The 72,089-nt window shown below is 35.5% G+C and overlaps 1 protein-coding gene and 1 pseudogene across 2 annotated transcripts; one reads left to right on the forward strand and one right to left on the reverse strand.

Moving 5' to 3' along the window:
- Window positions 1-19,520: 19,520 nt before the first annotated feature.
- LOC143541587 (DCD domain-containing protein NRP-B-like) lies at window positions 19,521-21,526 on the reverse strand. The gene is made up of 4 exons (XM_077034375.1): window positions 20,797-21,526; window positions 20,227-20,327; window positions 19,862-20,056; window positions 19,521-19,775 (listed from the first exon to the last, which is right to left on the reverse strand). Exons 1-4 carry the CDS (start codon window positions 21,440-21,442, stop codon window positions 19,734-19,736), a joined length of 984 nt encoding a protein of 327 aa, XP_076890490.1. The 5' UTR covers window positions 21,443-21,526; the 3' UTR covers window positions 19,521-19,733.
- A 20,184-nt stretch (window positions 21,527-41,710) lies between these two features.
- Window positions 41,711-49,847, forward strand: LOC143541572 (cellulose synthase-like protein G3; annotated as a pseudogene). The gene is made up of 6 exons (XR_013136775.1): window positions 41,711-42,268; window positions 47,853-48,002; window positions 48,088-48,213; window positions 48,297-48,742; window positions 48,827-49,174; window positions 49,266-49,847. The product of XR_013136775.1 is annotated as a cellulose synthase-like protein G3 (transcript).
- The last annotated feature ends 22,242 nt before the right edge of the window (window positions 49,848-72,089 follow it).

The raw sequence follows: 72,089 nt of genomic DNA on the forward strand, positions 1-72,089 counted from the left end.
TAAACAGACAGCAAACATAGAATGAATAGTCTTTGCAAATTGATATAATTATCATCAGAAGACTAACATCAAACCACTAAATCACCAACATACCGGATGGTTGTACCAACAAAAGTTTATGGCAGTTGTTGCAAGAGTTAGGAAGAATTGTGGATGTCTACTTGGCAAAAAAATATGGGAATACGTTTGGTTTTGCAAGGTTTCTTAATGTTAAGGATCCGTTGGCACTAGAAGAAAAACTTAACCATGTTCGTCTTGGAAATCTGAGAATGAAGGCTAATCTTTCAATGTTTGAAAGGAGGAAGGTTCAAGGGGTTACCATATCGGGCAGCAACAATCTTGGCTTAGATCATATGCAGGCTACGACTTTTGTTTCCAAATCTGGGAACTTCAATGGGAGATCTTATGCTGATGTTGCAAGAGGGGGGTGCACGGGGATTAATGGTTTGGACTCAGATGAGAGGCTATCACTATCTAACCTTATTTGCATACCTGACTCTGTTACTCCAAAACCTCCTGTTTGGTTAGATCAATGGCGGAGGTCAAGAATGTGGAATTTTTGTCTAATATTTTATCTTTAGTGAACCTGGATGGTCTTTTCAATTGCAAGACTAGAATAGATATATCGGGGGGTGCAATTCCAAAATAGGGAGGAGGGTGAGAATTGCTCTCAGAAGTCATCTGATCCGATCTCTGGGCCATGTGAAGCTGGGCCAAGGAGTGGGCCTAGATCCTCACAGATAGGGTTTTTTTAGTGGAAAATGGGCCTGTTGCATGTGAATCTATTCTAATCAATTAGTTGATGATGAAAAAGTCCCTAATCTAAACGAGGTGCCACTGCCTTCTTTCTCGGAGACAATATAGCAGTCGAAAATCAAAGGCTGCTGATAGAAACATGGGTTTTTTGCCTACATCTTCTATGAGAGGTGGACATATGTTGTTAATTAGGAGAGCTAGATCGGTGTCTTCAAGTTCCAAATTAGCATCATCTGAGGCTTCTTTTAATTTTTCAAAAGATTCGATAGGGGATGAAGTAAACAGAGTGGGGACTTCAGTTGGTATTAATCTACAAGGAAAGGATCGTTTGATTAGGGATTTGATTTTCAAAGAAGGTGTTCTAACTGTTCCTTTATGAATCTGTTATCTTTAAATTGTAGGGGTTCTGGTGCGAGGGGTACAGATAAGCTGGAGTGGATTCGAAATTTAAGGAGATCTAATAATATTAATTTGTTTTGTGGGCAAGAAACTCAGTTGGTAAATAAAGATGACATCCCGTTTGATAAGTTATGGGGGAACTCTCAGTTCGAGTCGGTGCTTGTGGTAGATCAAGCGGTCTTTTTTGCATTTGGGATCCATCATCATACACTCTTTTTAAGGAAGTTATTCAATCGAATTTCATTCTTCTTTCAGGTATGTGGGTTGGAATTGACGTTCAAATTAATTTTGTCAATGTGTATGCTCCTAAGTCTGCTGTGGATAGAAAAACTCTTTGGTCTGACCTCCTAAATTTAATGTTGGGGGTTCCGGGGTGGTGGGTTTTTATGGGAGATTTCAATGAAGCGAGGGTTAAAGAAGATAGATTACCAGTCTCTGGTTGTGCTTCCGATATGGCCGCCTTTAATACTTTAATTCAAGACGCGGGGCTTTCAGAATATAAGATGGGTGGGCGTAGATTCACTTGGATGAGTGATGATGGGTGTCATATGAGTAAGATTGATCGGTTTTTGGTTTGTAAAAATTTTGCTGACAATTGGCCAACGGCGTTTGTTACCGCGTTACCGAGATATATGTCAGATCACTGTCCATTAGTTTTCTCGGCTTCTAAGAGGCGTTACGGACCCACGCCATTTAAGTTCTTCAACTCGTGGCTATGTTGTGCAGATCTTTCAGATGTAGTTACGAGATCTTGGGTGGGTGTTAAAAATAGAAGATCCAATGAGTCAAATTTGATGTGGAAACTTAAGCAGTTGAAAACTGATATTAAAACTTGGAGAGCGAGATGCATTGACGTTGCTGAGGCAGAACGACTTCGGTTGTCGCGATTAATTGATGAGATCGAAGTTAGGGCTGAAGTGGCCGGTATTTCAGCTATTGACAGAGAGACTCGTGCAAATTGTAAAAAGAATATCCTGGATTTAAAGGCGAAAAAGAACTTGGACCTTCGTCAAAAGGCCAAGGTTCGGTGGGACGCAGAGGGGGATGAGAACAGTAAGTTCTTTCATGGAGTAGTTAATGGAAATATTAAAAGGTGTACTGTAAATGGTATTTCGATTAATGGTAAATGGGAGACCAATTATGACTTGGTTAAAGAAGGCTTTTTCAACTTTTTTGCTAAGAAATTTGAGGAACCATTTGTGGAGAGACCAGAGTTAGTGAATTCTAATTTTAAGAGGTTGTCAAATTCGGACAGTGTATGGTTAGAAAGACCTTTTTCTATGTCGGAGGTAAAAACGCGGTGTGGGAATGCGGGAATGATAAATTTCCTGGTCCAGACGGTTTCACTTTCAAGTTTATAAAGGTTTTTTGGGAAGTGTTGGGTAACGATTTTTTTGAGTTCATTAAGGATTTTGAAAAATTTGGTTACTTGGAGAAAGGTTGTAACTCGGCTTTCATCTCTCTTATACCAAAAAAGAAAGACCCGATGGCGTTTAGCGACTACCGTCCTATTAATTTAATCGGAGGTATGCCTAAGGTAATTTCTAAGCTACTAGCTATTAGGCTGAAAAAAGTCATTTCTTTGCTTGTTGAAGATGTGCAATCAGCCTACATAAAAGGAAGGAACATTTTAGATGGCCATTTACTGGTCAATGAAGTAATTTCTTGGGCTAATAGCTGTAAGAAAAAATGCATGTTCTTTAAGGTAGACTTTGATAAAGCCTTTGATTCAGTTAGTTGGACATATCTGGATTCTGTCTTGGGTAGTATGGGTTTCGGATCCAAATGGAGATTCTGGATACGGTCGAGTCTTATCTCGGGTCGGGCTTCAGTTTTAGTTAACAGGTCAGCTACTATGGAATTTGATTTTAAAAGAGGTGTCAAACAAGGAGATCTTTTAGCTCCCTTTCTTTTCATAATTGCAATGGAGGGTCTAAATGTAATTATGAAATCAGCTATTGATAACAATTTGTTTAGGGGGATTCGTCTACCTAATAATGGCCCAGTCCTTTCACACCTTATGTATGCAGACGACGTGATGTTTGTTGGAGAATGGAATACGACTGATATGGTGAACTTGGCTAGGTTATTAAGATGCTTTCATCTCGAATCTGGGCTTAAGGTTAATTTCTCTAAAAGCAAGGTGTTTGGTGTAAGGGTTTCGGATTCGGAAATTGCTTCTATGGCTTCCATCATTCATTGTGAAGCGGGTTCTCTCCCAGTTAATTTTCTTGGTTTGCCGGTGGGAGCAAATATGGGATTATCAAAACATTGGTATCCAGTGATTGATCGGGTGAAAAAAAGGCTAAATGGGTGGAAAGCTAGCATTTTGTCTTTTGGGGGGAGGCTTACCTTAGTCAAATCTGTTCTAAGTAGCTTGCCACTTTACTTTTTTTTCTATGTTTCAAGCTCCGTTAAATGTGGTCAATGAGATAGAAAAAATTAGGAGGAATTTTTTGTGGGGTGGTATGTCCGATAAAAAGAAAATAAATTGGGTAGCGTGGGAGACGGTGGTCAAGCCTAGGAGTTATGGAGGTCTAGGTGTGGGTTGTCTAAAATTGATGAACTTAGCTTTACTCGCTAAATGGTCGTGGAGATGGCGCATTGAAATCAATTCATTGTGGGTAAAAGGTGTTAACGCAATTCACATGTCTACTCGATATGTGGATGGTAGGATGACTAGGAATTCGATTTGTGGTGCCTGGCAGAAGATCTATAAAATTGGTAAAAGTTTCACCTCTTTAGGCATTGACTTGGCTGGTTCGTTTATAAGATAAGTGGGTGTTCGTAACAAAACTAGATTTTGGTTAGACATTTGGCTGGGTAGATTTGCGCTTAAAGATTTGTTCCCTATTTTGTATAAGCGTGAAGTGAAAAAAAATTGTTTTGTGTGTGAAAGGGTTAAGTTGTTCGGTTAGGGGTGACTCAATTAAAGTGGGCTTGGTCTACATCTTCTCTTCCGTCTTATGCTCGTATGGATATTGAAGACTTAACAGAAATGGTGTCACTATACAGGTTTCATTTTGGGATGGATGACACTTGGAGATGGGGTGGCGATGCATCAGAAAAATTCTCGGTTCAATCCTTGAGAAGGGTTGTAGTTGCAAAGGTTTATGGGATGGATCCGGTTACTCTGATTACTTGGGAAGGTTGGATTCCGATTAAAATAAACTGTTTCATTTGGAGAGTTTTACTAAACAAAATTCCGGTGGCGGTTAATCTAATCGCTAGAGGTTTGGCTTCAATCACTCCGGGTTGCTCGGGTTGTTCGTTATCGCATGAATCGTCACTCCATGTTTTTCTTGATTGCGTTCGAGCGAAACAGGTGTGGAGGGCAGTTTCTGTATGGTGTGGTTCGGACCTGACAGGTCTTGACTCGTTCGACCGCTTGCTCGAGGTTGGTTCACAACTGTCTTCTTTTTCCGAAAAGAGGATTCTTTTGGCAATTATTTATTCCATGATTTGGTTCATTTGGAAGCAAAGGAATGCGAAAATTTTCAAAAATACGACTATCTCTACGGACATAGGTTTGGAGGAGATTAAAACTAACTTGTTTGATTGGATTAAGTCTCGCTCACTGTACAAAGAGATAGCATGGAGAGTTTGGACGGAATCTCCTCTTTCTAGTTTAAGGCTTTAAATTTTGTTTGATTGTTGCTTGTCTAATGATTTTTCATTTATAGTTGTTGTACTAATTGGCTGTTCTCCAGCTTCCAGCTGGAGGTTACATGCCCTTTATATCTATCCTTTGCTTTACCAAAAAAAAAAATTTGTTATTATAAATATATTAATATTATGGTAACACTTAATATAGATTAGCTTAATATAGATTAGCTTCCTTATCGAGTTTTCCTATCCTATATAAACCCTCATTGTATGATACACATGATTAATGAAATCTCTTTCTCCTACATCTTCTTATTGTATTCTTTAGCTATTAGTTTTGTTTCACAACATCAATAACATTGTGATGCATTCTAAATATTTAGATTCCTTATTCTCGTTGCCACATTCGTGTTCATGATGTTACCAATTCATGGTTCGTAATACAAAATTTTCAATTATTGTTTATTTGAAAATATACATGTAACAGTTATGAACGACTAGCACATACCCTCCGGTTACATGACGGATGATAATGGTATCATGTGACCGGAGCTATTCATCGTGTATTCGTTTCATAGTTTCATTCGGGGTCTTTTTTTTTGTTCAATTGAAAAGGTACACGTGTGGTCGAAATCAGAAAAAGTGCTTAAGTTTAAACGTTGATCATGAAAAAGTTCTTTGATTTTGAAAAAGTTCTTTGATTATGTGGAAACTAGGGGTGTGCAAGAACCAAAAAACCGATTCGAAAAAAAAAAACGGAAAATCCAACCAACCGAAACAAAAACCGACGATTTGGTTTTATGATTTTGAAAAAATATTGGTTCGGTTTTGGTTTTGCATGAAATAAAAACCGAAAAAACCAAACCAAACCAAATTTCTATATTTTTATTTATTTATTTATAACTTTAAGTAATTTATAAATATATATATGTAACTCTAATACTTTTGGCCAAATGCATAATAGACTATTAGTTAACAATTAACAAAATTATTATACATGTATTCATTATTTTCGGCCGACTTTCTTTTCAGTCTAAAACTTTCAAGCTCAAATGACAAAAACCGAAAAAATCAAAACCGAACCGAAACCAAAACCAAAACGAAAACTGAAACACCAAAACCGGAGAAATCGAAACCGAACGGTTTAAAAATCCAAAAACCGGGTTTAAAAATCCAAAAACCGAAGTTTTGGTTTTAACCCAAAATCACACCGAACCGCACCACGCACGTCCCTAATGGAAATCAACTAGTAAGCCATTCATATAATATAAAAACAAAAATTATTTACAGTATAGCTTTTCTTAACGATTAAACATAGATTAATGAGATGACCATGACAAGAACATCCTAACTAAGATTTCAAATTTCAAATACAAATTCATCCGATAATTTCTTTTTTATTATAATACATAAAAACCAGGGGAAAAATTAGTTTTATATTATTTGTAATTCAAACTTTTGCATCATCTTCGGCATTTTCTGATCAGTAAACTTCTTAAATATCTTATTCGACATAATTTGTTGTAAAAGATCGGCTTCCATTCCCACAAGGTACGCTATGTTTCACCCATCACTAGCATTGTTTGATCCTTTTTACTAATTGATATTAAAAAATTGTTGTATTCAATGTATAATAACATTATATCTCTTAAATCAATGTGAAAACAAAACGAAATTATAAAAACCCCAACGGCTCGAGTGACTGTCCCTTGGGGTTCGAAATTTGGTGAATTTTATATATTTGGAATGTAAGCAAAGGAATAAACTGATTATTTTACATTGTGTTAGCAAGTTATTTAACGACAGTTGGTGATAAAGACCAGACGTGTTATGGATGACTTAATAATAGTATTATTGTTATGTGCACCGAATTGATGTATTGAGATTGTATTGCTTTATTACTTTGTACTCATTGTCTCATGTTCGTTATATTACCGATTATGCTTCGTAATTCAAAATTTTCAATTCCTGTTTATTTAGGATAATACATGGAACAATTTTGAACATCGGCACGTCACCACCTCCAATCCGGTGACTGATAATATTGGCATCAATGAGTTCTTTAACAAGCTCCTGAATCTCAAGTCACGCCACCACTACCCGTCTATGAAGCTTGATAAATAACACATTGATGCTAATATTATCAGTTGTGAAGCTGATGTTGGATCCATGGAGAAGACATCCTATATTTTGTCGGTCCACGGCTAGACTTTGAAGAATCGTATTTGATTGATTATGATACAAATGAGTCACCGACTAGTATCAATGTGGATGAAGCAAGGCCCTTACGTGTGTGTATACAATTGTGCAATTGTGCTTGTATTGGTAATTGCTGTCATTAAAGTTTACAAGCGAGGGGTTATAATTTATAAATTACAATTCATATTTGCATAACACTACATATGGGTCGGGTACGGGTAGAAACCGGTTTCGGAAGACCGGAACCGAGTACTTTGTGCATCTCTACATGTACAAAATTGAAGTTACCTTTTTGGACACATAAGTAGATATTTGGATATCATTTGTGAATTATATGACTCGTATATGCCTATACTACTGCACTTATCTAGATAATAAGATAATCGAGCATGATAAAAATTAATTAACTTATGCTCTTATTATAATATATAATAATTGATAAGTTTGGTGCCGCTAAGCCCTGATTGGGCCATTTGACGGCACCATATTTGTCAATTATTTTGTTTTTTTTTTGGTCAATTTCTTTTATGTATTTTATTGTTTTTTTTAGTTCTAGTATTGTAACAAAATAACGGAAGCCGATCAAAAGTCAATTTTATGGTTTTTTGTTTAATTAAATTCCGGTGCCGTAACAAACGTGATGGAAACAAATTGATTCCCACAAAAATGACATGTCAATCATTTTACCTCTTCAATAGGTAATTGGAACAATAAAAAGAATGAATGACCTAATTGGAAGAAAGTTGAAACTTGGTTACTATTCTGTGGAGGAATCATTTTTTTTTTGTTTTAACTCTGGTACTGTAACGAACGTGACAGAAACTAGTCGAATTTGCTTACGCTCACCGTCTCAACGCCTGGGATCAACAATGCTCGAGTCTTCTCAACGTCCGGGTTTTAGCGACCGAGGCTACATATTGGTCCACCTCAATTTTTATATTTTTTTCGTTTTATTTTTGGTTTTTAGTTACGACATCATAACGCACGATACCGAAATCATTCGAATTCGCGTTGACTTATCGCCTCAACACCTGGGACCGACAACACTTGGATTTTACCAACCTGCCTGGTACAACGCGCCGGTAAAACCCTAGTTTATATTATTTTCAATAGAATCTTAAATCATAGTCTTGCAACCTGTCAAACGACTTTCGATAGAATCTTATAAACCATCACACAAATTTTTCACACTTTCGTCTAAGAATTATCGTAAGCATATTGGCAGGTCGAATATTGCTATGCGACTCGTATAGCCTTGATGATAACGTACGAAATAAGTCAGTTAAACTACACATTGAGAAGTCGAAAACTGTCATGCAAGCAATGTCTATATGGGTTGTTTAGACCTATACAATTCGTATAAGTTTGATGTAGTTACAGGTTCTATACCAGCTGTCAAATGCCTATACGAGTCGTATAGCCTGCAAAAAGTTGCAACTTTGATTTCTCCGTACATGTAACACTGACATACATGCATTGCCTATACAGGTCTTATAAGCCTATATAAGTCATATAGACATGTAAAAACACCATAAGAATGATGTTTGTATATAGCATCCCAAGTAAAATGTATGCATGAATAATATTTTATATTTCTAAAAGTAAAATCCTTTTTCACTAACTTAGCTGTAAGCTGTAAGCTGTAAGTGTTTAACCTTTCACATCACATTCTTCATCTTTATTTCTTTTTTATTTTATAGTATTTTTTTTATTTTGGAGAGAGTTACAAATTATATTATAACATAAGATAAATATTGAAAAGTCGGTGCCACAACAATAATTAGCTACCTTTTTGTTAATGTATTTAAGATATATAAATGGGACAAATAACAATATCATTCCTTGGTTATACTATTTTGGATTGAATTTGTGTCGTTTTGATCATGATTTGTACGCGTGGTTATACTATTTTGGATTTTTGCTGATTTATTTTTTGAACTTAGTGTCTAGTACGTAACGAGTTTAATTGATACTGACCAAATTCCCGTCAGTATATCGCCGCAACGCGGCGGCTGTTACCTAGTTCAGATAAAGGCCAAATTGAATTGACATGAATATTCGAATCCAAATTATATAATTTATTTTGTTTATTGCTTTGTTCTTATATTTGAATTTTGTTTTAAAATTTTCAAAATGGACTAATCCGAAATCCTATCATTTTACTTGTGTAGCATTGATATTTCTCCTTTGTGAACATTTTCGCAATTTGTTAATTGATTTAATTATCATCATTATCATCATATGTACTATAATTAAATCATTTGTTATAATTATAAATATATTAATATTATGGTTATCAAAACCTAATATAGATTAGCTTTCTTTCCAAGTTTTCGTATTTATATATACATCTAATTGTATCTCATTATATGATACACGTTATTAATGAAATTTCCATCTTTCTTCTATATTTATTTATTAGGTTTGTTTTTCACAACATCATTGACATTGTTATGCATTCTAAACATTTAGATTCCCTGTTCTCGTTGCTGCATTCGTGTTCATTATATTACCAATTCATGGTTCGTAATACAAAATTCTCAGTTCTTGTTTATTTAGAAATATACATATATAACAATTATGAACGACTAGCACATAACCTCCGGTCACATGATGGATGATAATGGTATCATGTGACTGGAGCTATTAATCGTGTGTTCGTTTCATAGTTTTATTTAGGGTCTTTTTTTTTGTTCAACTAAAAAAAGTATACGTGTGGTCAGAAAAAGTTTTTAAGTTTAAATGTTGATTTTGAAAAAGTTCTTTGATCATGTGGAAATTAGGGGTGTGCAAGAAAACAAAAAAACCGATTCGGAAACGAAAAAATCGGAAAATCCAAACTCAAAAAACCGAACCGAAACAAAAAACGACGGTATGGTTTTATGATTCTGTAAAAACCGAATAATGGTTCGGTTATTGTTTTGGTTTTGCATGAAATAAAAACCGGAAAAAACCGAAATGAACCAAATTTCTATATTATTATTTTTTTATTTTATTTTTAAGTAATTCATAAAGAATTTAATATATATGTACTTCTAATACTTTTGACCAAATGTATAATAGTATATTAGTTAACAATTAACAAAATTATTATACCTGTATTCAGCCTAAAATTTTCGACCAACTTTCTTTTCAGCCTAAAATTTTAAGTTCAAATGGCAAAAACCGAAAAAATCAAAACCGAACCGAATCCAAATAGAAAACCGAACCGAAGTTTTGGTTTTCGGTTTGGTTTTAACCCAAAACCACACCATACCGCACCACGCACATCCGTAGTGGAAATTAACTAGTTAGCCCTTCATGTAATAACCAGATATAAAAATTAAAGTTATTTACAATTTAGCTTTTCTTAATGATTAAACATAGATTAATGAGATAACCATGACAAAACCTCCTAACTAATATTTCAAATTTCAAATACAAATTGATCCGATAATTTCTTTTTTATTATAATACATAAAAAGCAGGGGAATATTTAGTTTTATATTATTTGTAATTCAAACTTTTACATCATCTTCGGCATTACCTGATCAGTAGAGGTGTTCAAAAAAACCGGTTACGGAACCGGTTTGGGCGGTTAACCGGAAAACCGGTTTTTTAAAAACCGGTTTTTTTAAAAACCGGTTTGACCGGTTTACGTAACCGGTTTACGTATCGGTTATACTTTTTGGAGCCAAAACCGGTTTTATAACCGGTTATAAAAAAAACCGGTTTTTTTTAATAACCGGTTATTAAAAAACCGGTTAACCGGTTTTTAAAATAACCGGTTTATAGCCGTTATAAAAAAACCGGTTAACCGGTTTTTTAATAACCGGTTAACCGGTTAAACCGGTTTTCGAACGTTACCAAACGGCTTTATAGCCGTTTTTTTTTTTTTGCCCGTTTTTTTAGCCGTTTTTTTGGTTTTTTTACCCCCACAAACATCTATATATAGTTTAGGTTGGGTATTGGTTAGATCACACTTGATTATACAACTCCAAAAGCTCTAAACGTTTATTTCATACGCGATTATAACTCCAAACGCTCTTCTTTCGTAGTCGTTTATTTCATACTCGAGTATACCACTCTTAATTCGTAGTCGATTATCATGGCCTCCCAAAGTGCTGCTTCATCGGTCAACATGGGTGCCTCGAACACGGGAGAAACCGTCGTTCGGGTCATCCCCACGAAACGAAACCAAGATATTTGGCAACATTTCGACCTATGCGAAATGTCTAACGGAACCCAAAAAGCTAGATGCAAACATTGTTTGAAGTTTTATAACAAAGAAGCAAACTCCAGTTTAAGAGCTCATGTAGAAAGGCCCTCTTGCAAGGTCTTGAAGGACGAATCCGGAAGTAGTTCGCAGCCGGAGATGACGAATCAAGGAACGGTGTTTACGTACGACCTTGAAGCGGTACGTCAACAGTTTGGCAACTTTGTGATTCAACAATCACTTCCTTTCAACCACTTCGACAACCCTCAATTCACGGAGATGATGCAAAAGTATGTTCAACCACGCTACCAACACGTAAGTCGTTCGACCCTTAGAAGAGATATGCTTAAAGCATGGAAAAACGCTAAATCCGAACTAATTTCATACTTTTCAAACTTACAAACTGGTGTGAACTTAACAACGGATGTGTGGTCGGTACCTAATGGTTCGCCCGACTCATACATTTGTGTGACGGCTCATTGGGTTGACCCCCGGTCGTGGCAAATGATGAAACGAACCGTTGCGTTTCAATTGTTTGATTACCCGCACACGGGTAGAAATATTTTTAAACTCTTGGATAAAGTCATTCGACAATACAAGATTGAAGATAAAATCTTTTCAATATCGTTTGATAACGCGTCCAACAATACGGCCGCGGTTGGCCATTTAAAATTAAAGTATAAACCTATTTGTGATGGAGCGTTTTTTCATAGCCGATGCATTGCACATATTATCAACTTGGCCGTGCAAGATGGGTTAAACGTGATCGAAACGCAAAGAAACAATTTTAAAAGAATGTTACGAGATGTTTTTAGCAACAATAAAACATTTTCAAGATACAAAAAATTTTGTGATGAAGCTAATTGTCAATGGTTGGGGCCCAATTGGGATTGTCCAACAAGATGGAACTCGACTTGTGATATGTTTGAGAAAGCCATCCAACAAAAAGAATCACTAGTTGCGTTTCATCAAATAATGTCAAGTAGGGGTAAATGTGCACCGTACGATCCTAGAAACTGGTTATTGATTGAGATCGTTACGGAGGTTCTTCAAATTTTTAAATCTTGCACAACTAGTTTATCCGGGGTTTACTATCCAACAAGCCCCATTGCTTTACCAAAAATTGCTGTCATGTGCACAAAGTTGACTGAAATTCATTGTAGGGGTGCACCTTATTTTGATATGGGTGCAAAAATGAAAGAAAAATTTATAAAATATTTTCAACAACTACCCGCTGTTTTGACCTGTGCGGCTGCGTTAAACCCTTGCATCAATGTTGGTGGTGTTGAAGCTTTAATAGAAAAAATTTGTGATGAGCTAGGGTTAAACGACGATCAAAACCCCTATTATAGCCAAACTTTAAAGAATGATTTCAACACCACATTGGCAAACATGTATGATGTTTACCTTACAAAACACGGGTCGTCTTCCCAAATTCATGACTCGTTAAGAGCTGTTGCCCAATCCCAATCCCAAACCGACCTTGAAATGGGGATGTACTACATGATTTGGGAAGACGCCGGTAAACGTCAAAGGGTAAACACCCCAAGCAGTGAACTTGGAAGGTATGGTGGTACCAACTTTGTGAAACACATGACTCCGGATGAATTTAGAAGTCTTGATTTGCTGGCTTGGTGGAGAGGTAAGGAGGATGAGTTTCCGATCCTCGCCGCCATGGCCAAAGATTTACTAACGGTCCAAGCTTCCACGGTAGCTTCGGAGTCTGCTTTTTCTGTTTCTGGCAGGGTTATATCGATTAGGAGGACTCGACTCACTCCAGCAGCTGTAGAGATGTCGATTTGCTACAAGGATTACTTGGACTCTTTAGACAGGGCACAACATCAACGCTCACTCGAGGGGGAAATGGACTATGAGGCGGCCTTGTATGAAGACGAGGTCAATCAAGGACACATTTAACCAATGACCGATGAAGAAGCCGCGTACGACGATTACCTAAGGAATAGCTCGGGATCGGGTAGCGAAGAAAATGAGTAACAAACATCAACTTGTTAATGTAATCGTGTCTAAGCATTCTTTAATGTTTGTATTTTTGAGTTACGAATATGCGATAACGATTTAATGTTTGTATTTTTAATGTAAAAGCTATAAATGAAAGTTATGTGTTTTTAATCTTCCAAGCAAAGAATGCTAACAACGAAACCCTAAACCCTAAACCCTAAAGAAAAAAAAAAAAAAAAAAAAAAAAAAAAAAAAAAAAAAAAAAAAAAAAAAAAACCGGTTAACCGGTTAGACCGGTTATTAAAAACCGGTTATAAAAAACCGGTTTAATAACCGGTTCTAACCGGTTTTTAAACCGGTCCAAACCGGTTTGGCCGGTTTGAGTTTTCAGCAATAAAAACCGGTTAATAACCGGTCCGGTTATTAACCGAACCGGTTTTTTTCTGGATAAAAAAAACCGGTCCGGTTAATAACCGAACCGGTTTTTTCAAAAAAACCGATTTGTGCACCTCTACTGATCAGTAAACTTCTTAAATATCTTATTCGACATAATTTGTTGTTAAAGATCGGCTTCCATTCCCATAAGGTACCCTATGTTTCACCCATCACTAACATTGTTTGGTCCTTTTTACTAATTGATATTAAAAAATTGTTACATTCAATGTATTATGTTTAATAACATTATATCTCTTATATCAATGTGAAAACAAAACGATATTATAAAAACCTCAACGGCTTGGGTGACTGTGTCCCTTGGGGTTCGAAATTTGGTGAATTTTATATATTTGGAATGTAAGCAAAGGAATAAATGATTATTTTATATTGTGTTAACAAGTTATTTAACGACAGTTGATGACAAAATCCAGACGTGCTAATGTGTTCTGGATGGCTTTATTACTTTCTACTCACTGTCTCATGTTCGTTATATTACCAATCATGCTTCGTTATGCAAAATTTTCAATTCCTGTTTATTTAGGATAATACATGAAACAATTTTGAACATCAGCATGTCACCTCCAATTAGGTGACTGATAATATTGGCATCAATGAGTTCTTTAGCAAGCTCCTGAATCTCAAGTCATGCCACCACTACCCGTCTATGAAGCTTGATAAATAACGCATTGATGCTAACATTATCATTTGCTTATGTTCATATGTTGAATCCATGGAGAAGACATCTATATTTTGTTGGTCCATGGCTAGACTTTGAAGTATTTGATGATTATGATCCAAACGAGTCACCGACTAGTATCAATATGCAGGATGAAGCAAAACCCTTACGTGTGTGTACACTGTACACAATTGTGCAATTGTGCTTTTATTGGTAATTGTTGTCATTAAAGTTTACAAGAGGGGTTATAAATTACAATTCATATTTGCATAACACTGCATATAATATAAGTTAGTTACATTCTGATCTAATATTTGCACAACACTACATATAACCTGTGGTTGGACCGCAAGAACATGATGATAAGATGACAACGAATTTGAGAAAATGATTGTAATCTGATCATTCGTTGATAATTGAACACGCAAATTAATATTACAAACCCACGATTAGCACATTTTTAGAAATAGATAATAACTAAATTACTTTTAAAAACTGTCACGCATTAAAAAAAAAGATACGATAACAAGCGTATGCAATTATCATACACGGGATGTAAAATGGTTAAAAAGTATGATGTAAAATGGTTAAAAAGTATGAGGCGGTTAAAATATCTAAAGCATTAGGGACGGGTATGAGACTGGCTGGATACGGAGTTGACAAAAAAATCGTTTGAATTTGACATGATATTAGGTGATATCTACTTATTTACCTGAACCTTATACTTAAAAAAAACTTTATTTTCTTTTTTGTATACGAATAACAAACTTTAATTTTGATATTATGTATTTTGATGACATTCTTTTTGTATTTTATATGCTATAAAATGTACACAAATATTGGGATTTATATTAATATTATCATTAAAATTATATATATTTTAAACATTTCAAACATTTTATTATAATGATGATATGTATATAATCTATCATTTCTCATTTTTTCGCATTCGTTACCATAAATGTATATAAATATTAGAATTGTAAGAAAAAGAAATATGCTTGAAAATCTTAATGAATATTTTTTAACGAATTAACGATCATGGGCCAACATGAAGCATAATTTTATAATAAGATATAAGAGCGTGTTTCATTATCCATCTCATTGTCATTCCTAAAGGTTGATTGTTTTATATTTAAGGGCATTCCACAAATTAAATGTCACGTACTCAAATCATCAAATTTTGAAATTGTATTCGAATTACCTCCCAATTAGAAGTTTGATTTTAACCGAGTTCGAAATTCACATTTAAATGGTAAACCTTAGTCTTAGAAGTGGTATATTCGAATCATAAATCACAAACTTTTATTCAATCGATTACCAAATTCCAATCAATTCAATTCAAGTATTTCAAAAACCGAGTTTAAATACGAAATTTAAATTCAAAATTCAAATTTTCAAGTCCGGTTCAAATACTGAACACCCCTAACTTACTAAACTAAACTAAACCATTTTATTCAAACCTAAGGGACCAATGAGAGATTCACCAAAAACATGTTATGTTCATGTAACACCCTTCCAAAATTGGCGGAATACAAAACGTGTGTTGATCCTCGTAAGACAGCCTCCTGTCCACTCTTACGTAACTAAAAATTATAAAAAACCACGAGATCGATATGATTATGAAGAAGAAACCCACCACCATTCATGACGTAGAAAACCTTAAATTATTCATCATCTCCTTCTCTACGTTTCGCCCCAATCAAGGTTTATTTACCGAATATTTATTGGATTTGTTACATTACATTGTTTTGGCATTGAATTCGTTGCATGTATGTGATCACCTGATCTTGGATCACGGATTTAACAATTTGTTCTTCGTTTTGCCTAATTGTTAACACGACCCGAACCTGACACTTAAAAAAGAGGGTTTTGGGTTGACTAACATGACCCGTGTAATACGCGGGGCAGTCAGGTTCGGATCGAACCGAATGTCCGTGTAGGGTTGAAATTTTTAACATGAATAATAAATGGGTCGGGTTCGGGTTGCAGTTTTCAACCCGCCAACCCAACACGATTAACACCCCTAGTTTTGTTTCATAATTAGGAGTGAAAACGAGCCGAGCTGCTCACGAGCTACTTGAGATCAGATCGATAAAAATCTTGAAACGAGCCGAGCCTTATCGAGCTCGAGCATCAAATAAAACTCTTTTAATTGTGTATTTTTAAATTTTAGCTCTTTCGGGCTTCTATGCATAAAGATAACTAAATTTTGAGCTTTAGCTCATTTAAGGTTTCTCGAAATCAACGGCGAAGCTTAGTGAGTGCCCCCCCCCCCCCCAATTTTTTCACAGTAGTGTAAATTTACCCGTTTTCGACCGAAAATTTGTATGCATAACGTAAATGAACCTATTTGACTGAAAATTGAGCCCCTCCCCCCCTCGTTTATAATTTTTTCAATACATTTTGAGTCCCCCCCCCCCACACACACACAGACAACGAACTCATCTAAGCTTCACCACTGCTCGATATATATAAAGATAGTTAAAAATGTTGATAAATCAATTAATAAATAACACACGAGCTAAGCTTGAGCCTTAGAAAAAAGAGCTTGAACCAGCCGAGCTTGAGCTCAGGCTCAGCTCGTTTGCACCCCTGCTCATAAGTGAGTGAAAATTGGAGTTACATTTGATGTAATTCTTGCAGGGATTTCAGGTGTTTTTAGTAAGAATATTACTAATATTAGCTCATATCCACACCTTAAAGATCAAGCTCTAAATCGTATCGACCCGGTTCGTTTAGAGTTCAATTTCTCTACATTTTATAACGACTCAACAACTAACCAACCCGACCTTGATGAAACCGAGGATAGCCCGCTTCAAGACACAAGCCCGACCGAAGAACTATTTTGGAAAGTTTTATGTTATTCGACATTCGTTTGTGAACTACGAGTTCAAGACATTTATTTAGAGCATAAACAAGAAGAGGCGCAAACGGGCCGAGCCCATTTAGCTAATCTTGAAGGTAGCGGGTTAAGTGGTGGGCCAAGCGGGCTAGTCGACATCACCCATCGGCTCGAGCCGGATGGAACCAAGTACAACTATGCAGCCGCGTCAAAAGGAGCCAAAGTTGTGGCTCATGATAAAGAAACCAGAGGTGCAAGATTTAAGAAACCCGTGTTTGGTTGTTGATAAATATGTAGTCATCGAGCTCGCAGAAGAAATATTAGTTGACGCAATAACAATCGCAAATTTCGAACATCATTCGTCAAATTTCAAACAATTTGAATTATCCGGTAGTTTGGTTTTTCCAACCGAAACATGGTATGAACTTGGAACATTTGTAGCGGAAAACGTTAAACATCGACAGTATTTTAAGTTACCCGAACCAAAATGGGCCCGATACATAATGTTACGCTTGATAACTCATTATGGGTCGGAGTTTTATTGCACGCTTAGTGTTTTAGAAGCGTTTGGTGTCGATGCAATGGAAAAAATGCTTGAAGATTTTATTATGGCGTCAGGGGAATCGACTGATAGAAAGTTGTCAAACGTTAACCGGACTGTGTTAACGAATAATAACAGGTTTAGGAAACCGGATGACGAGTTTGATAGAAAGATTGATGGGATTGTGATGAAAGTTCCTGACAGTGTGACTAAAGGTAATGGAAGGATACATGATGATGCTGTTTTAAAGATTTTGATGCAAAAGGTTAGGTTGTTGGAAGATACATTGTTGTTGTTAGAGGATAATATTAATGAGTTGGATAGGATACAAGGGGATGTTTTTCCACAACTTGATAAGGACATTGTGAAGTATTCGGGGCTCGTGGAGCAAGCGCGGCTGGAGATCAAGGGGTTCTGGCCGTGGAAGGAGACCATGGTAAATTGGTTCGAACGGGAAACTGAAGTGGTCCCAAGATGGTTCAGTTTGGTTGGTTCTATTGAAGAAGCATGCAGAACCAATCAAACTGAGCGAGATTGGATTACTTAACGGGTTAATTTTTTGCCTGGGCCCATTAGGTTTGGCAGACCGTGACTGACCTGCAAACATTTATATTTAATTTTATTGAATTTTATAAATAATTAAAGTAACAATAATAAATATATTTTATTTAATGAAATAATATATGATTTTTAATATTTTTTAATACATCATGACTTTATGCCGACATTTTTTTCTCCCAAAGTTTATTCATTTGACTAGTTAAGAGTGAGAAATATAACCCATTAACCAACAAATGGGTTGAAATTGTCATCTTCAGGTACTAATTATTATTTTATTTACGCGCGGTTAAAAATTTCAGGAGAAAGCATTTACCGACTTGGAGCCATGGAAGGCTTCTGTCTTTTCGTTTGGAGTCAGTCGTTAAAGAAAACATCATGTTAAGGTAAAGTTGGTCGTATAAAACCTCAATTTTCAGCTTTATTTCTTGAATCTCATCATTTGTCATTGAAAAGTAAATAGAAATGCATTTTTCACATGTTTGCATCCATGAATTATGCTCATAAAAGACGGTTAAAGAAAACTAGGCCGCAGACTATGTCTCGTGGGCCCATTAGTAGATTATTACTAATCGGTGTTAAATTTTTTTTTTTAGACAAGATATAGAGAAGATTGCAAACGATGAAGAAAGACACGACAAGGCCGAGCACGCTTTGCTTTGTGCAAGTCTTTCCGTCACCACTGTAGTGACATTCAAGATTCTTTGGGATCTCATCTCAAACCCCAAATCAATCTCCTCCGTTGACTCGTCACACAGAAAAGTGCGAAGGTCAAAAGGCGGGTGGAAACCTTTGGTGTTTACCAGCACTTTTATCACAGTCGTTACTTTGACTTTTTGTTGACTTCCTAACTTATTTGTACATTAACCTTAGTATAGTCATTTTTGCTTCAAAATGCTTGCGGAATGAAAATCTTTAAAAAGATCTGATACCTTTTTTTATTTTGACTTGACAAGAACTCAAAATGATCACTTTGATCATCTAGAAAAATAGAATTCTAGAATATTAGAAAGTGTCAAGATTTGGACCACATGCCAAGTCAAAACATTCAATGGTCCAAACCACCCCTACCCCAACCACTTTGTCCATTTCAAGATTGTGATGTTGAACCTGTTTGTTTGTTGAACCGTTCAACCATAACCAAATTAATATTAAACGAACCTTCTATTGGTATGCTTTCAATATCTGCTATATCACATAAAAAGAAACGCTTCTTTTTTAAAGGTCGAGCGTTCAAATCCTATAGCAGACGAGTTAGATTAGGTGTGTAGTATATTATAGGATGTTAAAAGTATCACATCAAAAGACAAACATCAAATCTTGGCATATAAATAAAAGTCGCAAAAGTAGCATTATATTTCATTTATTCAAACCGAGTTCGTATTTTAGCATATATACTGAGCCAAACAACCAAAAGGGACCATCATCTTCATGGTTACATACTTACATGTACTACTTTCTTTATAGTAGCTCGATATTAACATATATTAGTTACATATATATGGCTTAATACATCTCTCATTCTCTTTTATAATAATACACTTGGATTTTCCTCGAATGCGTCTCAGTTCTTGTTCTCATCAAATATGTCCAAGAGCGAGAGCGCCTGCAACAAGAACAATTGTTTTCTCTCAAGTGATTTGGATGTCGAAATGTGTCACAAAGGACCGGAAGGGTAAAAGGGTAATTTACCTCAGGGATGTTGAGTTCAAGGCGAAACTTAGGGCCGTCATAGTGGTGAAGAATTGGCCTGAACGAGTCTTCTTCTAACGGCTCAGCTAATTTTCTAGTGATGACTCGCACTTGAGCTGGGAAACGTGACTCACCAGGGTTCTTTTTGTCTTCCCATGCGGTCGGGTCAATGTTTGTTCCACCAAAACTTGCAGCCTAATCATTGAAACCAAATTCCATGTCAATATTCTATTAGGTCACATTGCCTATTAAAGTTGCAACATATGCTCTTTAACTTATAACTTCAATTTTAAAAGTATCTTTATTGAAATAGAAATCAATTACACGAAACTTCCTCTACAAGTTCAATGAATGCGATTGATTACCTCAAAAACACCATGGAGCTGGTGGGTGGAGTAGTTGTAAAGGAAAAGAGGTAAACCAGGTGTGATCTGCCTGACCGAGTCCCGGTATCGAGGGGGCAAACCTGAAATTCAGATTATGAAAAATTAGATGTAAGTTCATAACATAATTATACTCGAATCTGTACAACAAAATCTAGGAAAAAAACTTATGCTTAATAGTTTTTACTCAAAAAAAAAAGAAAAGAAAAAAGAAAATGTGCAACCAATTTGTAAAATCTTCCAAAAACTAAAATTTGACCTTGTGTAAAGAGTCAAGAACATCCAAAACCAGCCCATGTTCTAATTTGTGGCCACAACAAACATTGACCTAAAAATATGTTTAATTCTTGACTCATTTTTCTATACACCATTATCATCTAGATGTGTTATAAAAATAATTAACCATCTACAATTGCAAAAGAAAAAAAAAATTTTTTTCACACCTTAAATCTTTGAAAAAAAAATCTAGCAACGCAAGTACACAAGCATATAACTTAACTACTTATAATTAACGCATATATGAAAAATGGAGCAGATTAAAAAAAAACATACCAAAAAGCTGCCTTTGAAGATTCTCTTGCATAGTATCATTGTTGCAAACAAAAATATAACCGCCGACAGTCTCATTCCTCGGCAAAGATTCCGACGGTGGCAAAGTCTTAAACCTCTTATCAACACTGTTATTATTATTCTTATTATTACCATCATCCTTCTCATTACCATTATTATTATTATTACTCTTCTTCTTGTTCTTCCCATGTTTACCCCCAAACATATTATTATTATTATTATTATTATTATTATTATTATTATTATTATTATTATTATCCTCACCCAATTTCCCATCTTTCTTATTCACACCAAAATTAATATTAATATTATTATTCAAACTGGGTTTTGAATAAATCCCCTTATTAAACCCACCATTAATCCCAAAATCATTATTATTATTATTGGACCCAATTTTCCAATCAAAGTTAAACCCATTAAAATCTGAGTTGGTTTTGCCGGTGCCGGAGTTGCTAAACTGACCGCCGACGCGGATGTCGAAGTTCCGGCGGTCTTTTTCCGGGCGTTTGGCGGCGTAATTGGTGCTCCAGATGGAGTCGTTTAACGAGAGATTTGAAAGATTGTTGGTTTGAACACGAAGCTGGTCACTGAACTGGTAGAAAGATGATTGATGGGTGTTGGCCTCCATGGTTCAAGATTGCTTATTTGTTGATACCCAGATGGGAATTTGTGAAATTTGTAGGAAATTGTGAGAATTGTGAAGTGGGTGTCGGTTGATAATAATATGAAGATGAAGAAGAGAAGGGTGTGTGATGATGATAATATAGGAGGTGGGAAGTTTCTAGGAATGATGGTGATTGTATGAATGGATTGCGTGTTAATTTGTCAAAGGTGTGTGAGTTGAATATGAATGTATATAAATTACTAAAATGTCCCTTCTAATTTATTTTTTCCATAATTGTCCTCATGTTGTCTGCAACCTAGCCGACGACATGTTATCAAACCAGTTTTAGAAAGACGCATGGTTGGGATTAGTCGTTGGCGATGTGTTATCTAGGCTATCCCTTCACTGACGGTATGTTATCCCTAACCTATCGCATCGTCAGGCTGCTCTTTAATTATATTTAGTCGTCCTCCAATTATGTCGGTAGTAGATCACGTCGTCTTTGCCTTACATTAAAAGTAGATCCACTACTAACATAAGGCCAATATAACATTATCTGCTACTTGCATAAGGCCAAGATGACGTGATCTACTAACATAAGGCGAAGACGACGTGATCCAATACAAACATAATGAGGGGATGACTAGATATAATTAAAGAGCAGCACAGCAACGCGATTGGTTGGGGACACGTACCGTCGGCAGCAAGAGCGCTTGGAATCTAAATAACACTTCGACTATGTCTAACTCCAGCCACACGTCATTCTGTGATTGGTTTGCAAACACGACGTTGGCAACGCGATAGGTTGGGGACAATTCTGGAAACAAAAATTAGAGGGGATGAATATGAAATCTCTTTCGATAAATGGGACATTTTGAGAATTTTCCCTATGTCTAATATAAAATGTTGAATTGTTATTAGTTATTTGCAGTGGTCTAAACGGTTTGGTTGGAGTCGGTTTTGGTTAAAACTGAATAAATTTGAAATTTCAGTTTTTGAAAATTTGAAACTTTTTCGGTTATATGTATTTTCGGTTTTGGTTTTTTGGTGTTTACTTTTGTCTGGTTTTGTTTCGGTTTTACTATTTGAGCTTAAAAATTTTGGGTCGAATAGTTTTTTTTTGTTAATTAATAATTAATAAATAATTGATTTATATACATTTGAGCCAAAATATTTGAGTTATATATTTATCAAGTTCTTGTAAATTACTTTAAATAAAGATGAAAATCTACAAACTTGGTTTGATTCGGGTATTTATGGTTTTAGTTACACGTAAGAAAATTTTGATATGTAAGTTTGGTTTTCAGATCATGCGTAGCTATAGGGGGAGAAGTGTGTCACGTGGCGCCCAGTCAATAAGAGATGGATCGTATTTTAAGGGTGTAGCGGTGAGAGGGAGATTGAGGGAGAAAATGGATTGTATTTTAGTGGTGTAGTGGTGGAGGATAGATAAAAAAAATAAAAGTGAGGTGGGCTCACATGTTTGGCCAAGAAATATTTCTCAGTTTGGTCATCTTCTTTGTTCTTGGGGGTCCACTACGGGTGACCTAACAAAATACATAAAACCAAATTGTCGTCATTACTTATTTTGTATGGATTTTTATTACTTATTTGTTAAAATGTTGAATTGTTATTTACTTGTTTATTAGTATAGAGCTGCCGGTTATATTCTATTATTATTCTCATAATAAACAAATTCAAATTTGTAGATTTAAAAGTATGTGTGTAGACTATGAGTTAGCTAAAAACTTATTTGTTAATGGATGAAATAATAAATTAGACTAATTGAATAGAGGAAAACGTAAAAGGTGATAACAGATGATGTTTGTTGAGCGAATAGATGGTGCCTGAAATAACGCGTTAAGATTTGTGTGAGAAAGAGTTTGTATGTATCCTTGATGTTTAAGGTTATGTACCATTATGACACATTGACACCTGCAAAACATGGGTTGGTAAAGATTTACCCTTAAAAAGTATTATCTTTTGGGGTTGATTTCATTGAATGGGTAATGATTTTTGTTGGTTGATGTTAGGGTTGCGAACGAGCTGAGTTTTTCGTAAGCTATTTGAGCTCGGCTCGTTAAAAAGCTCGATTGAGCCGAGCTTAATTGAACCTAAGCCCGAGCTCGAGCCTAAAAGTAAGCTCGTTTATTAAACGAGCCCGAGCCCAAGCCTCAATTGTCGAGCTCGAGCCAGCTAGCGAGCCTAAACGAGCCTCTCATTTATATAAAATTTTAAAATATATATATTTAATATTTATTAATTAATATATAAAATGTTATAAAATATATAAAAATAATTAAATAATATATATTATTTTATACATAAAATTATAATAGAAAAAATATATAAAAATAATTATAATTATATAAAAAATAATTGATAAATAGTAAACGAGCCGAGTCCGAGTCGAGCTCAAGCTTAAAAATCTACACACGAGTCGAGCTTGAGCTTTGAAAATAGAGCTCGAAACGAGCCGAGCTTGAGATCTGTGTAAGTTAAACGAGTCGAGCTCGAGTCTGGTCGAGCTCGGGCTCGGCTCGGCTCGTTTTCACCCTAGTTGATGTATTGTTGAGTTGGAAGGGTGTTTGGATGTTTGGCGTGTGTTTTCAAATTATAATTGTTATTATAAACTTTTTTGGTGAGATAACTATTTGATTGGAATTAAGGATAGTTGGTTGTTATTTGTTTGCAGTTATCTATAATGAATTATATGTTAGTTTAGTGTAAGTATGATTAAAATTAAGTGTAATTATATGGATATTATCAACAAATATCCAAGCCAAACAAAGAAAGTAAATGTGATGCATAGAGAGATGGCATTGATGCATGCTTGATTGGTGGATAAACCGTGCTAGGTCTTTGTTAAAGAAAGCAGGGAAACTTTGAAATCCAAGTTAACCAAACGAATATTCTGGTGGTTAAGTAGTATGTCCCATAACCAAAATGTTCGAGAAATTATATAAGGTGAATGTTGTAGCGTATTTAACTTAGAAGATCAAGAAATTGTTGAAAAGTAATAAAAAGACATGCACATCATTCAATATTCAAGGCATGTGTTATGTGTTTGAATTTAGCTTTTGTTAAGCTGAAATTAAAACATTTTTTTAGTAAAATTTGTATCCGTGTCTTTAATATCTCAAGACTCGGTTATATAAAAAGAATTTTAAAACATTGATAACAATCAGGTAAAAACTCTAATCTAATTTTACTAATAAAAGAAAATATTTAAGATGATGTGCCAATTCCACATTCTTATTCATTCGACCTATCTATGGGTTATAGGCAAAAACATTTTGTTAAATGGGTCATAATTACCTTAATCTTTCATCTCATTTATTATCATATCTATCCATGGGTCATGGGTTAAAATAATTTTTGGCAAAAGGGTTATAATTTGCTTTATAATACTCTAATTTCTCATCTTATTTATCATACAAATGCATGAGTCATTGGTCAAAACAATTTTAACAAATGGGTTATACTTTTCCTTCTGATTTTCTAATCTCTCATCTTCTTCATTATAGTTATCCATGGGTAACGAGTCAAAACAATTTTAACAAATGTTGTATATTGTTGTAAACTTGTAATGATTCATCTCATTCTAATTTCTAAATTTGAGATTATAGACTTCTTATTATTTGTAGTATATATTTTTATTTTCTTCTTACCTTTAATTTTGTTCATTCCTTTCAAAAAAAAGCATCTTATTTATATTTATTATTTAACAAATCCCGTGTAATACATGGATTCAAAAGCTAGTATTATATATAAAGCAATAAAATTTTGAGAAACAAACATGAACGTCATATTCGGTTTGGTTTGGTTTGGTTCCTTTACAGCCCTAACAATAACTGTGGAGTTCTGCTTACAATAGCACGTTTATGATTAAGCTATACAAATCTATTGAACCTCACTATTGTTGATCCATTCAAACTTCAGAGGCTAAAGTGAAAGGATTTAGAATTGGACGAAAGTAAAGCCAGGGGTGATCCATCTAGAAGATTTTCTTTCACACCTATTTTACAGAAGATTTCTAATGGTTTATTCTATAGGTATATTTGAGTCGATTATTATTTATTTCGACCTATTTATCCACATTTCATTATTTGTAACTAAATAAATGAATACACAGATGTAAGAGGTTTGGGTTCTCCAGTGGAAACTCAAGTTCGAATCTCTGTAACTTTTGAGTGAATATTAGCAATGAAAGATTTAAGTTAGGTATTATGCAAATGTTGTCAGTTTGAACTTGCAGCGGCTTATGAATTTCTGGCCATGAGAATTAATTAAACAACAATCCACGAGCTCGTTCAAAACACCTAGAAAATACCATCTTAAGCTATAACACCGTAAAGCACTGTCATTTAAAATCCTCTATTAATCATTTTTATTAATTATTTACATACCTTTATATTCAAACAATTTTTTTTTTAAACTTACTCTTTATCATTGACTCAATTCGTCTTTTCATCTTTATCCCCTCTGAAGAATGTAATATAAATATAAGATTTTAAAAGGAAACAAGAATAACAAACTTTACTTGCCAATGATGTCCAGTCCAACTGGTCAGAGGCATAAGGGCTAGTGATGGAAGATTTGGGAAGACCCAAGTTCGATTCTTGAAGCCAATCGGTTTTATCGTAGGTGGGATAGAGACCCTGTTAAATGCCATTTTGCAGCCTGTGGGTTTTCCCGGTTTGAACGCCTTAGCCTTACACTAAACCCGCGGGCCTGGTTCAGACAACGTAAGTGGTTAGGTGTGGGGTGCTGGGACTCTCGACATGCTCGGGGGTGCGATCCATCAGATACGAAATTCGCAGTTCAAAAAAAAAAACGAACTTTACTTGAGTGTTAAGTTAAAGTGAAGCAGCCGTTGCCATTGGTTCTCCTTCTGGATACATACGTGTACCCAACAACCCTTTCACGTGCTCACGCCTTAGCAAGTTCGCTGTTTACTTGCTTAAGCTTTAATGGGCCTTTAGCTCAAATGAATCATAAACCCAAGACCCAAGATGTGGGCCGAAGCTATGTTTATTGACAATTTTAATGACATAATAAAAATAAAAAATCCATGTATCGGGTAAGTCATTCGACCATGGTCAATCCAATAAAAAGCATGCCTCCCCCCTCGTTGCCAGTTCGATATTTAGCCTGCCACCGTCCGTGCCCTTAACAACCCTTACCGCACCTTGGCGCGATGTTTTACGCTAGCTCATGCAACCAAGCCAGAAAAGGCGATGCAACATCGGCACTGGCGAATTCACAGTGTTCGAAGGGTGGCCCAAGGCACATCGTCCAACACTAATTTGTAGTGTAATAGATAGCCCAATTATCTTGCTTTAGTCCAAATGTCTATCCTTCGAACTTCAAGTCCAACGTATAAGCCAATTAAAATCTAATTCAAATTGGTTCATTTTGATTTTTAAATGCATCGTGAATAAACTTCTACCTCCCATCTCTTTGCATGATGCATCGACCCACTGCCGCCGCTAATCTGTATTATGCCCCTATTTTCAAAAATTTCATGTATCTATCTCTACATTCGTTTGTGCCTGTTTACAAAATTAATGAACAAACATGAACGAACACGAACAAGCTCAATTTCTTAATAAACAAACTCGGACACAAAATTTCGTTTGATAAAGTGGCTCACAAACCGTACATTTGTAAGGTAAAAACTTAACAAACTAACACCAAACTAAACATCTCGCATGCTACTTTAATACCTCAAGACAGATTTGTAGGTATACTTTTTGACTTTTCGTCCTCTCAGAGCATTCTCATCACACTTCTTATCCCTAAACTAAAAATTACACTAAAAATCATTATATTTTCTCTCTCTATTTCAATTAAATAATACTTTTATATACCTTTTTCACTAACTTTTCTCTTTCGTCACTCACAACACTTTTAGAAAATATTAAAAAATTATAGGGGGTGAACAGTAACTTTTTCAAATATACAGAAAAATAGTTGTTTTTTCTAAAATATAAAAATTCTTCACTCACAACACCAAAAATCACTCTCTAAATTATAAAAACACTCCTCACATAAAATGAAGGGTTAGATGAGAATGCTCTCACATGTCACACTTCCATCTCTACCCTTATTTTTTTGTTACCTTTATATTAATGCTCACATCACAAACCAAACCAAACCAAACTCTTTTCATATTCACCATTTTCTAATTCACAAGCTTCTTTTCAGATGGCCCTACTAATACATAATAATTTTGTTTGTAAAGTGTTCATAAACCGTCCATTTATCTTACTCCTTTTCCGATCATCACATCCATCGGTCTCGGCAGTGGCAACCATCATCAATGACGTTTTCCTAAGCTTTAGTAAGGCAAGTCTTAATATTTGTCCACGAGTTATTGCTATGGCTCCGGCTTCGTGTTTGTATGAGAGGCTGTGTAGTACGGAATATCACAGCCTACACACGGAATATCAGCGGCTGTGAGACCAAATACAGTGGGGCATTTATGCATGGAAAATCCTTAATACGCCTGGGTACACACCTCTAGGGTGTTTTGAGGGTGAATTTGGGCTTGAGCGTTTTGTAGAAAACGCCTGGTGAGGGTTGACTTTCTTCCGGGCCAATGGAGAGTAAGGTTGGGGAGTTTTGGGCAAAACCATACGCATGGTCTTAAGCATCGTATTGTAGTGTATGGATGAACAAATGGTATCTTGTACTTTCGGTACCCACTTGGGATTGGTTCGGCACAGGACATAACCGAGCATTTGTGTTAGATGATCTGTTTGTAATTTTTGTTGGAAAATTAATGTTGGTGGCATGTTCTGTTTGAGGATGAGTGACCTCTTTGTTCATTACTATGTGAAACACAATATTTAGTATTTTTGGTATCAATTATTTTCGATACTGGCATCAAGATCATCTCTGAGGCTATCTGTTAGAGCATTCTCATCTCACTTTCTATCTTCAAACCAAAAATTACACTAAAACTCACTTTGTTTTCTCTCTCAATTTCAATTAAATAATAATTTTTATACCTTTTATCATTACCTTTTATTTTTCCTTTACTCACAGTTACTTTCAAAATATATTAAAAAATTATAGGGGATGAACAATAACTTTTCAAATATACAGAAAAATCACTACTTTTTCTAAAATATAAAAACTCTTCACTCACAACACCCTGAATCACTCACTAAATTATAAAAACACCCCTCACATAATATGAGGGGTTGGATAAGAATGCTCTTATGGTGGGGGGCTTCGCAGCCCCTCCACAGAGTCACGTCAGCGCCACGTGGGCACTGGGGGCATCGAAGCCCAAGGGATAATGCCCCTCTATGGTGAGGGGGCTTCGAAGCCCTTTAAACAATATATTAAATAATAATATAGTAATACTAAGATTTAAATTTAAATAAAAATTAAAACCATACAAATAAAAATAAAAAACATGCAAATAAAAAAATAAAAAACATACAAATAAAAAAAATAAAAATATAACTAATATTCGTCGTCCTCGTCCTTGTTTGCATATTTGGCCAATATATTTGCTTTTCTTTTTTCCATCGCCGCCTGCGTTGGAGGATCTAGATGCGTTAGATCTTTTGTGAGGAGCTCGAATTCCTTTTCTCGCTTCCGCTCCAAGTGAACCTTTTGTCTTTGTTCATGCATCGCTTTGTATTCCGCATGCATCGCCTTTCTTTCTTCATGCATCCTCATGAGTTCCTCCTGTTTTTGTTTTTTAGCATTGGCAATCTCGGTTACCTGAGCTCCAAGTTGTCAAAATGCAAGCTCACTTTGGAACTCATAGAGGATGTCGTTCTGGACAAAGATCCTCCACCTCTAGCCACCGTCTTGGCTTTATCTCTTCCGCACGGACGTGGCAACTCATCTGGTTCATCAAAAATAAATTCCGGATCCAACTCGTTTAGATTAAGTTGACAACGACCATCCGACATGGGTTGAGACGGTGATTGATTGGCCGAACTCCGAAGTAGACGTTGTCTTTGACTGTTTGGACGGTCGCGGTGGTGATGATGTCAGGACCGGATGCCACTTTGGCAAGGTTATGCATTGTCTCCAAATTTCCATCATATTGAAATCTCCACGATAAACGGCCCTGTATTATTTTAAGCAAGCCTCCATCACGTTGGCGTCGCTCATGCCGCTTTTTCTGTTGTTCATAATGCGGGTGTGAATGTTGGTGAAGTTGGTTATTTTTGTGCATAATGCCTTCCATTTGTTGTAGACGGAATCATTCCCGCGGTACTCACCTTAGAACTTAGTGCGTATTTTTTCCCAAAACTCTTTCTTCCCAAAACTCTGGGGAATGTTTGTCGTCCCCTTCGATACGTATAAAAGCTTAGTATTAGCAAACAAAAAAATAAAACATGGAAAACATATAAATATTTTTATAATGTACCTTGAATCAAGTCTTCGGATGAGTCGATCCACGCACACGCTAACGCCATTTCCTCGTCTGCTTCCCACATTTGTCTTTCGCCCTTTTCGGTTGTTCGAATGTCATCCGGGTTCTTTTTTTATGAATTTTTTTATGGCGAACTTGCATTTCAGGTACTTGTGTTTCAGGTATTTGGGTGTCAGCTATTTGTGTTTTGGGTATTTGGGTTTGGGGTACTTGCGAAGACGTATACGGCATTGGCGATCGAAAGAAAATATCGGGGTTAAACGGTTGCATGGGTGGAGGAATCATCAGCTGTGTTGGTTTGCATAGAACAGGTTGTTAAGGTCGATGTTATTTGCGAGCAAACCAGCCCACCACATACAACTCGGATCCCACGGGTTTGGGTTCGGGTTCGGGTTCGGGTTTGAGCTCGAGCTCGTGTTCGGGTTTGGGTTCGAGTTAGGATTCATGGTTGTGAAACTTTCAAAGGTTTAGAGTAAAAGGTGTGAAAATAGTTATAATTTAGTGTGAAAATGAAATTTGTTTGAGTAAAATTGGGAAAATGATTTGAATTTATAGGAAAGGATAATTTTTTTTAACGGCCATATTTTGGACAGTTTGGGTGCCCCCCCTCCACCTTTCCTACCGGCCGTCAAGACGGCGCCCCATCCTTCCGCAACAGCCTCCTCCGTGCCCCTGGCAGTGTTCCCCCTCCATCGGCGCCCAAAAATCCCCTCCACGATGCCCATAGCGTGGCGTCTAATTATTCATATGTTATGTTAGATGATCAGTATGTAATTTGTGGTTGGATAATTAATGTTGGTGACATGTTTTGTTTGAGAATGAATGACTCTTTGTTCATTAACATAACTTTGGCATTTGACTCCATGTTTGCAAATTTTAAGATGTTATTGACATTTGATTTGTTTCACAATCTGCCCTCTTGAGTCCTGTCTACAACCAATGGCACGCTAAGGGTGTTAATTGTGTCAAAGATCCAAGTTGTCAAAATGCAAGCTCACTTTGGAACTCATAGAGGATGTCGTTCTGGACAAAGATCCTCCACCTCTAGCCACCGTCTTGGCTTTATCTCTTCCGCACGGACGTGGCAACTCATCTGGTTCATCAAAAATAAATTCCGGATCCAACTCGTTTAGATTAAGTTGACAACGACCATCCGACATGGGTTGAGACGGTGATTGATTGGCCGAACTCCGAAGTAGACGTTGTCTTTGACTGTTTGGACGGTCGCGGTGGTGATGATGTCAGGACTGGATGCCACTTTGGCAAGGTTATGCATTGTCTCCAAATTTCCATCATATTGAAATCTCCACGATAAACGGCCCTGTATTATTTTAAGCAAGCCTCCATCACGTTGGCGTCGCTCATGCCGCTTTTTCTGTTGTTTATAATGCGGGTGTGAATGTTGGTGAAGTTGGTTATTTTTGTGCATAATGCCTTCCATTTGTTGTAGACGGAATCATTCCCGCGGTACTCACCTTAGAACTTAGTGCGTATTTTTTCCCAAAACTCTTTCTTCCCAAAACTCTGGGGAATGTTTGCCGTCCCCTTCGATACGTATAAAAGCTTAGTATTAGCAAACAAAAAAATAAAACATGGAAAACATATAAATATTTTTATAATGTACCTTGAATCAAGTCTTCGGATGAGTCGATCCACGCACACGCTAACGCCATTTCCTCGTCTGCTTCCCACATTTGTCTTTCGCCCTTTTCGGTTGTTCGAATGTCATCCGGGTTCTTTTTTTATGAATTTTTTTATGGCGAACTTGCATTTCAGGTACTTGTGTTTCACGTATTTGGGTGTCGGGTATTTGTGTTTTGGGTATTTGGGTTTGGGGTACTTGCGAAGACGTATACGGCATTGGCGATCGAAAGAAAATATCGGGGATAAACGGTTGCATGGGTGGAGGAATCATCAGCCGTGTTGGTTTGCATAGAACAGGTTGTTAAGGTCGATGTTATTTGCGAGCAAACCAGCCAACCACATACAACTCGGATCCCACGGGTTTGGGTTCGGGTTCGGGTTCGGGTTTGAGCTCGAGCTCGTGTTCGGGTTTGGGTTCGAGTTAGGATTCATGGTTGTGAAACTTTCAAAGGTTTAGAGTAAAAGGTGTGAAAATAGTTATAATTTAGTGTGAAAATGAAATTTGTTTGAGTAAAATTGGGAAAATGATTTGAATTTATAGGAAAGGATAATTTTTTTTAACGGCCATATTTTGGACAGTTTGGGTGCCCCCCCCCCCCCCTCCACCTTTCCTCCACACCGGCCGTCAAGACGGCACCCCATCCTTCCGCACCAGCCTCCTCCGCGCCCCTGGCAGTGTTCCCCCTCCATCGGCGCCCAAAAATCCCCTCCACGATGCCCATAGCGTGGAGTCTAATTATTCATATGTTATGTTAGATGATCAGTATGTAATTTGTGGTGGATAATTAATGTTGGTGACATGTTTTGTTTGAGAATGAATGACTCTTTGTTCATTAACATAACTTTGGCATTTGACTCCATGTTTGCAAATTTTAAGATGTTATTGACATTTGATTTGTTTCACAATCTGCCCTCTTGAGTCCTGTCTACAACCAATGGCACGCTAAGGGTGTTAATTGTGTCGGATTGAATTATGCGACCCATAGTTATTAAAAGCTTTCGATTCTTTCGCCTAGGCATATTTTTCAGGTGAGGTTCAATAAATGCGCTTATAGTTCTTAATTAGACGAGCGCTTCAGCATTGTCCAGTTCCTCTGGGGTAAGAGGAAAAAAAAGTTAAACCTTCAATTGATTTTAGTGATCCTAAATTCCAAAAACCAAGAATGGTGCTTGAAAAATTAAACTGATTCCAGGCAAAAAAAAAAGAAACACAAAAACAAAGAAAAACAAAATATATAATGAACAACAAATAATGATAACACACTTAGATGTCTTAGTTAATGGGAGTGGTGTTTGAAAGTTTTTACATTTGTTTTTTATATGATATAACGGTCTGCCGCAACGTGTGGTTTCTAAAACCTAGTTAGGATTACAAACTTAGTCGAAATTGTAATGAATAGTCAGAACCAACCTTGTGCGATTCAATTCCTGGATGATATGAGAGTCGTGATACACTTATAAATTAAAATAATTCGATGGTTCTTCGAATTCTGTTTCAAATAATACTAAGATTTGGCAAGAGCTTCGTATGATTTTGAATGAACTTTGAGAACCAGGTGATGAGAAGGTAATGACCAATTGATTCCGAAATCTTATATCCACTGCTCGGGTAGGAAACTACCTTTGGCAGTTGCCATTTTCAAAATATGGAATATTTTTAATGAAGTAAGTACCGTCCCTTGGACCCTGCCATAGGCTCAATTCAGGCGTCATGTTATTCTAGTCGCATCAAGTTAAAATCGACAACAAAGAAAAGCGCCCATACCAACAAGGATAGAATAAAGTTTATATGTTTTCTGAGTACTTTAATAATATGCAAGTGTTAATATATATATATATATATGGGTTAGGTTATAATAGGAAGTATACTTTTTGTAGGAATGATAAGAAGTAATCTTGTCCATTGATTTTGAATATGAAGGGTTGAGATTAGTTTAGGAGGAAATCAAGTGTGAACACAAGGTAAAGGGCATAAAAAAAATAACACATTTGTTGACTTTCTCTCTTCACATGCAAGGCACATGCCAAATTCCCCCATCATTTTAAAACGTCCATAACTTTTTTTTGCGACATTTTTATTGAAAAACAAATTTACCATAATAACGAGTGTCTTTTTATCTTTTATATGAGTACCATATTGTAATATAAAAATTAAAAAAAAATAGTGTTTTTTTACAAATTGTGTTTTACCGAATTGTGCTTTACAAAATTGTGTTATACGATAGTGTTTTTTCCATTGTGTTATGTACATTGTGTCATACAATTGTGTTTTTATTGTGTTTTTTTTTCATAATGTATTTTTCCATCGTGTTTTTTTCATTGTGTTTTTCATAGTGTTTTTCATTGTGTTTTTTCGGAATTTTCCGGTGAGGTGGTGGCGGTGGGTGACGGTTGTGGTGGCGGTGGGCGGTGGAGTAGTGGTGGTTGTAAGAGATAAGTGAAGATGTAATTGGGTTTTATGTAAGTGGGTTTTTGAAATTAATTTAAGTGGGTTTTGAGATTAAAGTAAGTGGGTTTTGAGATTAAAGTATTAGACTAAAATACTCTCCTTCCTAGCCTTCTTAGGAAAATCAAACTTCTTATTTGAACCTAACCCTATATATATATATATATATATATATATATATATATATAGAAAATGGTTCAAATAAGAATAAAAAGTTTCATAGGAATGGTAAGAACCAATATATTTTTGACATTTGACATTAAAACCTATGGTAAAAGAATAATTCTAGGAAACTATGTCGGTTTTTGGTAATTTTAAATCTCAACCCTTGGATCCCCTAATCTAATGGCCCATGATTATTCTTACCATTCCTAGAAAACATTATCTTTTTACAATAACATATCCCTATATATATATATATGTACCGAGCAATTTGGTGGCATATTTGCTTATGGCTGACAATTCCTATCCCGTTGAATGCGGCTGCAGTCAAGGAGATGTTGGACTTTGGTGACAATCAAAGTAATGACAAAATCAAGAAAATGACGATACAGGCGGTATTCTTGGTCACATTATGGTTGATTTGGAAATGCGAATGATGGAGCCTTTAACAACCAGAGATTTGCTGAAAATAGAGTTATTTGTATGATAAAAGAAGACTCCACTTTCTGGCTAAAAACTAGATCGATTTGCTGATTAGCTTGGGGTGGCGACAGCCTTACTGGTTATGGGGTATTTTAATTTCCTTTGTATATTTGTGATGTCTTAGTTGTATATGTTCTGGTGGGCCTGTCTTATAGTTTGGTTTCTCTGTAATTTTAGGCCTCGTTTTGGGCATGCGGTTAATAAAATTTTGGGCCTGAAAGGCATTTGACACTATCCAAAATGCTAAACAATGAAAGCAAAACAATTTTAAGTTATGCAATGTTAAAACAAATGCTAGATCATTTGACACTATCTAAAAGCATCCACTCGAGAGATTAATTCGTAGCAAAACAATGAAAGCAGATCATGCAATGTTAATTGAAGTTAAATTAGAGAATGAATATTGTAACTATTTGCAAACCACAAGGTGCCAAATGTGTTTTACTCTTACCGAAATAATGCCAAATTATACTTTTTCTTAACGTTTGGATCCATTACCCAAGTTCGAAGCCTATGAGGAGATTTCAACCGACCTAATTGTTTGGACGGTCCAGGCTCGAGCCCAAGACCTCCCCAGGAGAAAACCCCCTGACATCCTCTACCGACATGTGGGAGCCCTTGGTTTGTCATATATCAAGTGGATTTTTGTATACTAGCATGTCTTTGACCTAACGTTATATAGCTTAATAATAACGTGCCCCACAAATAAAGTGCTTGACGGTACACATATGATAGTTATGATGTGTAAGTTCGTTATTCGAACTTAACTTGAAAAACCTCGAATTTGATTAGGACTGAATTGAATTGGACCCTTAACCGAATTAGAATATATGAATTCCAAACTGAAGCGATCTGATTATTCAAATATAAGTTATATAACTTTTGTCTTTTAGATACGTTGTTTGTTAGCTTTTTTCGTAATACATGTGAATTCAAATAAACCCAAATACAAACCAATTCGAAACAGTTTCGAATTTTGTTTTAATATGATTCATTTCAAATTCGAATGTATTTCAAAACTTTCTGATATCGAACAACCTAATTCGAAAATCCGACAACAACCATGCCTTCAAGTTGTGTTCGTGGGACTATTCGCGTCAACATATTCTCGAATATATTATAGACCTCCATATGGTATATATCTGTTCAATGGATATTGTCATCATGCAAAAGGAATGGCATTTGTTCTCTCGTGCTAGTTGTTGTGCCCACAAAGACTTGCCTTTAAAGTACTTTTTTTCTATTAAATTTTAGAGAGTTGTTGTTGTGCCCACAAAGCTAGTTGTTGTGCCCACAAAGGCTGCTTCCGGTGAGATGTCTTGTTTGCGGGCGCGCATATAATGTATATATGTGTGAACCCTCGGGTGGGCAAAAGTGAAATTGCACTAATTTTGACGTTATTTTACTAATCACGTGAAAATAACGTTAAAATTGACGAAAGGTCAATCAGGCATCATGTGGTAGCGTTGATAGCTGAAAGACAATGGTACATGCACCAATCGACCGGTGTGCCGATGGTTGAGGGTTATGTGCCTTATGTCTAAGGCTTGATGCAAAACTACTATCGAGCCGGGGGTCTCACCGGAAGCAGCCTCTCTATTCCTACAGGGTAGAGGTAAGGCTGTCTACATCTTACCCTCCTTAGACCCTACCATAGTTTTGTTATTGGATTGGATATACTAAGTAGGATGATGACGATGATGAAGAAATTTTAGAGAGCATTTAATTATGCACTTGCTGGTACTGGTAGCATACGTTCTTGTTTTAAGACTTAAAATTAGTGGTGACCAAAAGATCCAAACAGTTAACATAAATAAATGTAACGATTTGTAGTGACATAATTAAAAAGCATTTGTAATCATTGTTATTGTCATTTATGCTTGGTGGGGGTAACAACTTTGTGCGAAGGAATGTCCATTTAATAGTGGCAAGCTGTAAAACGGTACCCACAGGCCACATCCTTTTTATTTTCTGAACAACAAAGGCTTGGATACCCGTATCATCCTGACAAATAGATCAATATTTCATCTAAATAACATATTAATGTAGCCTGGCCCACACACCTAGGACGAAACCCATAATTGGGAAACCCGGGCTCAGCCTATATATGATACTTGAACTCACGGTCTCTTATAAAGAAAGTCATGAAGCTATCATCGGGCATTGTCTAATTGGTTTTATTCCTTTATTACTAAAATTTCTTTTCGTAAGAACTTTTAATAGAAAACTTAAGTTAAAAAAAATTATAAAAAAAAGCACACAAAACCTTTAAGAGTATCTAACTAAATTTGCTTTTCTAAATACGTAGAGCGATGACAAACTAAATTATTTAGTTTTTTATATTTGGGTTTTTAAGTTTTTTTTTTTAATATTGTTTTGATTAGTGGTTAAATTTTTTTAAATGCATATGATCAAATTAGCAGCGTACTTATGTATTTAAAGAAACGAGGTTTAAAGAAACGGGTTAAACAGATTAATGATAACTAGGATAGTGTTCGTATGATGATGCGACAGTGGCATTTTGTAGCGCCATACTCGTTTTTAACACACATCGTGTATAGTAGTAGTTGTACATTTGAACAAATGTTTATTAAATCAAATTATAAAACCCATGCGACGTATTATAAAACTGACGATGAAAAGCCAAACTAAAGGAGTAAAGGGCCTTTGGCCTTGTTTAATTTGTTGTGCGCTAACCAAGAATGTATTACGCGCGTTATCTGGTGCTGGGCGCGCGTTTCTCAGCCCTGATACACGTAAACAATGGCATCCACGTAACAATCGCAAAAATTAAGAAGCAAAGTTGAAATATACAATAATTTCAAATACATCATTTTTAAACCAACCTGTTTTGGCCGAATCCCATTCCGACCCGATACCTTTTTAACCTGAAAATTGTTTTGACATGACCATGCTGACTTGAACCCGTACCCACCTAGTCGAATGCCTTAATCCAGTTTTACATATAACCAGAGGTCGCTCAACTCGACCTGTTGCCGTTTTTAAATGGTAATCACGTAACATGCTAATTTTTAAAACTAAAAATATACGTATAACAATCTCATACTCAAATTAAAAAAAATAAAATATTGTTTCTAACAAGTTGGACCATGAGATTTCTCACCTATAATCATAAGAACGAAATAAAGATAGTTAGATGGGACTGTGGCTCGTCAGTGACTCAAATGATGGTGGAAAAAGAAATAACACATGTTGCGCTTTATTTGATACGAAGAGCAATAAAAAAGTTTGTCAAGTTGCTAACCATACCCCAGAAAAAGATACTATATTATGAATTATGAAACACCTCTTATCCAATCATTTTGAAGCGTCGGTGATCTAAGATTTTCAAGGTTATTTAAAAAAGGAAGAAGACGAATAGGCTACATTTCTTATTTACTTCTAAAAATAAAATGCATTTGTAATGTATTAATTAATATTAAAAACATTAATTTACCAAATTAAGTGTGTCCGTCTGTCCGGACTCGTGGCCGGCTCGGGCTACCTTTAACCATTGGGGACCGTGTGCGGAGTACCCGGCGCTACTTAGTTGGTCGTTAAGAAAAAAACCAAATTAAGTGAGTTCTATTCCTTTTACACACCTCAACGAAATCAATAAAAACAAGTAAATGGCCAATAAATCAAGGAATTAGAATATGAAGAAATAATTACTAAAATAGAGAGGATGTAATTTTACCTATGTAATAAAAAAATTATTTAGAACTATATGATGAGTTGATATTCTTTTTTTAATATATAAAAAATAAGCATGGTCGAGAGACCTAAGTTGGATGTATACATTTAAATTCTAACCAACTACATCTAGTTAGAGTATATCTATTGCCAGAATATCCTCTTTCGGATAGCCCGTTCGTACCTTAGTCTTTTCCTTTATAATCAGTGTTATTAACCCTCTTGAAATACAGCTAAAATGGGCTATTTTACGCCACTGGGTTTGTATTTCAAACACATATAACAAAAATAAATGATCCATTCCACAAACCTAATGCATGTCATGACCATTTTCTTTGGTACTTTCAAATAAAGTACAAACGATATACTTTTCATTGGCCCAAATAAGATAAACTATGTATTTAAAATTAAATCTTTTTTTTCTAATCAACTCTTAACTTTAAGCCACTTTTTCTCCAAAATGGATTAGAGTTTATCTGCTTATCTTTTATTGCCGAGTGTAATCCCTCATGTATTCTAAAACTTTTGTTTCAACCTCATACCTCTTTTAATTCTAAAAACCATATCTAACTAGTAAGTATTTTCGGTCTAACCTAAGTATTTCAGATGTTATATACATATGATGAGGTCATTACATAACACTAAAATAATGTGAGAACCAAAAAAAGAAAAAAGAAAAAGCAAACAAACTAAATCGCTTAATTATTTTTATCAATGTTTATGTGCACGTCTTGTACGTAAAAGGTCATCAGACTATATATATATATATATATATATATATATATATATATATATATATATATATATATATAAAAGGGTTTAAATAAGAATAAAGAGTTTTCTATGAATAGTAAGAACCAATATATCTTTGACATTTGGCATTAAAACTTATGGTAAAAAAATAATTCTAGGAAACTATGTCGGTTTTTGGTAATATTAAATCTCAACCCTTGGATCCCCTAATCTAATGGCCCATAATTATTCTTACCATTCCTTGGAAATATTGTCTTTTTACAATAACCTATCCCTATATATATATATATAGGGGATCCAAGGGTTGAGATTTAAAATTACAAAAAACCGACATAGTTTCCTAGAATTACTCTTTCACCGTTATAACCGACATAGTTTCCTAGAATTATTCTTTTACCATAAGTTTTAATGCCAAATGTCAAAGATATATTGATTCTTACCATTCCTAGAAAACTCTTTATTCTTATTTGAACCATTTTCTATATATATATATATATATATATATATATATATACATATATATATATATATCGTTTCTTATTTTAAAAAATCTACTCTATGTGCACATGTATAGGTTGCGTGTAAGTATATTATCGATCCAATTTGAAACCCAATTTGAAACAAAGGATTGTTTTGGCTAGACTAGAAAAGTAAATTGTCAATTTCAATAAAACAGTCTAACTAGTCAACTTAAAATCTTGTTGAAAAAACATGAAAACAAATCAATAACAATTTGGATGGTTTTGTGTGTTTAAACTTTAAACCGGAATGCCAACAAAAAATCATGTGATTTAGGGGTAGACTTGTATTTATTAGTTTTATTATTTATGATAAACCGAACTAAATGCTACTGGTTATAGTGTTTGACAATATAATAGTTTTTCACTAATCATCTTATACATTTAGTAATAAATCTATATGTCTTCATACCATTTTTCTCATCAAAGTGACGAGGGTTTCAATCCTTCATTGTACATGTTAAATACTATTAGTTTATAGGATATATTAGGTGATGATATAAAAAGTTAAATATATATAGATATAGGTAGGTAGTTTTGGTTAATGGTGTATCAATAATAAATGAGTTATTTTTCAAAAAAAATAATAAATGAGTTAACAATACGGTATGATATAATACAATATTTTTTTTTTGAAGAATTTAAATATTAGTCATTTAAAATATTTACAAGTAGTAATATAGTCATAATAATCAGTATAAAATTTAATGTTTTTAAAACATAAATGCGTAGCAATAATACACCAATATTAGAATCTATAAACAGTAGAAACTCGATAAATTAATACTCAATTATTTAATAAACTCTATAAGATAATATTTTTTGCCGGTCCCGACTCGGGGATAGGGTGCTAAATTAATAATTCGTTAAAATTATAAGATAATACATTTTTGATAATTTCTTTAGACCCCATATAAAATATAAATTAATAATTCCTTATATATAGCATATTTCATGAATGATTTATGAAGGTTTCTTGAAAAATGACTCAATTGTCTTTTGTTTTTTGTTGAAATCAGTTTTCCCTTGAATCTCGTCTCTAATTTTCCTTAGCATGGTAAGAACTTCTGGTGTTGTTTTCTCATAGTTCAACAATAAATTGTTCAATGTGATTGCCGCTTTAATAGCTTCGTTTCGCGAAGGGGGCTCCATTGTAGAACTTTCATCATCTTCTTCATCGATATCATCTTTATTAATTCCAATAACGCTTTTAATAATTTCTTCATCAGTCAACAACTGTGCAACTACATTTTCTTTTGGGTGAGTCAGAACATTCTACTATAAATTAATAAAATATTAATTAATATATAAATTAATAATTATTAGTTTATCGATTAATTAATAACTCTTTTAATTAATAAATTTTGGTGGTCCCAAGTGTATTATTTTATAGAGTTTCTACTGTAAGCTTTTGTTTTTCTAAGAATGTTAGGATCCGAAATAAGCCTTTGACTCACCAATTATCAATTTATCATTACTCAAACTCAAACCTTGTGAAATGTTTTGACCGTCTCAGTTATTTTAGCTTCAGGGTATCAAACTCGAGTCTTCTAAAGAAAACCACCAAGAAAGAAAAATCCTAATAAGAGGCCGATGTCAGAATCTATTAAATTTGTTGCATATCCATCACTTGTGGTTTAGTGGTAGAAAGACTTGGATTCTCTAATAGAGACCCAAGTTCTATCCCTACTTGTGTTACTTTGAATGAATATTTGGTAATGAAAGATTTGAGGGGTCTTGTGAGATGGTTAATTTGGATCCCGAGCCTATCCGGGTTCTCGCTCCATCATGTGTTACACCAGAGAGTTATGCGCTTATGGTGACAAAATGACAATGACTGTCAAGTGACAGCCGACGATGTGGTTTCCCGAAGAAAAGCCCAAGTCAAATCATGAAAGCCGGCATGAACTTAGTTAAAACAATATAGGCTAGCTAGAGTAAGCTAACAGAGCTCTTTTAAGCTAAAGATTACGGCAACCTAAACACAAAAAAAAAAAAAGGAGGTTGTCATTCTCAAAAATTAAACTTGTTACATAAAATCTTAAAAAGTACAAATGAACAATATCTTACCTTAATTTAGTAAACATTCAAACATCAAACCAATCAACACCTATCAATCTCTCAATATAAATACATCCCACTACACTCGCATTCTCCACACCCCACACGACCACAACACAACCATAATGTCAACCACCACTCCACCACTCCACACCGTCCACCTCCTCCGCCGCACCACCGTCAACCGCATCTTCGCCGGAATATACTCTCTAGCCATCTTAACCCTCATCCACCACCACCTCCACCACCCCACCACCACCACACTGATCACCACCCTCTTCTTAACCGCTGACGTCATCCTAGCCTTCATGTGGGCCGCCACCACCTCATTCCGACTATACCCAACTCGCCGGAAAGTCTTCCCGGAGAATCTTGAGACAGACAAAGAAGATTTTCCGGCGGTGGATATATTCATCTGCACGGCGGATCCGTACAAAGAGCCGCCGATGAACGTGGTGAACACGGCGGTGTCGTTGATGGCGTATGAGTACCCGCAGGAGAAGGTGTCGGTGTATGTTTCCGACGATGGTGGGTCCCAGCTGACGCTTTTTGCGTTTGTGGAGGCTGCCAAGTTTGCGAAGATTTGGTTGCCGTTTTGTAGGGATAATAATATTGTGGATAGATGCCCCGAGGCTTATTTCCGCTTAAACGACACTACATTTTCCGGCTCTGCTCATATTAAGGTACAAAAACACGCTCAAGTAGTTGTAGTTTCACATTGTTGAAAGTTATTATATATTCTTATCATTATTAAAAATGGTTTTAGTAATATTATCATGGATAAGGTTATAATAGGAATTATAGTTTTTGTAGAAATGATAGGAAGTAATGTTGTCATTGATTTTAAACATGAAGGGTTGAGATTAGTTTAAGTGGAAATTATGTGTGAAAATAAGGGGAATGACATAAAAGGAATAACACATTTGTTGACTTTCTCTCTCCGCATGCAATGCACATGCCAAATTCCCTCATCATTTTAAAACGTCCATAACTTTTTTTACGAAATTTTTATTGAAAAACAAATTCACCATAATAACGAATGTCTTTTTATCTTTTATATGAGTACCATATTGTTTTATAAAAATTTAAAAAAAAATTAGTCGGTTTTTTACGTATTGTGTTTTACCAAAATTCTGCTTTACAAAATTGTGTTATACAATTGTATTTATCATTGTGTTTTTTTTCTCATAGTGTTTTTTTACATTGTGCCATACAATTGTGTTTTTATCATTGTGTTTTTTTTTCATAGTGTTTTTTCCATTGTGTTTTTTATATTGTGGTTTTTAAATTGTGTTTTTAATAGTGTTTTCCATTGTGTTTTTTTCGGCGTCCATTTTCCGGTGACTTTTTTCTGGCAACTTTTCGGTGAATTTTTCGGCGAAATTTCTCGGGGATTGTTTTCCGGTGACTTTCCGACGAATTTTCCGGTGAAATTTTCCGGCGAAATTTCCATAGACTTTTCCGGCAAGGTGGTGGCGGTGGGCGGTGGTGGTTGTAGGAGATGAGTGAAGATGTAAGTGGGTTTTTGAAATTAATTTAAGTGGGTTTTGATATTAAAGTAAGTGGGTTTTGATATTAAAGTGTTAAGACTAAAATACCATCCTTCCTAACCTTCTTAGGAAAACCAAACTTCTTATTTGAACCTAACCCATATTATCATATTAAGAAGAATTGGATAACTAGATTTCACTATTGTTAAAGCTAAGACTGAGTTTAGTGGGCTCGTTACGCCCCCCCCCCCCCCTACTAAGCCAACACCACACTCCTCTTTGTTTTGAGTTGGTTTGTTGTGTACACAATTGTAGTTGCGGAGCTTGTCCAATCAAATCTTTATAATTTATATTTATACTAGTATAATAACCCGTGTTACACACAGGTGGAAAACATATCAAGAAACAATATAAAATGTAAAAAACATATTCAATCAACACAAATATTTGACATAAGTTTTTTACCAGCAGATGTTATAAAAGATGTTAAACTATGTTTATAACATAAAAAGAAAATACTTTATAAATAAATAATTCAGTAAATATAATTCTAACAATAATTAATATCATAATTACATTAATAAGTTACAAAAATATAAAAGTCAATATCATTGATTAACATCTTATTGTGAATATGTGGAAAATAAATTTATGAAAGGTTGATGACATGAAAGCCTATGTGGACAACTTAGGTGAAGGACATGTGGACAAAATTGTGTTGTTTTAATATATTAGTTAGATTAAAAAATTTGAAAAAAATAATTATAATTGTGTAATGATTGAAGAGGGTTTTGAGGCTTTTTAGTTTTTATCATGACACTTTTTTTTTTGCAAAACTCATTATTACTGACTGGGATTGAGATTATTTTTATTATAAAAAACAAGAGGGCTCTGACTCGGCTAGTTTTTACTTTGAAGAGCTTGAGTTTGAGTTGGCTAGTGAGTAGTATTTCAAGCTCCGGCTCAGTCTGTTTATTATTTTTTTGGTTTTTTGGTTTTACAATAATTTGTATATATATATATATATATATTTACAGTAATAATTGTTATATATAATTTATCTTAGACTATTTTTATCATAATTTTATACATAAGTATAGTTATTGTATATAAATATATTACATTATTATATACAAGTTACATAAACAAAAAACTCATTTAGACTCGTAAGCTGGCTCGAGCTCCATATGTGAAGCTCGGCTCGATTCTACTTTTTAACAAGAGGCTCGTTACATTTATAATTGCAACAATTGTTAAATTTTTTATAATCGTTTGATGCAATAAATGGAAGTTGTAAAACTTGGTTATAAATTTTCTTTCAAATATCTCTATCTATGCTATTTTGCTATATTTAAAAAGAAATAACCTACCAAGTGGTAATATAGTTTTATATCAGTTTCATTTACACTATTTGATTTTAGCATTTATAAAATATTCATAACAGTATAAAGAATAATAAAATTTGAGTGGTTTTAAATTTTTAAAGCTAGAAAAAAGTTTAAGCTGCTTCACTAGAATAATGTGGAATCTTGATCACAAGTATTTATTTAATATAATTACATTACAAACTTTAGCCAATGGCTGTAATGTGGAGCAGGAATTCCATTATAATACAAGATAGGAAATTAAGAATCCATAAACTACATTAGCTAGTATTTATTATTATTATTATGTAGTTTATATAATTTTTATTATAATTTATAAGTAAAAAACAACACATAGGACAGCGGGGCTCTCCAAATTTGTGGAGTGCGGTAACCTACACACAAGTTAGCTGTCGTTCTAAAATAATAATAATAAAATAAAATAAAATTATACTTATAGCTTGCTCTAAATTATTTGTTATGTCTATAAAAGAGTAAAATGTAAGTTCGTTAATGAAATTGACAGTTACCTACCTGAGTTAACTCACTCAGGCGATTAACCCACTCCCACCAACCGACAAAGTTAACCAACTTGAACGGACCACCAATTAAACAAAAGAACCAAAACGTGCAGCCCTCACGTGCCATTCTCAGTCAACTTAAATTATGTGACCCAACGAATCAACTCACCATTTTGGCAAGATGACAAAAATGTTTATCTAAAAAATAAATGTTTCTAAATCTAATCTCAACATATCGTTCATTTTTAATCTCAACTAGACAAGTAGGCATTATAATAATACATATAAAAAGTGGAGCGTTTGAAATCGTGGCCGCCACACATTTACATATTATAACCTGAAGTTTCAACAATTACACGATTAACTGTCAAACTTTTTGATAAGGTAACTCTTAAGTGCTATTAAGTCGCACAAACAACTCCACAAGTTTTTAATATGATAACTCAAGTTTTTAATATAGTACTAAAGCTATATCGGCTGATGTTTCACCACATCGCGTGGGCTTTTTTCACTCTGCTTAATATGCACGCCCCCCATTGTGGGAGACAAAGACAAGCAACTAGTATAAGTCATAAGGGTATATCTTAAATTAAAAGTGAGCTAGGGTCCTTGCCACTTTCTTCCTTTTGCAAAAGTGCCTTCTGTCACACCCCTCGGCCGAAGGCGGAAACGCTGGGGGCGTGCGTAGATTGAAATCATGCATATGGTATTGAATGTAAAAACTCTTATTGAGATAAACCAACAAATTATTCAAACCAAATATAATCCAAATAGAAAACATGACATAGCAATTTATTCATTAAACTTCTAAGTTTAACTCATCCCCTACATGAAACTTCAAGAATCTCCATAACTTAATTCCATCACCTGAAAAACATGCGAGAGTGTCAACTAAAATAGTTGGTGAGAACATAAGTTTTTAAAAAAAATAAGTTTTATGTTGAAAACACTTCATATGTGTTAAGTTACTTTGTATACTTTTGTGATTACAACCAAACCTTTGACACGTTTAGCGAGTCGTCTAATCCACGATTAGACTATTATGTTTAATGTTTAACGATCGTCGGATTCTGAACACACAGGTCTCTACCCGAGGCTTGCGTGGGCGGGTCGGGCCAATAGATTTATCATCATACTACCACTGGCTTAACAAGTTAATGGTTGTCAATACGATTAAGTATACACTTGTAATGATCACACATAACGAATATTATGAAATAAATCTTGAATCAAATAGCATTTATAAAACATAGAATAAATAAGTTGCATGTTTTCACCTTGAAGTATAAAGCATTTAAAAGCATGTAAAAGGGGCTATGAACTCACCTTGCTTGACGGACGAACACGAACACGAGCAAGAGTTTATTGAATTGGTAACGGGATGCGCTAGATTAAGTTTGATTTTTAAATTAGTTAGAGTGTCGCATACTAGAATGTTCTAAACCAAGAGCATGACCTCCAGCAAGTTGATTCTCAGGTAAAAGTCACAGGTCCAAAGGGATTATTTACGCCACTCTTGCCTTCGACAGAACCGTTTGCTTGTCAGATACATACATCCCAGTTTATACTCTATTTGTATACTAACTCAAAATGTTTTAGAATGGTTTTGATAAATAATAAAGTACGAGGTTAAAAGTGTAATATCATATAGTTAGGTGTTTATTGACATTTAAGAAAGTATAGGATTTAAAGTGTAAATATTATAGTTTAGGATGTTTATCGACATTTATGAAAGTATAGGGTTTAAAGTGTAAATATTATAATTTAGGATATTTATTGGCATTTATTAAAGTATAAGGACCAATTATGTAAATATTTACTTTATGAGTTTTTGAAGATAATAAGAATATTCATAGTTGTTGATGAAAAAATTATACTTTGATCCAAGATTTTAAGAAAATAATTATGATTTCTTGGAATAACATGATTATCATAATCTTTTAGAGCAAAAAGTAAGGGTTTTATTAACAATTTATGATTATCATGGTGAGGGTATATGAACAACTATGAAGATTCAAAATAAAGCTCAAAAACATAAGAACAAACTAAAAGAAATTCAAAAGAACAAGATCAAAATCAAAGATATATGAAGAACAACCAAGAAAACATGTAAAACTTACTTGATTATGCTAAGAGAGAAAAGAGAGAATGAGATTTGGTGTGAAAAATAATAAGGATGAGAAGTTCTATTTATAATAGAGAGTAGGAGGTTTGAATATAATTGTGATAGAGATAAAACATGTTTAACACTTAAGAGATCACCTTAAAGATAATGATAATAATAATAATATATACAATAATAATAAATAAAAAAAATAAGTGTGTATGTGCACTAAAAGTGCACGTCACTTTAGTTAATTAATTTTTTTTTTCAAATTAAATAAATTAGATAATGTAAAACTTGAGGAACAAGGTTAAGATAGAAGGTTCTCCAATGTTTTTTTTAAACCACATGATTAATTTAAATACTTAGGATAAAATTAATAATAACAAAATATTTTGTTACATGTTATAAAATATTAATCTAGGCATTCCGGTTCACCGTGTCATACTAACGATTAAGCACGATTATGAAAAAATGAGCATAGGGTCATATAATTACGCATATAAAGATAGTGTTATTCAATAAACGGCACATAATTCAACACTAAGCGACGATGAAATTAATACGAGAACTTTATTAAATACGAGCACAAAAGACTAACGTTTTTGTAAGAAAAATCCATAAATGCTACACCTTCATACTTTAAAACATAGTATTCATGCCCCAAAAACTGTTGACCTTTGACTGGATGTTTAATCTGATCATTTTTTTCCTTACATTTTTCAAACTTAATTGTGTAGATAATTAATATCTTGAAATTTGTTTTATGTTTTTCTGGAAAAAACTAGGCAACGTATGAGAAAATGAAAATGAAGGTTGAGAGTGTAGTCGATAGAGGAAGCATAGACGCGGAGTATATTGCAAATGAAGATTAACGCAAAGTTTTTGACAAATGGGACGAAGGGTTTACCCGTCATCATCATCCCACAGTTATTCAGGTTGTCTTTTGAGTACTTTATTATTTATTCACTAGAACTTAATGTAAAATTTTCTATATGAAATTAATTTAGCTTATTGAAGCAGGTTCTGTTAGAAAGTGGACAAGAGAAAGACATAAAAGGACATCCTATGCCCAATCTTATATATGTTACAAGAGAAAAAAATAAGAACCACCCACACAATTTTAAGGCTGGTGCCCTTAACACACTGGTAAGCATGTCCAAGTTTGACTGTTCGACCAATCTTTTTTATTTAGCTAAACTTTTTTTTAATTGAAATTTGTTGTTTTGTAGCTTCGGGTATCGGCTGTAATGACAAATGCGCCTATAGTCCTAACGCAGGACTGTGACATGTACTCAAACGATCCAAAAACACTTCAGAGGATGTTATGCTTTTATGCAGATGAATCGATCCGTCATAATTTAGGGTACATTCAGTTCCCTCAACGATTTCATGGAATAAATAGGGCCGATATCTATGCTAGTGAATATAAACGTCTCTATGTGATCAATCCAGGGGGGATGGATGGGCTTAAAGGTCCGTGTTATGTTGGGAGTGGTTGCTTTTTTGTTCGTCGAGCCTTCTTTGGCGGACCATCATTGCCTGAAATGCCCGAGGCTTGTCACCTCTGGCCTGATCATGTAGTTGAAAAGCCCATCAGAAACAATAAAGTACTAGATTTGGCCCATGAAGTTGCAGGCTCAAATTATGCAAAAACAATTCAACTTGGGGCTCAAAGGTACGCCCAATCGGGCCCATAAATATTATTGCTTAATGTTGTTATCCCATGAAGTATTTAATTTTAATATTTCTATTGTTTCAGATGGGCTTTAGATATGGGTCTTTATCTGAGGATTTTAATACAGGCCTTCAACAACACTGCTCGGGATGGGAGTCGATATTCTTCCATCCAAGAAGGCCTGCTTTTTTGGGTGACCTACCAATCACTTTATACGATGCACTAAGCCAAAACCGAAGGTGGTGCATTGGTTTACTAGAGGTTGTATTTTCAAAGCACAACCCGTTAACATATGGAAGCCGCTTCATGGGCCCTCTAATGGGCCTTGCTTATGCCCACAATGCATTTTGGCCCATTTGGTCGATTCCAATCATCATATACTCTTTTGTCCCTCAGCTCGCTCTTCTCAATCGTGTTTCTGTCTTCCCCGAGGTACGCAATATGCATATACCTAAAGTAATATTTTTTAATTTGCAAAGGCTGGAAAGCCCTAATTATATTTTTTGTGATGGTTGAAACGCAGGTCACGAGTAGTTGGTTTATGTTGTATGTTTTCCTATTTTTTGGTGCCAATGTACAAGATTGCCTTGATTTCGTGTTGGCCCAAGGTACATTCCAACAATGGTGGAATGATCAACGGATTTGGTATATACGCGGTCTCTCATCATATGTATTCGGGTCTATAGAATTCTTCATTAAACGCTTAGGAATCTCATCAAAGGGGTTTCATGTGACAAGCAAAGTGGTTGATAATGAACAAAGTAAAAGATATAACAATGGGGTTTTCGAGTTCGGTGTACCGTCACCAATGTTCGTGCCTTTAGCGACGGTTGTGATCGTTAATTTGGTCGCATTTGTCTTTGGGGTTATGCAAGTTATAAGAGGGGGAAATATGAATGGGCTTTTTGGGCAAATGTTTTTGTCTTGTTTTGGGTTAGTGAACTCTTGGCCCATTTATGAAGCCATGTTTTGGAGGACTGAAGGGAAAATGCCTAGGGTTATAAGTGTAATTTCCATGTTGATAGGTTTCACTCTTTGTATGCTTGCTATACTTGTACCAAATGTATAACACGCATTACCTACTTGTACTTTGAAAGTTCTTACACATTTATACATTTGAACGTCGTCCTGCTCCTCAAAGGTGTGCTGGGCCAAGTGTGGGTAGATGGCTACATGGTACCATGGTGTATTTTAGTCAGGCCAGTCCAATCAATTTGTGGGCCTAAAGCGAAGAAAAAAATTGGGATGCCTTTATCGTAATTTATTTTAATATCTTTTAATTTATTTTCAAGTGAAATCATTATAGACTTTAATGGTTCGAGATGTTTTTCCAAGTGCAATCTACGTGAGAGTGAGTTAGACATACCGTATTTTTTCATTTTACCGTGAATTCACTATCGGATGCCTTTATCGTAATTCTCTGAAATAAAACCTATCTGCTTTGTTTGTTTAATTCTTATTTATTTTATGAATATGAACTTTTATTGGTTATCATATAACTTCTTTTTACATATCTTTTAACAAGGTTAAAGTAACCGAGGAATATACTTGTGATTGCTTCCACATGCACATTATCATCCTCATCTCTATTGTCCAAACTCACCATGTCCAATATACATCAATAAGAAATTATAAACAATGTGTTGTCACTTTCTAGATAATAAACACTAGATGTTTCCACGGCGTGTTCCAATGCTTTTTTTGTCTGGTTTGTTCGTTTGTTTTTACAAGGCATTGTTCTATCTAAGCAATAGTTTGGCATAACCGTTGAGTTTGGTACATGTTTACAAAAGATTTTCCTACTAATGTATGGTGTTTTTGTTACTGTCACACCCCGACCATGACGGAAACGTTGGGGCGCAACCGATTGTTCATCGCACACGATACTATTAAGTGACAATATTTAATCAACTCATTTAAATTCATAAAAACACAAAGAGTCACATAACTTGTTCATACAATAACTGAATTTAAATCATAGTAAATAATATAATGTTCGTTTTGCTAATATCCTAATAGCCTCGATAACGGTTTTTCTTCAAGTCCTCGAGTCAACCTAAAGTCAAACCTGTAACATTGCATAAATAGATTTTGTCAACACAAAGGTTGGTGAGCAATTTCATAGTTTTTGAACAATAGATATATAATATGAAATTCCACAACTTGTATACAAAACAATAAATAATAGCAACAATTTAGATAAATGAAATCGTTTATAAGAATACATTAACGACACCTTTCTATAAGGGGATGCTAAATATACTCGGATTTTGTATGAAATCGTTAATAAGAATACATTAACGACACCTTTCTATAAGGGGATGCCAGATATACTCGGATTTATGAATCAACCATCCAAAAGCGGTAAACACATTAGCACTCAAGCATATAAGCATATAATCACCAAATTGAGCATTTATTGAAGTAAAGTATACAATAAAGTTTGTGGTTTAAGACTCAAGTATAAACATTTGGATTTGAATAAGTTTGCAATGTCACCCACAAAATATAAAAGAGTGAAAACAGGGGATGAAAGTACTCACATTCAAGTAATAAACTTGAAAGATTTGATGATTTAGAGATTAACCGAAAAACGATGAGTTTAACGAACGAAGCCTAAAGGAGAAGAAGTCTTGTATTAGAAAAGTTGTCTTGGAAGTCTTTAAACGAAAATAAATGATAAGAAATGTAAACAATTTAAAGTTTAAGGTTTAAAATGTAAATATTTAAGAAATTATAATAATAGTTCTTTAAAAATGTAAGTTTGCTCGAAACCGGGCTAAAATATCTAGCCCTTAATTTTACTCAACCTATGTTAAGTAATAAGGTGGGTAAAAATGCAAGAAAGCAAGTCCCTTTATAATATAGATACTAAAACGGGTTTTAACGAGTGTTCGGGTGGTCGGTTCGGGTCTTGGTGACTTGACCAAACCCAAAGTCAACTTTCCCAAAATAATAAATGTACGAGATAACTCAATAAATCTTAAAGAGACTTAACCAAGTATGTAGTTCTATTGTTTTAGAACTAACAACGTCCGTTAAGCGAGTGTTCGGTTTAATCGGTCCAAACTTTGTTATAAGATCAAGTTGGATTCAACATTCCGAGTACTTTGTGAAAATAATTAAAATCAGTTTATAAAGTATTTTTAAAGAAATATATAAACTTTAATGGTTAAAAACACACTTGTGTGTCTTAAGTGAGTAAACTTGGTTTAGTTCGGTTTGGTTCGGTTTTCATCTTGGAATAAGGCCAAGAATGGTTACCACATGTCCAAACATCATAGAACTTGTAAAATAATTTATAAATAATAATACCAAAGTTTTACATTCAAAAAGTCAACAACAAAGTCTTTAAACGAAAGTTCGGTTTCCGGTTCGGATCTTGTTTCGGGATAAGACCGAGGTTAGATTCTACAAACCCATAACCATGGAACTAATTAAAATGATTTTAGAAACTCAAATCTTACATAAAACATGTTTATGCAACTATTTAAACAAACTAGTAAACAAGAGTTCGGTTTCCGGTTTGGAGCTATTTACGGAATAACCGAGGCTAGTCTTTACAAACCCATAACCATGGAACTCAAAATGTAAAATAGAACTAAGATGAGCAGAAGTTAAACAAGTATAACAAGTTTGATAGTTAGATGCGGAAAATATATATAATCAAGGACTACTATGAGTCCTCCATGTAGCTTTGTCTTATGGGCCGGACACTTAACCGACCGAGACCGGAGAAATGCCCACCGAAGGTACAAAGGGTGCTATTATATATATGTTGTATAACAATCTTCAAGTATAAATAAGTGTTAACAAGTTGATTATAATGTAAGACTATGGTCAGTTTGACTTTGGAAAGTCAAACTGCCAAAAAAATATGAAGAACACCTTTGAATGCTTAAGAATTGGAAGAGAAAGAGATGAATGAGTAAGGATTAATGACGGGGATAGGGGTGTATATATAGGGTGGGTTGAAAGGGTTAAGCATGTGGTGTGATATCAAGGTTTGCATGCAAGAGGGGTCAAGACAAGTCACAAAACAACAAAAAAAACAAAAATGGGGCTGCTGCTGGTCAGCATGTCGGTTCGCGTCCGGAAGTTCGTTTTTGATGTATCTTGAGGGTTTTAAGTCCGTTTTCGAATCCGTAAAAGGGGTTCTTCAAATTAGACAAGCGGGAATGTTTTAGTAACATAAAATCCAATATTTTATATATTTGAAATGTTCGGGATATAAATTGGGTCGGTTTACAACATAAAACAAATACAAAACAAATACAATTTGACCCGAAATTAAGGGATGTCACAGTTACACATAGAGTTGTTATATGAATCCAAATCCTTTTTGTCTTTCTGTTTACGATCATACATAACCACAACAGCAATCTATAGTCCCCGTCGTTTAGCTCAGTTGGTTAAGGGGGTGCAAGACTTCAAACAATAACCTTGAGGTCGTGCGTTCGAAACCGATCTTAAGCGTCAATCGCCTTGCTGCTTAGTAAGGCTGATTTACCTCTCACGTGATGGGCATGAGACGGTCTGGCGTGGGCCGGTTTGCGTGTCCGCGGCAACACGTTTTTTGAACAATATACGTGTACCAAATTGTTCCGAATACCTTTTGAAATCACTTTCGTAACCGTTAATTCTAAACCGCCCATAAATATCATTTGTGTCTGGTTCGGGCAGGGAGAACTTTGGATGCTACTAATGTTTCAACTGATGGTGATGTGGTCTTCTCTGGAACACCTTCTTTGCCTCAACCCTACATTTTAATAATCTTTAGTAACGTTATCTTATTGAGGTCAGCTCAAAGACTTACAATTGATGAATTTACCATTCTACCATCGATATGGTGTTTCTCCTTGATGACTTTCTCAGCTACAGCAGGATTTGCAAAGACGACAAAATTGAAACCCACTGATCTTTGATGATCACAACTTCCAAATCTTCGCCCAAGCTGCAATGTTTTCTTATTACGTTACGTTTGTACATGGGAACCCCCAATTAGTAACCCTAATTAACATTTTGATAATCAAGAATAAAGTAATAAAACTCAAAATATTCCAACTTACATACACCAAAACCTGACAAAAAGTCTGGCAAAAACAAAGAAAATTACAAATATGCCCTAGGTATAATAGCAATCCATTTTCCTTTTATATATAGGATAATACTATGGGAAATCTACTCTCAATTTCCAATTACAAGAAAGGTAAAGTCTTAAGTAAAGTGATTCAAACTAGTGTCTTCAACAAGAACTTTCACAAAATCGTTAGATGCGAGATTGAACACTAAGGAGTGAGCGCTGGCTAGGGATTCATATTCAACACGAGTCATTTAATATCTATTTCAAGCATCTCGTAATACGAACGCATCCAACTGCCAGGGTAATTGTTGTATGGTCGAGATGAAAACACTAGTCTAAGCTAGCAACCTAGCACCACCTTTTTCCTTTTTGTGTGTTTTATTGTTTGTGGAAATAGAAAAGGAAATAGTAAATGAAGCAAGTTGCTTCTCCTGAATTTGGGAAAACTATATATATAAAAGACAATCATCAAGCAAGTCACTATGATGCTTTTAAGCAAATTGCATACTGCACCATCAAAATGTCACATTATGTTCATTGTCCACGCACGTAATGGTGCATAACACCTTTTTAACTCTCTTCGTCTACCTTATTTCTAAGTAAGTAATATCTATGCAAGACTCGCACACACGCGCGCACGCGCATACACACATGTATATATACTGTTACAAAGTTTGTCCTTCTGGCTCCCACCTAACACATGTTTTAATATATACATCTCATTTATCTTAGCTTTCATATGGGACACACTTTCACTTACTGCAAAATACTCACCAAGGAGAACACAAGATTATAAATAATTAACTATGTAAGTCGTGTATAAACACAATTATTTATGTGTGAAGTTAGTAAAATTAATATGAAGCTGAATTTGAGTCAAGCTTTAGAAATATAGCTCAAAATGACATGAGTTTCAACTTTGTTGGATTTGACTTGATTTTAATTTTACATTCGCATAACATATATTTTCTAAAAGTTAAGTTATTTTCGTCCCTTTAGTTTGATAAAATTGCCAGTTACATCCTTTATCTTAAATCTTGTATGTGGTATACTATGATTTACAAATCCTACCACCTGGCTCTATCAAACAAACCCTGCCAATTGTTTCTATTAAACCTATCTCACGTGAGGGGTATTTTTCTCTTTCTCTCAAAGTTGAAAGTTAAGGGATGCTTGTTAGGGGGCTGTTTGTTTGTGTCTGAATGGGACCATTCAGACACTTTTTGCTGAACCGGGCAGCTAAATAGGTGTTTGGTTCGTAAAAAAAAGTCATTGAATGGGACCATTAAGGGCTGAATGGTCCAGCTTTATTTTTTAGCTGAATGAAAAAGATGCTTTGTTTCCCACTTTTACCCCAAATCACGTGAGAAACCAAATCCTCTCCAAACCCTAACCTCTCCTTCCAGCCACCACCACAGTCGATCGGCGCCTCCACCACCGCTTCTCCCAGCCGCCACCACCGATTCTCCCGGCTCCAACCACCGTCGTTCCCAACCTGACCACCACCGCTCCGTTCTTACGAGGTAAAAAAATATTATCAGTTTAATTTTTTCTGCTTTTTTCTTCACGCGGACCAATCCGCCTACTCGACTTGAGTTTGATTGCAGGGCGCGCGTTAGCGCTTTACTAAGAAGATAGAAGGGGCTTTTCTTGTTTAGTAAAGTCTCGCTTTTTTGCTTTTACTGCTATACCCTGGAGTTACTCCATGTATTGCTTGACGTAAAACAGATAGTGGATTTGTTTCTGTCTTTTGACCGATCTTGTGCTCTTGTATTTGCATCCATGTTTATAAATAACTGAACAATATGTGCTCTTGTATTTGCATCCATGTTTCAATTCAGGAATAGATGTAATAGAAAAAAATAAAAATATGTGGACTACATGGGATTTGAAATGGAATACTTGAATATGAAAATATGTGATTTGAAATGAAAATTTGGATGATTTGACTATAGAATTCATATGAACATGATTTTGTGGAAACTCATTTGCTTTTATTGTTCAAATAAATGGTTAGGATTAATTGGAAACAAGAAGGTGTGAAGAAAACTTTTCTTGAAGCATGTATTCACGAGTTAACCGTTAATGAGCGTGAGGGAGGTAACCTTAAAACATTGTCATGGAATAATATTTCGGCAAAATTAAAAATGCAACATAACTTCATAGTGGAACAAAAACAAATGAGGAACCGTTATGACTATCTAAAAGGAAGATTTTCAGTTTGGAGAAAGCTTAAAAACAAAACAGGCAATATTTATAATGCCGTGACAAACATGTTTAATTTGTCGGAAGAAGAGTGGCAACTAGAGATGAAGGTATTTTTTAAACAATAATATCTTTTCTCTCTGAATAGTAGTTCTTAATATATTTCAAGAATCTTATAGAATTTTATAATATTTTTTTCCAAACAGTCTAACAAGTATATAGAAGCCTTAAGAACCGTGCCACTTGCTTACCCCGAACTATGTACTCAATTGTTTGAGGGTGTGGTTAGTTCTTAATCCGCTAGCTTGTGAGCCATGGGTGAAAAACGCAGGAGCGAAATACGAATTATTTTGAATGTTTGTTGTTTAAGGTTATGTTATGAACTTTTTGGATGTTTGTTTGTTGAAGGTTATGTTATGAATTTTTTGGATGTTTGTTTGTTGAAGGTTATGTTATGAATTCTCTTTATTTTAATTATCCGTTATTCAGTATAGTCATTCAGATTTTTGATCAAACAAATACATTTCATTCAGTACATAATTCTGCAGAGGGGTAGTAGTAATTCTGCACAGTCATTTAGATGTCTAACCAAACAGCTCTTATTGGTTCAGATGTCTAACTGGTTCAGATTATCTTACCCATTCAGACAGCTTAATGGTTCAGACTTACTGATTCAGATGTTGCCAAACAGCCCCTAGGTCTGAATGGAGCTCTTAATGGTTCAGATCTGATTCAACCATATTAAAAGTGTTTGTTTTTATCAAAAGCTCATATCTTAATGGTTGAATGGTCGTTTTACCCATTCGGATATAAAACAACGCTGAATGAGAAAAATGACCTAATAACCCACGCGAACTATCACTGTTGTTCACTCCTTCTTCAGTTATTCTAGCGACCAACGCACACCACCACCACCATCATCGCTCGATTCCAAGCACACAAGGTACGATCTCTGTCTCCCTAGTCGATTTATGCTTTTATCTTCCTGGTCGATTTCTGTTTCCCGACTTATAGGATGGTTCGAACAGCTAGGATTAGAAGCTAGGGTTTAGTTCAATTTATGTCTTGAATAATATGCTAATTGATGTTAACTTTGTTCTAAATAACGTTTATTCAAATTGTTTTGTGATCTGATACATTGACAACAATAGTTTTCCTCATTTATATTGATGCGTTTATAGTCAAATCCCATATACATGCTTGAAAAGGACAATTATATGTTTCAGTTCTGTAGGTGATCAGTTACATCCTCAAATCATCGTTCTAATAATTTATTTTCTTGATTGGCTAAATGACCGCAAAGGATGAAACTTTATAGATTATGGCACTTAAAAATAGAGATGCAGTAGAACTAATCAACCTTAACATAAAAGAAATAGAAGGATTTTGAAGCAACAACAGTTGTAAGTAGGTTTTAATGTAGGTTCCTAGCCGGATCAACACAGGATTATCTCGTAACACGAGGGTGCGGAATCCCCTATGTATACGATACGAGTGTTTAGACGAGAGACACGTAAAGGAACACGTAACAAGACAAAGGTTACTTTTCTATTAGAGGTGAATGCCAATCACACCGAAACCCTACTGCGGCTTACAAGACGAACACTCCAAAAACCTTTCTCTTAAACTGACGATGCAAGTCAGGTTATTATACTACGACAACTTCGCCTAACACCCTAGGCGAAGTTGTCCCTAACTTCGCCAGAAGCTAAGTTTGCCAAAACCAAAAACAAAACTAACTAGTTTATCACGACAAACCAAACATCGTAATGATTACAGACACGATAAACTCGAGACAAATGAACTATTGCCACAATGCACCAAAAGACTCCCCCTTGGCAGTAGCTTCATTTCTCTTACATCTTCGTCTCGTCATGTAATCCAAAAAGCCGTACCTTCCATCTTCAAGCATGTACACCTTGTCTCACACAAACTGAGACCACCCTTTGATATTTCTTCACTTCATCTTTCCAAGCAGGAATATAAAAAATCTTCTTTTCGTTGAGTACCTGCAAATCAGCTTGAGACAAATTAACCAAGTGCATAGGATCATACACCCGTAAGATCTCCTGTTCATCTTGATCTTCCATCACGGCTTCAGCAGTTTGGCAATCAACATACCACCATTTAAGATCTTTTAACACATCTTGAGGCATAGTCTTCATTGGAACTTCTTTCATACAACGAATCGGTTTGTACTTCATCACCATCCAGGGCTTGCCATCAGCCCGCATTCCTCGATCTGTATCTTCAACCAATTTCCCATTTTGAGGCTTCAACAACTCAAACTTTTTCTCCTTAACAACTTCACTCCACACTATTTTACCAACCCAACTAGCAAAGTTGTCCCCACTCCTATTAATCAACCTTAAACGAGCCAAGTCCTTCACCTCACACTTAGGTAACGTATTGAATGATCTCAACTTCTTAGCAAAATACTAATTCCCATCATATCTTTTCACCACAAATACTTTTAGCTGATCATCATACAACCAACAGATAATACCCTTTTTCGATTCAGCATACACTTTAATATTATAACTCTTTTTGAACATCGTTGGTACCACTGGCTTCTTTGTTTTGTTAAACCAATGAGCATATTCTTCTTTCCACCGTGACTGTTCCTCCCACTCAGAATCACCCGACATATTATCATCTTGACCCACACGTTCTTGACTTGGAATATCATGTTCAACACTATCATCAGGTATCTCACCTTCCTCTAAGCCACTGTCAATCTCAATCTGTTCACCAAGCTTTTCAATCTCACTAAGAGGCAACACATCTTCATCCATATCTTTCTCATCATCCACCACAACAGTTTCACCACTTGTACTGCCAGATGGATCAGTAGCTTCATCATCCACCACAACCGTTTCACCATTTGCACTGCCAGATGGACCAGTATACTCCCCCTGAGATGTGGAAGCTCCAATAGTTTGTTCAGTTCTTGGCAGCTCACCACCTGCATCTTTCGAAGCATTGGGATCATCATCTCTGTCCTCTCTCCTCTTGGTTCTCAACTCATCCCCTTTGCAACTGGTCTCCCCCTAAGATGCTAAGAACTGTTTAAGCGTATCAAAAAGTTTACCATGTTCAATAAGAAGAGATGACTGAATTTGGTTCTCAACCACTAGCCGTTGAAGAGTTTATGTTATTCACAGAAGACAAACGTATAAAATAATATAAAATAAACATAAGAAACATAGCATTGACGGGATCAAATTTCAATCTGTAGAGAACCCAACATGTTTAAGAAAAGATCCGAACATGGAATCATACTGATTAAGAGGCTGTCACACAGATCCATGTTCAGCATTATTATGACATAGAGAAACAGGTTGAAGGCAGGTATAAAACTTAGCATGATTCTCATTGCTTCAGTGATACGGATTAGGTTTAATTAGGCTCAAAATTTAGATGGACATCACTTAAGGAACTGTGATGCCTCCTATCTATTCTCAAGGCGTATTTGGCTTTCCCCAGATCACCCTGAGTTGACTTCGACATGTAGTGTCTTGATTAAACAATGTACAATTGAGTCGGCTTCACTATCCTTACATCTTGCACAAGACTCAGTTGGTGCCTCATCCATGTTGTTTTAGACTATGTGAATTTCAAAGGCAATAAGACATAATAATCTCGGGCCTTTTTTTTGGGAACTATAACAAACACCTGCAAGTCCCGAATCTGGATCACTGCAGAAGGATAACACAATATACGCGGGGATCAAGACACTAACCGGCTCTTGTATGACTGGGTAATCACTTTTCTGCCTATCATTCAGAGAGATATATGTGGAGACATGCACATTTCAAAATGACTCTCCATAGTAAATCGAGCAATTTTAATTTGTATCACATTAACTTTTACGCACCATGGAAAGCTACCGTGCCAAACAATGACTGGTCTAAAGTCTTTTTCGCCTAATAACTTCACATGTTAGGCGCACAGAATCAGTTCATCTATCATTTTCCAAAGGTTGGATTAATTTTTAATTTAACATCAATTTTGAAGCTTCATAAGAACTATAGACCGAAAAAGTATATCATTTCCCCTTTAAGAAAAGGTTTTATATTCAGATGCCCCGATCACTTCTAAGTCTTTGGGTAAATGGCTATCCCGAAAACCCAGTAGATTAGCAGGACCAAACACAAATATGTGTCCCGCCAACTGAGTGTAACCGACATAATTTTCAGTGAAGGAATAAAAACTCATCACAACCTCCCCAGTGGCTTTCAGTTATAAGGTTAATGGCTATCCTTTGAATCTACACGTAGATACAAGGACCAAACATATTCAAGAACATGTCCTTCAAACTTGAGCGACCGACATAATTTTCAGCGATAGTGAAGTTTTTTTATTTTTTATTATTTTTTTATTTTTATTTTTTATTTTTTAGGTTAAAGACAAAAGGAAAAACATGGTTACTCAGGATTGATCATCCCATTAAGCTCAATAAGGTTTTGAAAACGGTACCGGTCAAAAGCTTTTGTAAAAAGATCGGCAAAATTATCCAGTGAATCAACCTTTTCAAGCACGATTAATTTCTTCTCAGCACAATCCCGTATGAAATGATGACGAATGTCAATATGTTTTGTTTTACTATGTTTTACGGGATTGCTAGTTACTGAGATAGCAACAGTGTTATCAATGCAAATAGGAGTTGTGCTTTAATCTTCCACAAAATCTGAGAGACGCTCAGAAGATTGTGCTTTAACTCTTCCACAAAATTAACCTTCTCCAACTTGATTTTCCCATTAGTAACAATACCGACTCCAGAAATTCTTCCTCCACTTTCTCCTGCAAAACTAACTCTTCCTCCTTGTACAGCTTTCAAATCACGTAACAAATTCTTGTTACCAGTCATGTGCCGGGAACAGCCAATGTCGACAACCCACATGTTGTTCACAGCCTTGTTCGACTGTTCCTGCACAGTTAAAGAAACGAATTAAAAGTGGGGGACCCAAGCCCTTCTGGTCTTGGGTTGGTCAAACCTGTCAAACGGCATCCAACTCCTTGGTTGCCCAAAGTTCCCTTGAGGGAGGTTTTCATTTGATCTGAATGGAAGATTTCTAGAAAACTGATTATGAGGCCATCCATACATCCTTGATCTTCTAGCGTTAATGGATTCGAAGTTACCCACTGTAAGGCTCCGAACCCGGTAGCCCTACTTTAACGTCGGATTTACTCATAAACACAGTTCTTCAAATCAGAGTTTATTAAAACTTTTCGCGGAATATAAAACATCAATCATTTGTTACAAAACATTAAATCTTTTCTTTGATACCATAACACAAAACTTTATATTTAAAACATCTTTACTTCTTTCTTCAGATGCCAGCCGTTCAATCCATGCCGTGTGTCATCCTCATGCTAACTCTATAATCAGCTCACCTGCGTGCATACTAAAAGTCAGCTACGCTGAGTGAGTTCTAGTTAATCAGGCAACATACAATCTATTCCCATATATTACTTCCCGTATCCGAAGACACATACTACTACCTTAACCTTGTATAAATATCCATAGGAGGATCGTCACGTAATATTTATTAAAAGAACCATTACCCTACCATATATAATTTCCATAGGAGGAACACTATACTATCCATAGAAGGAACACTTTACTATCCATAAAAGGAACACTATACCTTCCATAAAAGGAACACTATACCTTCCATAAAAGGAACACTATACTTTATTATCTAATATCCATGTAAGGAGCTAGTCACTTCCCATGACGATACGTGCAATATCCGAAGATCGTTCACGTACCGTCAAGCAATCAATCGTATCGATCACATATACCATACACGGCATACACATAAAATTATATCCTTTCGTTCATACTTTCTTACTTTCTTTTGTATTATCTTACTTTCATATCTTACGTTATAAAGAGCATTACGCCCTACATTCCTCGAGTATTACTAGGGCTCGGAACCCTCTTCGTAACCATACAACCATACGTTATCATTTCTTTCTTCTATTATCTCTATCATGTTCATACACATAAACATACATAACATACTTACCTTACTCTTAGCGCTGCAACCTGACAGTACGTGCAATATCCGAAGATCGTTCACGTACCATCAAGCAGTCATTCATATATTTCACATTATCCATATAAGGCATACACTTATCTCTTAGGATAAGTGTATTAACAAACATATTGAGTATGCACACAGCCCCGAAAACGTAACACATAAATGGGGCTAGAAACTCACCTGAATTCTGCTTCTTTTTCTGATAGCTGTAAATCCCTTCTCTATCTGAGCTCGGCTGACTGTACAAGTTACACGTATCAAACAACTATCACTACTCATATCATCTTTCCAGTCTTAACTACTACCCACAACGAACGGGGGTCCGGGGGCAGCGCCCCTGGCAGCGGGGTCTAGGGGCGGCAGCCCCTAGCAGGGTCCAAGGGGCAGAGCCCCTGGCTGGGGTCGAGCTGCCAGGTCAGCTTGGAAAAATTTTATTTACATTAACTGTCTTAACACATTTTCCATTAGGTTTTTAATTTATTTTCTAAGCGAACTTAACTTTAGGCGAAGTTAAACCTCAGGCGAACTTGGCTTTAGGCGAAGTTAAACCTCAGGCGAACTTAGCTTCAGGCGAAGTTAAACCTTAGGCGAACTTGGCTTCAGGCGAAGTTATCATCAGGCGAACTTAACTTTTCAGCGAAGTTGCCATCAGGCGAACTTAGCTTGCAGGCGAAGTTCATCAGGCGAACTTAGCTTGCAGGCGAAGTTCATCGCGTTGAAGGCGAAGTTGCCCAGATGAAGGCGAAGTTACCCAGACAGCCGCTGTTCGGTTTCTTTTCAGCATTTTGAGCGATTTTAACACCCTTGCTATGGTTCAATATCACCCACTACGCTTCCCGACCATTTTTGATCGCTGATACACTAAAAAGCTTGGATCTTTAAACCTTAAAGGTCAAGAATCATACCTTTTTGAGCTTGTTTGGATCTCGTTTACTTGCTTATCACCACTAATCGCTCTCTCTCTCACTCGGGTCTGCCGGATCTGCCCGGATCTGCCTTTGGTCCGGCGGCGGTATGTGTGGTGTGTGTGTGTTAGGGAGTTTGGTGAAAATGAAGATATTTTGGGATTTTGGGGGTATTTATATCCCTGAAATCCCATTCTCATTTAACCCATCTCAATTAATCCAAATCCATAACCAACGTCCATTACCCGACACTAGCCCGACCCATACCAACTCCTATTCTTTTATTTATTTCCTGATAACCCGAGTAAACTTTCTCTCTATTATTAAGTAATATAATTAATATTATCTTGAAATTTCGGGATGTTACACCCATTCTATGATTAACTGGGAAAAAACGAGGTTGGTTTCTTTGAAATCTTAAATTTGTCCAACGATTAAAGTTGGATGCATTAGAATTTTTACCCGTACCGATTTTAGTGTTCGTTCCATTTTCAGCTTTGGTTGGCCTCAAATTTTTAGATTTCTTCCTCTTCAGCGGACAATTGCTGACAAAGTGACCTACCTTGTTACATCGAAAACAGCTTTTGTTCGGACAATTTATTTTCTTTGGACTATCTGTGTCTATCCGAACATTCTTTTCAGAAGTTGCAGCAGAGGATGAAGTTACTTCACTGATAGTTTGTTTCACATAAGGGGGAACGAATGGGTTTAGAGAAGATTTCGTTTTGCTAAAAGTATCACTCTCCCCCCTTCTGAGTAACACAACTTCATCATCCACTTTACGAATGTTCACAGACTCCTTATGCGTGGAGTCTTGATCCACAACTGACGATTCTGTCTGAACCGATTCATTAACATCTTTATTGAGGTTCTCATGATTGCTCAATTTAACGTTGGTGTTGCTTGATTGAACTCTAACGGGTGAGTCGATGGAGCTGACATTTCCCGTTACTGTCTGATCAGGTTTAACAAAGACAGGTGGCTGATTACAAGGATTATAAGTGTAGTTATTGTTAAAAGGTGGTGGAACTTCATTGTATCCAATTCCTCCTTTATCGTTAGGAGAACGTTGAACACTTAGGACATGATTAAGCATCATTGAAGAGTTCCTAAACTGTTCAAGTTTTCTGTTTAGTTCCACCACTTTCACTTGATAATCAGCTATCTGTTTGTCCTTTTCGGCAATAAGTTTGGTTTTTTCTTCCACAACTTCATAACTTAGATCGATTACTTGGATTTTCTCAGCTAATGTTGCCTTAAGGCATCTTATGTCTTTTTCACCAGCATTAATTTTGACTGAGTAACTGTTTTCCCTTTGTTTAATGATGTTCTTCTTTTATAATTTTTAATTCTTTTTCTAAACTTACATACTGATCAGTTAAAGCATTTAATTGATCAGACAGTTTTTCACATTGTTCACAATGAGGTTCAGAACATACCTCTGAGAGCTGATCATTCACTTCTGCCATGTATGCTTGATCCTCCACTGGTTCCTTGTCACTTCTTTCACTTACGATATTCACCAGATGGGCTTGCTCAATCACCTCCTCAACTTTGATGTTCCAATTATATCCATCATTCTGTTGAGAAACCATGGCTGAGTAGGCCTGTTCTGACCCCGTTCAACTCTCTCATTTGGGCACTCTCTCGCAAAGTGTCCATTCTGTTGACAGTTGTAGCAACGAACCTTTGACTTGTCAAATACCGGTCTCTCTCCCACGAATTTTCATCCAGTCTTCTTCATAAACCGTTTTACCCTTCTTACTATCATCGCCATTTGCCACTGCAGATCCATTTCTTCCATGTCATCAGCATCTATCTGATCATAGTCCTCATCCAGGGTTGCAGGGTCAACTATCTTTCCCTTGATGTAATTTTCATAAGACGCAATGAAAGAGGCATAACGGGCAAATTGTTGTTCAGCAGATTTTACACTCATAGGCATCTTTGAGTAATTTACATTTGAAGCACTAGTAGAAGAATTACTGACTGAAGATTGAGATTTTAAAGAACCACTTCCACTTGCTACAAAGCATATATCTCCATCCATATTCATCATCACATGACCATCTTGCGTAGAATTTGGTTCCCCGCCTGAGTAATAGGCAGTCGAATCTGTTTTAGAGCTTGAGTTTGCAGAGCCTTTTGCACCATACATTCCCGGATCCTGAACCTGATCAGTAGGCGTCTCTTTTCGTAACATGTTAAGCTCATAATTACGTAACTTGTTAACCACCTTCTCTAAGTCAAAGCCATCAAATTCTTTATCTTCTTTCATCAGAACTGTGTACATCTCCCATCTTGATGGAAGAGCATCAAGAAGTTTTTCCACAATCTCACTCTCAGAATACCTTATGGAGTAGTTGTCCAATTCGGTCATCAAGTGATAGTATCTTGTAATGATGTCATCAAGCGATTCATTCTTAAAATACTTGAATACCGAGAACTGAGTTTTTAGTAACTTTATCTTGGAGTTTCAAATTCCGACGTTACCTTCATAGCGGCTCTCCAATGCTTCCCACAATTCTCTAGCCGTCTTATACTTTCGGAAAGTATGAAGAATATCCTGAGGTAGTGCCATGGTGATTGCAGCTAGTGCCTTACTTTCTGCCTCGTACATCTTCTTCTCATCGTCCTCCATCTTATTATATTTTTTCAGTTGCTCACGTCCTTCAAACTTAGTTGTTGGAGGGATATAACCATCCTGAATGCATACCCACATCTTAGCATCTTGATATTTCACATACTGCTCAAATCTGTCTTTCCACGCAACAAAATCAGTGCCTTTAAGTAACTTTGGAGCTTTAGTCGCTGACCCAGCTTCAACTTCCATTTTCACCAGTTCAGTGATGTTTATTGACGTCATTTTTAAACCGAAACAGGAGCTGGAACCAAATGAAATGGTATTTCGTGAAGACGAAGAAAGTATAACTTCACCAAGGAATAACTTCGCCAAAGAACAACTTCACCAGATTACAACTTCACCAAGTAACTTCGCCAATGCACAACTTCACCAAATAACTTCACCAAGTAACTTCGCCAATGCACAACTTCACCAAAGAATAACTTCGCCAAAGAACAACTTCACCAAAGACTAACTTCGCCAAAGAATAACTTCACCAAATAACTTCGCCAGTTATAACTTCGCTGAAACCCTAGCTACAGGTGACGGCAACTTCGTAAGTCGCGAGATCTGATTTTGAGCAGTGTTTTTCTTGTTTCGAATGATTAAAAGGTAGTATGGAGTGCGACAGGGACAATGTAATGTAGGAATGGACTGAACGAATGGTGTTTTACGTGAAACGATTCCGCGAAAAGTCTAGCGGAGTTCGTTTAACACAAGTATGATAATCCCGAACCACACAATCACGAGCAAACGTTCTGATACCAATTGTAGGTTCCCAGCCGGATCAACACAGGATTATCTCGTAACACGAGGGTGCGGAATCCCCTACGTATACGATACGAGTGTTTAGACGAGAGACACGTAAAGGAACACGTAACACGTAAGACAAATGTTACTTTTCTATTAGAGGTGAATGCCAATCACACCGAAACCCTACTACGGCTTACAAGACGAACACTCCAAAAACCTTTCTCTTAAACTGACGGCGCAAGTTAGGTTATTATACTACGACAACTTCGCCTAACACCCTAGGGGAAGTTGTCCCTAACTTCGCCAGAAGCTAAGTTCGCCAAAACCAAAAACAAAACTAACTAGTTTATCACGACAAACCAAACATCGTAATGATTACAGCCACGATAAACTCGAGACAAATGAACTATTGCCACAATGCACCAACATTTAATCTATTTTCATTAGACAATAATGCCACTTATTTATGTGGTCTTTTTCTACGAAGAATTGAGAGTTGTTTAAAATGCGAGGTGGATTTGCAAGATCTCACTTGAATTGTTTCAAGTGAGTGATTAGTAAATACTGTTTTTAGCAGGGATTCGTATGATTAGTAAGATGAAACAATGGATCATGTGAAATATTTTTTTGTTGAAAGTAGTTAACATGTTTATGTTGTGGTTGATGTAGTCCAAAAATATCTATATTTGAGACTTAAGATACGCCACCCAACTTCTTTTGCTACATTAATCATCTTTCTTTTTCTTTCAATTTTTAGTCCCAACTAAAACAAGGATTCAAAGATATATGGCTGAGGATCCTTTTTTTTATCTTTGCATGATTATCTTAATGTGCATCTTCAGTTGGAATGACATTGTTTGTTAACTGTCCAAAAACTGTACAGGATATGTATTTTTAGCTATAATCAAATTGCAAGGCATTGCGAAGCGCAATTTGCTTGAGGCACACTGAACGACGGAACCTAAGAGTTTTTTTTACACTCACGTAAGCCGATCTGGCTTTTGTGTATGGCTCATTTTGAAACTAATTGTGTTTGGTAGTAATTTGATGTGGCTAAATGGCTAATGTATTTGTCCATTTTGAAACAAATTTTGTGTTTGGTAGTAACTTATGCGGTTATTATATTTTGTCAATTTTGAAATAAATTTTGTGTTTTGTAGTAACTTGATTTGGCTATTGTATTTTATCCATTTTGAAACAAATTTTGTGTTTAGTAGTAACTTGATGTGCCCCTGTGTAATATTTCGAATTTTTCATACTCATAACCATATTCGTTTACCCGACTCGGGAATATAATTAGGATATTTGTATTGATAAAAACTTGTATTTATTGGTATTTAACTTGGTTTAACTTATTTTATAATTTCATAACTTTCAATCATGCCAAATAGTCTTTGACAATTCTCAAAATCGCTTACAATGGCTAAAACATGCATTTTCGGGAACTACAAGGACTAATTTCGTCAAAAACCAAAATATGATGGACCAATTTCGGGAACTTATTTTATAATCTACTATTATACATTGTCTACATCCATTTCTTGTTCATCACACCAAGATATTTGAATTAATTGAACCGATTTTGTCTTAATTATGTTATTGGTTTCCTTAATCGAGTAATTACTGAAATAACTAACATAATCTTTATATTTTTCATCTAAAAACATTCTCCAACCCTAAAACCCTTGTATTGGCCGTCTCATCTCACATCCCACAAAATTCTTCTTTGCATTATCATATTCTTTAAGTTTAATCGAATTCTTTCAAGACTAGTTGACTTTAGTATTAAAGACATCCTGATTTTCTAATTCTTCTATTCATCTCCGAGGTAAGTTGTCTTCTTCAAAATTGTAGATTTTTATCCATAGAACAAAAGACCTCAATAAATTTTCCCGATTGAGGGAGTCTCGGTAGTCAATTGGACTCAGACCCGTTCAATGGCAAGTCGATTTCTATCACTTCTAGTTGGAACTAGCTTTTGGTCCAGAATACATTTAGATTTATTTTGAGATTTGAGTGTACTTACCAAAACCCGACTCCCGACTCGCTATTCGATTCTGGTCAGTACTAGCTCGATTATTTACTGAAAACCTCATAACCGGAGTTCTATACATCTGTTTGGATTGATTGCAGCGACTATGTTCTCGGTTTTAGATCTATTTTATTTTGTATAAGTCTCAGGTCTGGTTGGATCATAACAATCATCCCGTTAACTTTGCTCATTTATTCTATCTCTCGGTTTTTCGCTTAATCGTCAAGGTAAGAAGTCATTTCCCACATTTTACAGCTTTTAAACGTTTTAGAGACACTTGCATATTTATTCGTATTTATATATTATATATTATCTGCACTAGCAAACTGTGAGTATTGTGTGTTATCAATTGAATGATTAACTTCTATGTGTGTAGTTGTTTTATTTTATCGCTTTCACAGAGGTTCATCAGAAGTCTAGCAAGTTAATATGATCATACGCCGTCGTAGTAGCCATAGCCCGCGTTCGTGACCATGGTCAACCGACACCCTTATTTGCATTTGTTTTGTCATAGCAGCCATAGCCTGTGTTCGAGAGGCATGGTCAACTGACACACTTTATTTGCTCATGGTTTGATTGATTTATGCTCACAATATCAGTTTTGCTCTTTTGTTTATATATTATTATTGTATCAAAACTTGTGACTTTTCTCACTTAACCTCGTGTTGACAAATCTATATTGTACGCATTTGCAGGTTATCATTTGGTTTGAAGCTAAGGTGAAGAAACACTTAGAAAGAGACTTTAGTTCATGAAATAAAAGATATTTGTGTTCTATTTTTATTTTGGAAATCTGTTTTTAACTTTGTGTACTTGATTGGAATATTGAAATAAATAAAATTAATTAGTTATTGTCATATTTAAATTGTATGATAGTACCTTGTGAGCTATGAACCAAGGGTTCGCGGCATTTGTAACATTTTGGATTTGCTAAACCCGTATTCGTTTGCGTTTAACCCTACCCGGAATATTTTGGGATCTTTATTATAAATTAAAAATCAAATGTTTATAAGTAATTAAGTTTATAATGTTCACTTTAGGCCCTTTATCCTTTACATATTGTTTATTTTCTATTTATTTCCTAAATTGTTTAAATATTGACCAAATAACAAACTACAAGGACTACACATGTACAAAATGAAATTTCCTCTCATTTTGGCCGGAGCACCACGTGTTGGGGTGGCCTAGGCCCACCGCGTGGCGCTATGGTACCTCTGCACAGATGTTTAAGTTATTTCGTTTCCTAGTTCGTTTTTAGCATGTAAATCGCTTATTTTAGGCATAAATTGAGTGAATTAAGGTCTAAGAAAAGGATATTAACTAAAATACAAGTTCATACCCTTAGATTACTGATCAAGCACGAAATCTTTCGGTTTATTTCATAGATATTCTCATTAAAACCATATCTTGTTACTTAAATGAGTAAATCTTCCAAATATGGTTCGTTTTTGCTATTCTTATATAAACAAGCCTCATAATCTCTGCCAGAAACTTTACATGAACCCTAGGAGACATCCTCAGCCATCACCTACCTCTATTCATCACGAAACCCTTTGGTTTTTGCTTATTCATTGAAGATACAAGCTTGTTCGTTTGACTTTGCATGCGTATGGACCTTTGACTCATCGTATATGTTGATTCTTTCACTTTCTAGGTAAGTTGTAAACATAGGAATCGTTCATATATATTCCCTAGTCAATAACCTATAGTCAATTTCGATGGTTGAAGGGTGTTGGCTGGTCAATTCGTTTAAAACTCATTAAAGGGCAAATCAGTCAGCGAGTTTGACTTTACATTTTCACATACTTCTGGTCGGATTCAATGTTCGGTCCAGAAGACTTTTATTCTTGTAATAAAATTTTAAGGCTACCGACCAAAACCCGACTTCCGACTCGCTGTTCGGATTCTGGTCAGTACCAGCTCGCTTAAATCTTAAATATAACATAACTTGAGTTCTAAACGTCCGTTTGGAGTGATTCCAGCGGCAACAAGTTCGTTTTTATTTATATTATCATATCTCAAACTTCCAGATTCTGATCATTTATATCGTTCGACGTTTAGTGGACAACTTGCTTATTCGTTAGCTCGTTTAATCATGTTTATATTCGTTTGTCATTAATCTAAGGTGAGTTTGATCATTCCCCTTTTTATCTACTGTTTTCTAATGTTTTGGAAACATATACGTACTTATCATATTTTTCTATCATATACATATATACACAAACTCGCAAACATAATCATTGTATGTATATCAATTAAATGCTATTTGCTAATTGCTATTTGCTTACGTGTAAATTCTATCATTTTCGGAGAGGTCCACCGTATTCCCTTGTATAGGGTGCTCATTTGTATGATCATACCACCGTCTTAGTAACCGGAGCTCGATTCGCTTGGCGAAGGTAAACCGACAATTTTAGTCATCGTAATCAATGCCCGATTCGCTTGGCAACGATTCATTGGCACACTAGAAAGTCTTTGGTTATGTACATGGTTTGTTAAGCTTTGATTGATTATTACCACATATGTTGGTTTGCGTATTTATCACTTATCATTTATCTATCATATATATTATTGTTGTGTCAAAATCTGGTGATCATCTAACTCAACATGTGTTGTTGACAAACTCTTTTATTTTCTGCGCATATGCAGGTTGCTTTGTATTGAAGATTGAAGTTGGACACTTTGACAAGACCTTAGGATTTACAAAAAAAATTATTGCTTAAGTTTGTTTGGAATCATATTTATCTATTTGTAATATTTTGTTATATTGGATATTGTGTGTATTCTTTGAATAAAATAATTAATTAGATATTGTCATTTATATTCATGATGGTATCTTTGAGCTGTGAGCAATCGGATCACGCCCCAGCATTTCCGCCTTAGGTTGGGGTGTGATAGCATTTCCGCCGTAGGTTGGGGTGTGACAGATTAGTATCAGAGCCGAAGGTTATAAGATAGGTCGTTAAAATGTCCTAGTAATATGCTTAGGACCATATACGTTCTTACTTGATTGCCTTATGTGCTTATTTTATGTGTGTACAACTTATTTAAATTAGTTATTTACATTATTATTTTAATTTGGTGCACACACAAACTCCGAGGCTACGGCTCATTCTCAAAATATTTTCTAAATCTTTTTTCAAAAAAAAAACCTAGATTTTTATTATTATTTTATTTATTGGAGATTCCTTAAGAATTCCCTAGTTTTGTTTTTACTCCCGCTCCTTAAAGCATGGGAGTATGACATATTCTCGTAGTAACTGGAAGAGGGAGAGACCTGTGAGTCGGGCCTTGGTAAAATGATTCCGAGAATCAAAGGTAAGACGATATTCCTTACCTGGAAGATAACCTGACCACAGTACTCGATCTTATAGGCCAAATGGAAACAAATGTCACACGACCAGAACTTTAAGTGATCAACGTAATCGATGTGACGTTTACCTTCCATAAATTATCAAATTAAATTCACGGTGATTTCGTGGATAAATTCGGAATATTCCAATATATATATTATTATTTCTTTTTTAAGTGTTTAGTTGGATGAAAAATCTATGTCAACCCATGGGCACTCCAACTCTCCATTCTCAACCCGTTTTGACTTGATATTTGGTTGGAATGTATCAGCCATAGTGGTTCACGAGATACTCCAACTGCTCATATTTGAATCCGTTTGTTCGTTATTTAGTTAGGTCAGTT

The sequence above is a fragment of the Bidens hawaiensis genome, unplaced genomic scaffold (assembly GCF_021521415.1).
Source record: "Bidens hawaiensis isolate Kalapana, Puna unplaced genomic scaffold, B.hawaiensis_p1.1 tig00012613_1, whole genome shotgun sequence".
Taxonomy (NCBI): Eukaryota; Viridiplantae; Streptophyta; class Magnoliopsida; order Asterales; family Asteraceae; genus Bidens; species Bidens hawaiensis.

Bases quoted from the DNA above. Each gene is read 5' to 3' on its own strand.
- LOC143541587 (XM_077034375.1), bottom strand. From the start codon at position 21,442: ATGGAGGCCAACACCCATCAATCATCTTTCTACCAGTTCAGTGACCAG. The intron at 20,057-20,226 runs GTAATCAATCGC...TTCAATGATTAG, and splicing joins AGCTCCATGGTGTTTTTGAG to GCTGCAAGTTTTGGTGGAAC. The intron at 19,776-19,861 runs GTAAATTACCCT...TTCTTGTTGCAG, and splicing joins TTGAACTCAACATCCCTGAG to GCGCTCTCGCTCTTGGACAT.